The 72,089-nt window shown below is 34.7% G+C and overlaps 1 protein-coding gene across 1 annotated transcript; it reads left to right on the plus strand.

Moving 5' to 3' along the window:
- Window positions 1–6,857: 6,857 nt before the first annotated feature.
- Window positions 6,858–49,560, plus strand: LOC148949702 (uncharacterized). Its single transcript, XM_089092760.1, has 6 exons — window positions 6,858–6,909; window positions 13,761–14,017; window positions 26,522–26,706; window positions 31,064–31,207; window positions 39,358–39,501; window positions 49,235–49,560. Exons 3-6 carry the CDS (start codon window positions 26,652–26,654, stop codon window positions 49,558–49,560), a joined length of 669 nt encoding a protein of 222 aa, XP_088948886.1. The 5' UTR covers window positions 6,858–6,909; window positions 13,761–14,017; window positions 26,522–26,651.
- Window positions 49,561–72,089: the final 22,529 nt, after the last annotated feature.

Below are 72,089 nucleotides of genomic sequence, written 5' to 3' on the forward strand. Positions count from 1 at the left end.
GGAGTGTCTTCCTCAAAAACATATTTTTATCCGGAAATCAACTATCCTACGCTGAACAAAATGGCTATCTCAAAATTTTGATTGGATGTGTTTTGGGGAATGATGCGCGGGGGGGGGGGGGGGCTAGGGGCCCTTCGATCACTTTCGACTATTAAAAAGGGCACTAGCACTTTGAACTTCCAATCAAATGAGCCTGTTTTGAAGCTTCTACGACAACGCCTTCTATAAAAATCTTATATGCCCCCAGGGCATAACTTAAAACCCTTGCTCTGAGAGTTGTGGGGGAGTACCCTCCTCAAAAACACATTTTCTATCTCGAAATCAGCTATGCTGAACAAAATGCCTATCTCAAAATTTCAATGGGATGTGTTTGGGGGAATGATTGGCGTGAGGGAGGGAGGGCTAGTTGCCCTCCAATCACTTTCGACTATTAAAAAGGGCGCTAGAACTCGCGATTTCCAATAGAACGAGCCTCTTTTGAAGTCTCTACGACGACCCCTTCTATATGAAGTGCCCTGCTTTAAAGAAAAATAATAATAAACTGTACATTGTGTCAACATTGATCTTATATGCCCTCAGGGCATAACTTAAAACCCTTGCTCCGAGGGTTGTGGGGAGCGTCCTCTACAAAAAGATATTTTCTATTTGTAAATCAACCACGCTGAACAAAATGGCTATCTCAAAATTTTGATTAGTTGTGTTTGAGGGAATGATGGGCGGGGGGGGGGGCTAGTTGCCCTCCAATCAGTTTCGAGTATTAAAAAGGGTACTAGCCACTCCAATTTCCAATCGAATGAACCCTTTTAAAAGTTTCTACGACAACTCCTTCAATACGAAGTGCCCGGGTATGGAGAAAAAAAAACACATTGTGCCCGCATCGTTCTTTACTTAGGCAGCACTAGCGCGCTGCCTATGAGTACACCCGATTTATTTTAGGCTCTTTGAAAATTGGAGCCAAAGCAGGAGGAGGCTTTCTATAAGGATGGCGGTTTCTAATTGCATCTCTAAGTGCGATTGAATAATTTTCAACAAGCTGTGGGTTGATCGACTTTGCAGTCTCCGCGGCAAGAATGTCCACTTTTTCTTTATAGTGGATGTCTACATGGCTAGGAATATACTGGAAAGCCACTGCTATGTGAATCTTATATAGAGAATCAAGCTGTTCTCTTATCTTCTGCAAATCAGTGTCCTTTGCACACCAGGTTAAGGTTTGGATTAGTTTAAGAGCAGTCTGAGAATCCGAGAAGATTGCTACTTTACTAGAATGGAGAAGTATATTTTTGACCGCCTCTAGTGATTCAACTTTTGATGCCAGTTCAGCCGTCAAAACTGAGGAGTTCAGTGGGAGAGGCTTTTGAATGGACAGAGAGGTGTGTGGAATTATTCCTGCTGCGGAAGATTTATTTCCTACTAGGGATCCATCAGTATAAATTTGCAGATGATTTTTAAACTCTGTAGTATTTTTTCTTAAAAATTCAGCCCTAATTAGTTGGTGTGGAATACTCTCCTTTTGTCTTGTATAAGCTTTAGATTGACATTTGGTTGGCAAAACTTCCATGGAGGAGGAAACTTAAAAGAATCAACCTGAATTTTATCTAATGACCAGTTTCGACAGAGTGCTGAAAAAGCTTGTCATGGTGCGATCCCGATTTTATTCTGCTGCCTAGCGCTCCCATGACAAAGAGTGAAAATGGGGTGCCGCTCCCCATAGGCTTGGATCCTTGTATAATATTTAGCAGTGGATTTGGCTATTCTCTCGCTTATAGGGACAACTCTTACTAGTTTCCTGGTACGATCACTGGAAAAGTGTGGGTACAAGCCAAGAGCCAGTCGGAATGCCATGTTCTGGATAGTGTCCAATTTCAACATGTTTTTTTATTGGTATGAGCGTAAGCAATTATCCCATACTCCGTTGTTGGCCTTATATATTGTTTGTAAAAAGTTCCTAATACAGTTGGTGAGTTTCCCCATTTTGTAGAGGCAAGTCTTTTTAGAATTACAATCCTTTTCAGGCAGACCTAACTAATTCGTTCAGAGCAGCGTTTATCTTTCCAATTGTTTCATTATTGCTGTATCCTACTTTCCAAATGGTGAGGTCATCTGCAAAGGCTGCTAGCCCTAAACTCTCACTTGAAAATTCGAGTCGGATAGAAAGAGGAGGAAAAGAAGTGGACTAAGTGGCGATCCTTGCGGTAAACCCTGATAGCCTCCTCCAGCATGAGTATACAATCAATTGTGTTGAAGCCTTTCCTAAAACCACACTGCTGTTGTGGAAAGAGACAATTATATTCCCAAAACCATTCAAGACTTTTCTTTATTATCTTTTCCATAATTTTTCCAAGGACAGGTAAGAGTGATATAGGCCAGTAAGAAGATAGCCTTTCTGGTGGTTTGTTCGGTTTTTTCATAGGAGTAATTATTGACTTCTTCCAAATGTTGGGGAAAGTACTTTGCTTCCAGGATTCGTTGTATACATCGATTAGAGCTTATCTAAATCTTGGCTCTGAATTGGTCAGCATCAAGTAACTTATTTCATCCTCTCCATATGCTGAGTCCACATTCATTTCCTCCAGAGTTTCGAGAAGCTCTCGTTCTGTAAATAGTTCCAGAAGTTCCTCCTTAGCCTTTGTTTTGTTGTGGAGCTTGCAAACATGCGGGGTGAGATGAGGAAATGTACTGGGGGCTGGATGTTCAAAACATTTGGAAAAGGCCTCCACTGTTTGTTGATTACTGGTAAGGAGAATGCTATTATGGTGCAATGTTGGTATAACACCATCTTTGGGATTTTTCCCCGCCAATCGATTGATGAAGCAATGGACATTTGACAGTGGGCTATTCATGTCTAGTTTATTTGAAAAATTTTTCCATGTTGATCTCTTTGCATTTAGGACTACTTTTTTCACTTTAGTTTCTGCTCTACGGAGATGTATAAGATTTTCTGTGCTAAGAAATTTTTGAGACCTGTTTCTAAGTTTGCGTTTCTCATCGATGGCCTTTTTACAATCATCGTTTCGCCATACTTTGTTTGTCTTTTCTGGTTGGCGTAGTGTAGGCTGGTTGGAAGATCCTGGAATGGATTCTAGAGCAGATTTTTTAAGAACATGTCTTAGGATTTCGGCTTTTTGGTCAGCCTCCAGAGCTTGAAAAACCACTTTATAATTTGTATTACTTAAGATGTGTTTGAACCTTTGCCAATCAGCTTTCTTATAATTAAATCTAAAGTCAGGTGGCACAATTTCACAGCTCGTATCATTTATTTTGGTCAGAATTGCCGACTGGTCTGTCTGTAGGTGTTGTACATTGTGTATTGTTACATGTGGAAGTAGATATGCTGGTCCTATCTGTAGGTCAATTCTTGAAAAGCTTCCGTTCCTTATATTGTAATAGGTGATTAGACCAAACTGTGTAAGGACTAAAGCATCTGGGACCTATAGAATTACTTTTTCAATGCACTTTTCTGCACTGTTTGACTGATTTACATCTTCTCATAGGGGAGTATGGGCATTAAAATCACCACACAAAATTGTTTTTTGCCCGGTTAGCTGTTTGCGTAATACATCAAAAATTGGATTTCTTCCATTGGGATTATAAAATGAACATATTTTAATGTGATCACCATTTTTTTAGTGAAGAATGACCTCAACCACATCTACATCATGATTATATGGTTTAATTGGCACTGAAGAGTGAAATAGATTATTTTTCACAAGTACAGCAACACCTCCACCCTTGCGGTCGGAAGACATATCTCTTCTATACATTTTAAAACCAGGAATGACAATCTTTTTTAGCTCATTTAGATTTGTCTCTTGCAGACATACAATGTCGGTATCATTCGTGTTTAGCCAATTTTTTAAATCTAGAAGTTTAGTCGAGTTTAAGGAAATCACATTCCATTGGAGGATTTCAGTGTATTAATGTCCATCATTTTCATCTGGATTTGCCATATCAATTGTTTCACTGTCGCTTGCTAGAAGGATAGGAGATCGTCTTCCCTTTCTCTATTTGCTTGCTGATTTCGACTAGTTTGGGTACGAGGTGCTTTTTTCCCTTTGCCAACTTTCTTCAGGCTTATCAAATCTTTTCCATCTGCCTCTTCGTTTTTACTTTTTTGGGACGAAATGGGGATGGCTATTGCACTTTTCAGGAGCTGAAATTCAGCTGTTGCTGAAGCCCAAACGGTTAGGCCAAGAAGCGTTGTGATAGCTTTCCTAGTCATAATTACTTTCACTTGCTGCGTTTTTCCACTGGATTGAATCAGGCTAACTGTTAAATAAGTTTTTCAAACTTGCTTGAATCTGAGGCTGCCTGTGGTCGGTGCTGAGAAGATTGTGTGTCTTTTCTTTGTGTTTGTTGTGTTGATGGTAGAGGTGTAATGCCATATATTTGCTGTTTTTGGTGAGTACCTCTGCTGCTTTCCAAATCTCTATTGTGAGGTTGACTCACACTCTCTTTCGGGGGGTTCAGTGTGGAGGGACCTGGTGTTGTTGTCAGTCTTTGAGCTAATTCTGAATTGGGAGTTCTTGCTGCTACCACTGAGTATGGAAGTCTCATTTGGTCTGACAACCTTATTATAACAGCTTTTTTCTGATACGAAGGACAAATTTGCTTTTGCAGGGAAGAGTGCCCATATGTTTTACAATTCTTGCAGTATGGCTCTCATACTGTGCAAGTATCTTGATTGTGACCCGTTCCCCCACATTGTGGACATGCAGGAATCGTTTGTTTGCAGTTATTTTTGGTATGGCCGTGGATCAGACAAATGGTGCACTGGAGCGGTTTTGGTTTGTATTGTTTGTACCATACTTTTTGACCATACAGATACAATCCAAGTTTTATCTCATTTTGGCTGGTTATCGGGACAGATTTACTGTCCATTAGATCACCATCCTTTTTTTGTCGAAGTCTAGTTACAGTTGCTGGTTCTACTAGCCATCCTGATGCATCTAGTAGCTCAAGCTGAATTTCTTCATTAGAAAGATTCAGGTCAAGTCCATATACCACATATTTGTGGAGGGCCTTTTTTATTACAATTTTACATTTGACTGTGGTACCTGCAAAAGATAATGTGTTAAGACTTTTGAATCAAAATGTTTGCCAAGTTTTCATTTTGAAAATAAATTTCAGCCATACTTGATTTAAGAAGACACACATCAAAATTAGCTTTTGCAGCCGAAAATATTAATTTCCTTAAATTTAGGATCTCTTTTTGTTTAAGCGCCTCTCCATTAGTTTTCCTTATCAAAACTGAGATAGGATCACTTTTGATTATGTTTTCTTCAATATTTGGCTGTGTGTTTGGTGAACATCTTGATCATTTTCTTGGTGGTGTAGGTCAAAATACTATCTGAAAATTTTAGTTCTTAGTAGCTTGGATTGTTTTTTTTCTTTTTCAGCTGTTTGTTTTTTACGGATTTTACTGGCATGTTTCACAGAAGTTGATGACTTGAGAGGGGATCTAAGAAGCATTTCTCTTCTTTTTCACTTTCGGACTGCCCGTGAAATGCTTCTCGGTTCCGCCCGAAAATAATTTCTTAAATTGTGGTATGGCAATGCTTATATGGTAATGGCCAAATAATTCAATTCCTTAGGGAATTTAAAGGAATATTCTTTAAACACAGCGATCAGATTTATAATTTGAGGTAAATCATAATTTAATGAACACTCTAGGTCTATTCAATATGGGAAAAACCACAGAATACAGGAAAAATATCTGTGTCTCACAAATTGTGGCAATTTCCAATCTGAACTTTTTCACAGTGCATAGGCCTATTGTTTTGTTTTATAAACATTCACCCAATATATTATTATAACATGTAATTGGCAAAACTTAGAAAAGGTTGACCACTCTCAAGGAACGCTTTGACAGTAAGCAACCGTTTTGGAACTGCAAAGAAATTCTAAAGATGAGTTACCTCTTTCAAATTTGGGTTAAATAGACTAAATCCTGCCACTTCGTTTTAAACCAAAGAGAAATACCCGGAATCACATGCCCGTTTTGCCCAAAGCCCAGATTTTTTCAAAGTAGTACTTTCTGGCGGTTGCGATTCCTATACATTAGTATTGTCAATTTTGTAACACTGTCTCTACAACCCTACCTTTTATAAAAGAAGTAGAATTAAGCTAATTTCACCCGAAGGGAAACCACTCTGGCATAAGTGGTAATCATCAGGTTGATGAAATAGCAAAAAATGCTATAAATAGCCTATTGACCAGCCAAGTGGGAGACCAATCCCAATTAGAGATATTTACCGATGGAGGCTATCAGATATTAATTTTAATAAGATTAATCCTATCCTTTCCCCCTTTCCCAATAAGTATCTTTCTAAAATTTATCATAGAATTCGTTCTGGAACAAATGGACTAAATTTCCTTGCATTCTCATATAAGCTTTCTAGTTCAAGTGGTTCAATTCCCCTGTCCCCTCTTTGCAGGCATTGTAATATGAATAATGAAACAATTGACCATTGCCTATTTGAATATAATATGCTGACATCTGCACAACATACCTTGCTTTCTAAACTGTTAAAATACTTCAAACACCACAAAATCCCACTATCAGCCAAGAGCATAGCCAACTATACGTGCACACAGAGCATAGAAAACGACATCTATCATCTTATATTTGAACTCCTAGAGTCAAAAGATCTGCTGAAAGATATCTGAATATATCTAATAAATATGAGGCAATCAAGCCAGTAGCTCTGTAGCCCACGGAGTGAAGCAAAAGGAAAAGGGCTAAATAGTTTTACTGAAAAGCCTGCCTGCTGTTAAATAGAAGAAGAAGAAGAAGAAACCAGTGTACAAGGGTACAAAATGTACCCTTCTTCAAAAAAGAAGAAAAGAAGAAGAATATTAAAAATAATTGTGTTAGAGAATTCGAAAATTTTGTGAAAACAGGACTATCAAGTGAAGTTTTCTTGATTATTTTTATTTATATAAAGTGGGGAATTTATCTCAACCATGATCCCAATGAAATTACCCCCTGATAAGGGATATACTAATAACCAAATGCTAGGCACCATCTCCCCATTACCAAGTGACCTTTCTGAGGACTCAGACTCCAATGAAACCATGGTCACTGTCCACTCTGAGGACTCAAATCTCCATGATGATGGCTTCAAAATAGTCACTCCTAAAACATCCAAGAGAAAACGGTACACCAGTTTCTCCCCATTAAAGACAGTTTCTACTACACCCCCATCTTCTTTGGAAGCAGAGCACTTCATCCACATTTTGCCTCCCTATCCTGAAACCATGTTCCAAATGAAAAACGTCCAAACAATTAGACTTGAGCTCGTCAAAATTCTGAAAACTAATTTCAACCTCAACATCAACAGAGATGGTTCAATTTTAATATCTATTCAAGCAGGCTTTGAAAATTCAAAAACAACTCTTCTGTCACTTAACTCCCTTGGAGGAATTAAGGTCCATTCAAAGCAATGGATTCGCCCTCCCCCTGCCCAAGCAAAAATTGTCATATACAATATCCCTAACGGTATTCCTGAAACTGACTTAAAGGATGGCCTTATGAACTGCAAAGGCCAAAAAATATCAGTATCAAAAGTCACCAGACTTGGAAAACCCAACAATGATGGCATATACACATCTAACTCCTACCTTTTCACCCTGGACTCCACCCTAGAGAACTTTATTGAACCTATATCCCTATTTGGCCAGATAAAGCCCTACAAAGAGTACAAGGCTAATCCAATACAGTGTGAAATATGTCTGATAAAGGGTCACACAAAACAACACTGCAAAACAAACCTGAAGAGGTGCAACCTTTGCCAAAACATCCATCCTCCAAACACAGCAAACTGTGCAAACAAGAAATTATCATGCATTAATTGCAAAGGTCCCCATTCTTCTGACAACAGATCTGTGTGCCCAAAATACAAGGCAAGATCAATGGCTCTCAGGTTGTCTGAAAAAGAAAACATCCCATTTCAGTTTGCACAAATTAAACTCATGGTGCACAATGCAGATACACCTGAATTCTCTGAACCAAACACACAACCTAATCAAAAAACTACAGCAAAAAGCTACAAGGACCCAACCACAAAAAACAATCCCTGGAATCAAGACCTTAGACTTTCCCCACCTTCCAGCCAGAGACTAAGACCCTGAATCTTTTATAAGTAAACCTGCAAAACCAACCTCATCAAAATCGCCAAAGGAAATATCAGAAGAAAATCCAAATCTACTTACAAACTAATGCCTCTACATATTCAACTCCAACTCACTTTCCAGAAAATACCTCACAGAAGATAAAAAATCCTCAATTCTAGAAGAGATGGCTAATACCTACTTCCCACAAAATCTCAAGGATACAGCCAACACAAATTTCAGCACTATACTCAGTAAACTAAATCTATCTATCAATGGCTAACCCTCAGTTACCTCCATCCTCCTCAATTTTGCAATGGAATGTGAGATCATTAAATGACTATAAAATCACTGACCTTCTTAAGTATACTTCTTCACACAACATAGACATACTATGCCTTCAAGAAACCCATTTAAACTTATCAGTTAATCTAAAAATTCCTGGTTATGATGTCCTAAGAAAAGACAGATCTTTGAATAGAATTGGTGGTGGAGTTGCCATCCTTGTACGATCTCACCTCAAATTCTGTGGTATAAGCCTCCCTGATTTCAGTCATGACATTGATGCAATTGGTGTAAAGTTGTGGCTGGCAAACATGGAGGTCACTGTTATTAATTTATATAATCCAAATGGCAATAACAATGGACATGATTTTTTCAATTTTATTTCTAATAATTTCTCAAATTGAAATCTAGTGGTTGTTGGGGACTTCAATGCCCATAGTTATATCTGGGGTTCTTTACCTAAAAATAATGCTGGAAAATAAATAGAGGAATTCCTCACCAATTTTACCAATATAGTACTAGCGACTCCTAGACACCTAAATACCTACTTCAGCAAAAGAAGTGGGAGTTATTCAACTATTGATCTCCAATTAGTTTCATCAAGTTTAATAAATAAAACTACTGTCAACACAATAGACAACCTCCTAAGTGACCATTTCGCCATATGCACAAAAATTGGTGACCCAGCCATTATTGACAATTTCATTTCCCACTATGTGTGGCAAAAAGCAGACTGGCAAAACTTCTCCCACATTCTCTCAAACCATGACTACTCTTCACTCTCCACTGACCCAAACCAACTCTCCAAAAATCTCACATCACTACTTCTTGATGCTGCAAAACTTACCATACCCCAGTCCCAATGTCCTAAAACACTGAAGAATAATAAACCCCCTAAGTCATGGTGGACATCCTCTTGCCAAGAGGCTTGGCACAATAAAAGGAATGCCATCAGATCCTTCAAGAGAAATCCATCCACTGGAAAATATATTGCAAAGCTACAAGCAGAGGCAAAACTTAAGAGAACAATCAAACTTGCAAAAGAAGAGGCTTGCAAAAACTTTCTATTGTCAGTGTCCCACAAAACGCCAGAGTCAAAGATTCATAAATTCCTGGACAGGATCTGTGGTAAATTTTCTACATAGAACCGCTTCCATGACCAGCTAATCTAAATGGTCAGCATTGGTAAAAAAATAAAGAAAAGGCTAAATTTTTGCATATTTTTTTGAGAAAAACTTCACGAACAACCCTCATAATTCACCTCAGATCAGCCTCACACCCCAGTTCGAATTGCCTAGGTACCTGTATCTACTCCAAAATCTTACAATGATTGAGTTGAATAAAGCAATCAATTAAATCAAACCCAAAACATCTTGCAGCCACGACCAGATCCATCCATCTTTGCTCCAACACCTTCCAATAGAGTTTAAAAAAGTACTCTTATCTCTCTTCAACAATGCCTGGAGCAATTCCTTCTTCCCGTCTGCTTGGAAAACATCACTCATCATCCCTTTATTAAAACAAAATAAACCCAAAGAGGACCCCAACTCCTTCAGACCCATTATGATTACCCCAGTTCTGGGAAAATTATATGAGAAGATAATTCACTCCCGATTGTATTGGTCTGCTGAGTCTAACCATCTCATCCCACATACCCAAACAGCATTTAGGAAATATCATTCTTCCATTGACGCATTTGTTTGCCTAACCAACGCCATATCTGAGTGCCTGAAAGACAACCAAATCCTAGTTGCAGCCTTCTTGGACTTCCAAAACGCATATGATAATATCCAACATCCACTCCTACTGCAAAAATTATCAAAAATGGGTTTTCCAATACCTGTAGTGAATTTCTTTAAAAGTTACCTATCTGAACACTCTTTTGTTCTCCAAGTAAATTCCTACATCACTTCTAAAAAGTCTGTCTCCAAAGGCCTTCCCCAAGGTGCTGTCCTCAGCTGTCTCCTGTTTTCACTATATTTATGGGATCTGAACCTACCCCAAACAAATATTCAGTTTGCAGATGATATAGTCCTATGGTCTACCTCAAATGATTTTGAACTAGCCCAATCCAAGTTACAAAAGTCACTTTATGCCTTTGAATGTTTCTCCAACAATTCATGCCTACCCACCGCCCCATCAAAATCAGCTATAGTGCAGTTTCATAACAAGAGAAATCCCCAATCTGCCCTACTAACCCTAAATGGTGTTGTCATCCAAGAGCAACAACACATCAAATATCTTGGCCTCACTCTAGACCAAAAACTAACCTTCAGGCTCCACATTGAAAATGTGAGAATAAAATGCCTCAGAAAAATGCGTATCTTACAAAGGCTACTCAATACGCCTTGGGGTTGCCATGAAAAAACTCTAAGAAATTTCTATAAGACTTATATTAGATCTCAGATTGATTATGGACTAATTGTATATGGCTCATGCTCAAATACCTTACTATGCAGTCTGGAGACTGTCCAGAATACTATGATCTGTGCTATACTTGGCCTCAGGAATCACACCAAAACCAACTTCCTCCTCAGTGAAAGTGGTCTCACCTCTATTGCCATGCGTAGAGACATCCTACTTGCCCGCTACTTTACAAAAATTGAAGGTAACAGTTCCCATAGATTACATGACTGGCTAAGAAACCCTGGAGCTTTTAGGGGCCTTGCACGGGAATTTGCAACCACCCAAATGACCTACCCCATACCTTCATCTTCTTTATTTCAAATTTACCCCCGGATACCTTCCTGGGCTAACCACTACCCAGAAGTGAACCTTTTGTTTGCGCCAGTTATTAAAACAGACCTTTCCCTTGCCTATGTAAAATCATTATTTCATGAATTTGAGTCTCAGAGATATATCCACCACCTCCCAATTTTTGTGGATGGCTCAAAAACAGATTCCAGGACTGCTTGTGGAGTCCACTTCCCATCTTTAGGTATAGCAGCTGCTGAAAGGCTCCAAAATGATGTGAGCATCATGACAGCTGAAATAGCTGCCATCAAAATTGCATTGGAAACCATTATAAAGATTCCAAACCCCCCAAGAAACTCCCCTCTTATAATTTATTCAGACTCAAAATCAGTCCTTGCCTCAATATCACCAGAACATTCAGACTACCCAGACAATGATACCTCCACCACTCTTGTACTATTTAACCAACTACTTAAACAAGGTATATCCACAAAATTCCAGTACATCCCAAGCCACATGGGTATAAAAGGGAACCACAAGGCAGATGAAATAGCTAAATCTGCCCTTCAGGTTGAAATAATTTCTGGAAGACCTATCCCAGTAAGAGATGTAAACCATTGGCGCCTAAAAATTTATCTAGCAAACCAATGTCCACCAAACCTTTCTCCATTTACATCCCGGAAAGACTCAAAGATGTACCACAGAATACGATCAAATGCTACTGGCCTTAACAGCCAAAATTATCACTATCAAAACACAACCATTCCAACAGTAATGAGCCCTCTTTGCCGCCTATGTCAAACTTATGATGAGACCATCAACCATGTTCTTTTTGGTTGCCCTGTGGCAACTCTCAACAGTAAAAAAGAATGGTTAACTTATTATGCTATTCTCAAGCGCCTCAAGCTAACCCCTAATATTGACCAACTAACACAAAGGAGACATTCTTCAACTGATGATGCTGAATTGTTCAAAGCTGTCTTTAACTGCTTTAATATAGGTGGTTTCATCAATGATGTATAAAGCCTATTATTGAATAATAATAGTCTAATCTCTATATTTGATTTCCCAGGACACCCCTGACACAATCAGACAATACGAAAAAGGTTAAATGGATTCATCCGAAGCCTATAATTGAAGAAGAAGACGAAACCATGTTAAGGCAAAACTAACTCGAACTAAACCACCTATTCCAGAAGATAATAATATTAATGACCTAGGTCTCATGCTTGACCAAAAACTTAATTTCCACCTCCACATTTCAAACACAATGAAAAAATGTTATAGAAAAGCAAATATACTAAAAAGACTTCTTTCCACACCTTGGGGTTGTAAGGAGAAAACCTTACTCCAGTTTTATAAATCACATATAAGACCCCATATTGACTATGGGCTCATTGTCTATGGTGCTTGTGCAAAGACCCAGATGCAAAAAATTGAAACAACACAAAATGATATAATACGTCTCATATTTGGTCTTAGGAAACCCACAAGCACCAAGTCTCTGCTTATGGAGAGTGGATTAACAACAATAAGGGAGAGACGTAGCTTTCTCTTGATAAAACATCTTACAAAAATTGAATCAAATAGCTCACACACATTACATAATTGGTTAAGAAATCCAGCCATGTATAGAGGTATTGCAGATGAGTATGCCAATATTCAAAAGAAGTTCCCTGTACCAGCAAAGTCTATTGCACGTACTTTCCCCCAATCCCCTCCATGGAATTGGTCATTTCCCATAATAAATACTGAATTTTCAAAATGGAATAAAGATTTAACCCCCATTGCTTTTGTCCAGAAAAAATTTGCAGAACTTAATACAATTACTTATAAAAATCACTTCCAAATATTTGTTGATGGGTAAAAAATGGATGAGAAGGTTGCAAGTGGTGTTTTCCTTCATCACCTGACAATTGCAATGGGAGAGAGATTATATAATAATTTATCTATAATGTCTGCTGAGTTAAATGCCATAATCATGGCATTAGAACACCTTAAGCAAAACCAACCTTTGATTGCAAATTCGAACAATATTATCATCTATTCCGACTCTTTATCAAGCCTTGAGTTGCTGGCCTCAGCTCCTCAATATAAGTTGGACATTGACACTTATCATTGTCTCAGTATTATTGATAATTTTGCTTCAAGTGGCATAAAAACTTACTTTCAGTACATTCCTAGCCACTCTGGCATAAGTGGTAATCATCAGGTTGATGAAATAGCAAAAAATGCTATAAATATTGACCAGCCAAGTGGGAGACCAATCCCAATTAGAGATATTTACCGATGGAGGCTATCAGATATTAATTTTAATAAGATTAATCCTATCCTTTCCCCCTTTCCCAATAAGTATCTTTCTAAAATTTATCATAGAATTCGTTCTGGAACAAATGGACTAAATTTCCTTGCATTCTCATATAAGCTTTCTAATTCAAGTGGTTCAATTCCCCTGTCCCCTCTTTGCAGGCATTGTAATATGAATAATGAAACAATTGACCATTGCCTATTTGAATGTAATATGCTGACGTCTGCACAACATACCTTGCTTTCTAAACTGTTAAAATACTTCAAACACCACAAAATCCCACTATCAGCCAAGAGCCTAGCCAACTATACCTGCACACAGAGTATAGAAATCGACATCTATCATCTTATATTTGAACTCCTAGAGTCGAAAGATCTGCTGAAAGATATCTGAATATATCTAATAAATATGAGGCAATCAAGCCAGTAGCTCTGTAGCCCACAGAGTGAAGCAAAAGGAAAAGGGCTAAATAGTTATACTGAAAAGCCCGCCTGCTGTTAAATAGAAGAAGAAAGAAGAAGGCCTGCTGTTAAATAGAAGAAGAAGAAATGATGAAGAAGAGAAGGCAAATGATCTCATTTTCAGAACACATGCCTCGATTATCTATAATTGATTGAAATAGTTAGTAAATATTTCTAATCTTTTTATTAGCTTTTCTTCAGTTTTGAATTATCCCTGAAACAGAGTGCTCTTTACAAAATTTGTCTGTAGAGGACATTAAAGAGTGTAAATGTATGACCATTCCAATTCATAAGGAGACATGTTAAGAAAACAATTCTTACTTCATAACATGCAAAATACTCCTAGGTAACATATTTTCAGGGGGAGAACCTTTATTGTCACTTCTTTCCTTCTATTCCCAGTGTTTTTTAAGGATAGGCTATTCATTATATCTCACAATAACATTGGTAAGTGTTTGGCATTCATAGGCTATTATTGACTTACAAATAAAGTGAACATACCTCAGTACTTTACCATTATATGGAAAAGGAAACCAGTCACAAAAAACCCATTTTTGACAGGTTAATTCAATAGACGGCTTCAGAGTAATGCAATCCATAGTATGGTTTTCATTGCATATACAATATTTAAACTGTTGTTTCTTGGGGTTTAGGGGGGGAGGTACCTAGGTTAGGTTATGTATTTGAAATATGCAAGGCTTTACCCACACCCCCCATAATGTGCAAATATATAGCCCAAATTTGTTTATAAACTGTAATATATTCATCCTATTTTATTTTATTTCATTAGCATTAACCAAACATGGCTTTTTAGAAGTGCCCATATGTTAGGAAAGTACCCTTACTTCTGAATGCCTTTTTTTATGCTCTTTATGAATATAATAATTGTTTATGTCTGAAATTCCAATTTAAGCCCTTTTTGAGCTCTTGAAAATGACTAAAATATTTCTAAAAAAGCTTTAAACATCTGTTTTAAACTTACTGTTTCATTATAAGTTCATTTTTTAATGTTTTATAATCCACAAGCACTGACTTTCTGCAATTAAGTTGGATAAATTAAAGTTCAATATATAAATTTTGCAATATTATGCTGTTTTCTCTATCCAAAATGTCAAATTTTCAGCATTTTTGACAAAATACCAAAAATATTAAAGCTGACAAAAGAAGGTTAAGCCATGAAAAAAGTGGTAAAGTCTTCTTCACTGCTTTTTTTGCTTTGGTGATATAGCATTAACATGGTGGATTAACCCCTCTGAGCTGACGCAAAGAATAGATACTATTTGGAAAGTGATTAGAGATGGTGGGCATCTGTGAACAAGTGCTAATTGAGACAGAAATTTGGGACAATATTTATGGGTGCCCACCTGCCCAGAGTCTCAGGCAAGTGACCCAAAAATTTTAAAAATTAAAATTTGCTCAGAATGCAGGGCTGAGCTTAGGCAATGAATAGGCACTGTTTGGAAGATGAAGATGGCTTTAAACATTTGTTTGCCTGCTATTCCAAGCAAATTAATGGTCATGTGTCAGTTCTAAATTCTTGGTCAACCTTCCTAAGACCATAGGCAGGTGTGCCCCTCTCATTCCAGGCACTCTAATGGTCCTATGTCAATTTTAAACTCTTGGTCAACCTGCAGAAAAAGGCAGGCTTGCCTTTCCAAAAACTAACACACAAGTAGTTGTCCAATAAGAGTCATACTTACTCCCACCATTTACCTATGCCATTTAAACATTTGCCTCTCAATTACTTGAACTCAAAGAGCTAGGGATAAGCAAATCGCCAGGTCTGGACAGACTTCATCCCAGAGTGTTAAAAGAAACTGCAGATATAATTGCAGAGCCTCTACTGATGATTTTTCAAAAATCCTTACAGTTGAATGAACTCCCTAGTATCTGGAAAAAGGCAACAGTGATACCATTGCACAAAAAGGGAAACTGCCAAGATCCTCTAAATTACAGCCCGATCAGACTAACTTGCAAAATACTGGAATCTATCACGGCTGCCCATATCCTTGAGCTCATGAGCAAAAGAAAGATTATCACTAGCAAGCAATTTGGTTTCTTGAAGAGAATGTCTGCAGAGTCACAGCTTCTTCTTGCGGTGGAAAACTAGAAAATGCACGCAGATAAGGGTCATCAAGTTGATGTCATTTACATAGACCTTAAAAAGGCCTTTGACAAAGTACCTCATTGTTGCCTTTTATATAAACTCTGCAACCTTGGTCTGGGAACCACAGTTGATTGGATTGAACAGTTTCTTATTGGAAGGTCTCAAACAGTATCAGTAGACAGAGTTTCGAGCACACTTGAAGTAGAGGTAATCGGCAGTGTTCCCCAGGGCTTGGTCCTTGGCCCTCTCTTATTTAACCTGTATCTCAATGATCAAGTAGAAGGTATCAACTCTGAGATTCTACTGTACGCAGACGACACCAAGCTGTATAAAGTAATTAAAACAGCTGCTAATGCACAATCTCTGCAAGAGGATCTTGACAAGCTCAATAATTTGGATGTCCAACTGGCTGATAGAAATCAATATTTACAAAAGCCACAAGCTAACAATAGGGAAACCTACTATCCAGAATGAATATAGACTAGGAGACTTACCCATCACATCCTGCCGGGAGGAGCGCAACTTGAGAGTTGTCATTGACAGCAACCTCAACTTCCAGGCCCACTACAACAGCATTAATAGGAAAGCAAATCGTGTTGCAGGAGTTTTAAGGCGCAACTTCACTTTTGGAAATGATAAGACCCTTTGCCTTCTCTACAAAGCTTTGGTATGGCCAATCCTTGAATATGGTCATTGCACTACACGTCCCTTTTACAACAAAGACATTGAAGCTCTTGAAAAAGTTCAAAGACAAATAACAAAGTTCTGACCAACTTTGAGAAATTTATCCTACAAAGATAGGCTCCTGAAGCTCAAACTCCCTTCACTAGCTTACCAACTGCACCAAGGAGACCTCATTGAGGTATACAAGCTTTGCTACGCTACCTACGAAAACATCCAGGCTACCAATGTTCTCAGCTTCAGGTACATGAACCTTCGTGGTCACAACCTCAAGCTTCAAGAGGAGAGGTTCCAAAAGGACATTGGCCGTTGGGCGTTCAAGAACCAAGTAACACAACACTGGAACAAGCTCCCCTTTGAAGTCATCAATGCTAGCTCATTAAACTTATTCAAGCAGGAACTGGACAAATACTATGGTGAAAGTGCCTACAATTTTTTTCGGTTTAAAAGATTTTTGTAGAGGCCCTGTGGCCTATTTGTTTAGCATTATATTATTATGTCTTGATGCCTACTGCAAAATACTTGATTTTCAATTCAAAATTAGCCCTTCTGTCAGCTTTAATATTTTTGGTATTTTGCCAAAAATGCTGAACATTTGGTATTTTGGAAGAAGAAATCAGCATAATATTGCAAAATTCATTTATTGAACTTTAATTTATCCAACTTAATTGTGGAAAGTCAGTGCTTGTGGATTATATAACATTAAGAAAATGGATTTATAATGAAACAGTAAGTTTAAAACAGATGTTATAATCCTTTTTACACCCAAAAACTAGAAATATTCTGGTCATTATTGAGAGCTCAAAATGGGTTTATGTTGGAATTTCTTATAGAAATGATATTCATAAAGAGCATAAAAAAGGCATTGAGTGGTATGTTCACTTCATTTGTAAGTCAATAATATGAACTGCCAACAATGTACCATAACATTTTTTTCAGTTTCAAAAAATTGGCTAAATGCAGTAAATTTTTTGCAGTTCATATTATTGACCCATGAATAAAGTGAATATACCACAATGCCTTTTTTATGCTCTTTACAAATATAATAATTGCTTCTATTGGAAATTTAAATTTACCCACCCCCACCCCCTAATGTGCAAATATATACCCTGAGTTGTAACCCCACAAAGAAGTTATCAAAACTAGTTAACTTATTGAAAAGTGGTTAAAAACATATCACTAGCTAATAAATAAGTTGTTCAAGAGTAACATATTACAAAAAAATTTATTTGTAACAATTCAAACCTCATTTATTAGGCAACTTAAATATTAACTTTTTTCCTACCATTTCAAGTTTTTTGAATGCCATCAACACAAAAAGTGCTGAATTTTGCAATTTGAAACTTTGCCATTGACAATTCAGGGTATATATTTACATATTTGGGGGGGGGGGGTGTGTTAAATTTGTAGTTCTGATAGATGCAATTATTATATTCATAAAGAGCATAAAAAAGGCATCAAGTGGTATGTTTACTTTATTTTTAAGTCAATAATATGAACTGCAAAAAATTTATCCTAAATGCCACATCATCTTAAAACGAAAGTACATGTGTTGCTATTGAAAATGCATTGGTAGAAGTATGGATATGTATATGCCATGGCAGGTCATCAGAGGCAACACTATAGCATTGCCTATAGTAAAGGCCATATGGCTCCAATGTTTTACCATTTATTTATTTATTTTATTTTTCCAGAAGCACTTCATATGGAAGGGATTGTTGTAGAAACTTCAAAGGGGGCTCATTTGATTCGAAATTAAGAGTTCTAGTGCCCTTTTTAAGGGTCAAAAGTGATTGGAAGGCAACTAACACCCCTTCCATATCCACCAGTTCCTCAAACACATCCAATCAAAATTTTGAGATATCCATTTTGTTGAGTATAGTTGATTTCCAGATAGAAATTATGTTTTTGAGGACGACACTCCCCCACAGCCCTCAGGGCAAGGGTTTTAAGTTATGCCCTGGGGGCATATAAGTTTTTTTTTTAGCAAGCTTTGTTTTAGAAACTTCTAAAAGGACTCATTTGATCAGAAATTCAAAGGGATAGTGCTCTTTTTAATAGTCAAAAGTGATTGGAGGGCAACTAACCCTCCCTCTCATGCCCACCTTTTCCCCAAACACATCCAATCATTTGAGATAGCCATTTTGTTCAACCTAGTTGTAAATTCAGGGAATTAGGTCTTTTTGGATGACAATCCCCCCACAGCCCTCAGAGCAAGAGTTGTAAGTTATGCCCTGGGGGCATATAAGTTTTTTTTTTATAGAAAGCGTTGTCGTAGAAACTTCAAAAAGGCCTCATTCGCTTGGAAATTTAAATGGCTAGTGCCTTTTTTAATAGTCAAAAGTGATTGGAAGGCAACTAACACCCCTTCCATGCCCACCAGTTCCCCAAACACATCCAATCAAAATTTTGAGATAGCCATTTTTTTCAACATAGTTGAAAGTTCTGGAAATGATATCTTTAAGTAGGACACTTCTCCCACAGTCTTCAGGTCAAGGGTTATAAGTTATACCCTGGGGGCATATATGGCTCTTAAGGAGGGAATACTCTTATAAACATCAGAGGCCTCATTTGATTACAAGTTGAAAGTTCTAGTCCACTTTTTAATATAAAAAGATATTGGAGGTTAACCAGTCCCCCCCCCACAAGCTCTTTTTTCTCAAATGCATCCAATAAAAATTTTGAGATAGTTATTTTGTTAAAAATGCTCAAAGATCATAACACAAAAACTCTGGCGTTGACACAACCCCCAGGGCTCAGGGCAGGAATTGTAAGTTATGACCTGGGGGCATATATGGCTCTTATGGAATGGATGCTCATATAAACTTCAAAGAGGGCTCATTTGATTGGAAATTGAAAGTTCTAGTTCACTTTTTAAGAGTCAAATGAGATTGGAGGGCACCTAGCCCCCCCCCCCACCTCCATGCCCTTTTTTTTCCTCAAACCCATCTGATAAGAACTTTGAGAAAGCCATTTATTTAAAAAATAGTTCAAAGACCATATAACGAAAACTCCAGTATCAACACAGCCCCCCAGGGCCTAAGGGCAGGCAATGTATGTTATGCCCTGGGGGAATATATGGTTCTTATGGAAGGGATGCTCGTAAAAACTTCAGAGAGGACTCATTTGATTGGAAATTGAAAGTTCTAGTTCAGTTTTTGACAGTCAAAAGAGATTGGAGGGTAACAAGCCCCCCCCCCCATGCCCCTTTTTTTCCAAATGGATCTGATACATAATTTGAAATAGCAATTAAGTTAAAAAAAATTTAAAAATCAGATAACAAAAACTCAGGTGTCAACACAACCCCCCAGGGCAGATGTTATAAGTTATGCCCTTGGGCATACATGGTTCTTATGAAAGGGATGCTTGTATAAATTTCAGAGAGGGCTCATTTGATTGGAAATTAAAAGTTCAAGTTCACTTTTTAATAGTCAAAAGAGATCTGAGGGCAACTACCCCCCCCCCCTCCAAGGCCTTCTTTTTCTAAAGCCATCTGATGAAAATTTGGTATAGACATTTTGCTAAAAAAAAAAAAAAAAGGTTGGATAAGAGAAACTCTGGTGTCAATACAGCCCCCAGGGCCTGGGGAGTTCTAAGTTATGCCCTAAAGGCATGTATGGTTCTTATGAAAGGAATGCTTATTTAAACTTCATAGAGGGCTCATTTGATTTGAAATTGAAAGTTCTAGCTCACTTTTCAAGAGTCAAGAGATTTAAGAGCAACTAGCTCCCCATGCCCTTTTTCCCCAAATCCATCCGCTACAAATTTTGGGAAAGCAAGTTTTTTTTTAAATTGTTCAAAAATTAGATAACCAAAACTTGGTGTCAACACAATCCCCCAGGGCCCTGGGAGTAGGTATTGTAAGTGTTTTCTTGGGGGTGTATATGGTTCTTATGAAAGGGATGCTTTATAAACTTCAGAGAGGGCTCATTTGATTTGAAATTGAAAGTTCTAGTTCACTTTTTAAGAGTCAAAAGAAATCCAAGGGCAACTAGCCCCCTCTGCCCACACACCCTTTTTTCCCAAGCCTATCTGATAAATTTTTAAATAGCCATTTCATTATAAATTGTTCAAAGGTCAAATAAGAAAAACTCCTGTATCAACACAACCCCCGAGGGCCCAGATGCAAGCATTGTAAGTAATACCCTGGGGGCATATATGGTTTTTATGGAAGGGATGCTTGTATAAACTTCAAAGAGGGTTCATTTGAATTGAAATTAAAAGTTCTTGTTCATTTTTTAAGAGTCAAAGAGGGCAACTAGCCCCCGCCCCACGCCCATTTTTCCCCAAATGTATCTAATAAAAATTTTGAGATAGCCATTAAGTTAAAAACTGTTCAAAAGTTAGACAACAAAAACATGGGTGTCAACACAACCCCCCAGGGTCTGGGGGCAGGCGTTATAAGTTATGCCCTGGGACATATATTGTTCTTATGAAAGCGATACTGGTATAAACTTCAGAGAGGGCTCATTTGATTTGAAATTGAAAGTTCGAGTTCACTTTTTAATAGTCAAAAGAGATCCAAGGGCAACTAGCCCCCCCCCCCCCCTTCTTTTTCCAAACCCATCTGATGAAAATATTGAGGTAGATATTTTGTTAAAAAAAATAGTTAAACGGTCAGATAAAAAAAAAAAAAAAAAAAAAAACTCTGGTGTCTATATAACCCCCCCGGGCCCAGAAGAAGGTATTCTATGTTATGCTCTAAGGACATGTATGGTTCTTATGACAGGGATGCTTGTATAAACTTCATAAACGGCTCATTTGACTGGAAATTGAAAGTTCTAGTTCACTTTTGAAGAGTCAAGAGATTTAAGGGCAACTAGCTCTCCCAGGCCCTTTTTTCCACAAACCCATCTGCTACAAATTTTTAGATAGCCAGTCTTTTAAAAATTGTTCAAAAATTAGATAACAAAAACTCCAGTGTCAACATAACCCCCCAGGGCCTGGTGGTAGGTGTTGTAAGTGCTGTCCTAGGGGCATATATGGTTCTTGTGAAAGGGATGCTTGTATAAATCAGAGAGGGCTCATTTGATTGGAAATTGAAAGTTCTAGTTCACTTTCCAAGAGTCAAAAGATATCCAAGGGCAACTACCCCACTTCTCCCACACACGCCCTTTTTTCCCCAAGCCTGTCCAATAAATTTTTTTAAATAGCCATTTGATTAAAAATAATTCAAAGGTCAGACAAGAAAAACTCCTGTGTCAACGCAACCCCCCATGGCCAAGAGGCAGGCGTTGTAATAATACTCTAGGGGCATATATCATTTTTATAGAAGGGAACCTTGTATAAACTTTGGAGAGGGTTCATTTGATTGGAAATTGAAAGTTCTTGTTTACTTTTTAAGAGTCAAAAGAGATTGGAGGGCAACTAGCCCCCCCCCCCCCTCCATGCCCTAAATGCATCAGATGAAAATTGTGAGGTATGCATTTTGTTAAAAATAATTCAAAGTTCAGATATCAAAAACTCCGGTGTCGACAAAGCCCCTAAGGACCCGGGGCAGATACTGTAAACGATGCCCTGGGGGGCACACATATTTGTTAGTGAAGGAATGCTTGCATAAACTTCATAGAGGAGACTGCAAGTTGTAATTCCCTTTTTAAGAGTAAAAAGTCATTAGAGGGCATCTATCCTCGCCCAACACTCCATTTATTTTTTTTCCAGATGTACTTCATATAGAAGAGTCATTGTATAAACTTCAAAGGGCCAAACTTTCTTCACTTTGATATTCTTACTTTGATACCAGTTTTGATACTTTTATGAAGATTTGACATTTTTTCAAGTTGGATTTTGAAATAAGGAATTTTTGAAAAACTTGAAACTTTTGCAATCAAAAACAAACAATAATTAATTAAAAAAAAAAAAAACTTTCCGAAAAATAAGTTTTTCAAACAGCAGATACAAATACCTGTTAAAATTCAAACTCAAAACGACCAGAAATTACTATTAAAGAAAAAATGAAACCCAAAACGAACAGAAATTAAATAAAAAATCATAGGAAAAAGCATACAACAAGTAATAATATAAATGAATAAATAGATCTTAAAGCAAGTAATGCTTTGGATTGAATGTGAAAATCAAGCTTAAAACAAAAAAAAAATATTTTGCTATTGAAGTATAAATGAAACTTAAAACAAACAGAAATTAAATAAACAATCAAAAGCAAAAAAACATACAATAAATGTTAATGTAAATAAATAAATAAATCTTACGACGAGTGAAACTTAAATTGAATATGCAAATCAAGCTTGAAATGAACAAAAAATAACTACAAACAAGAGTTTGGGTATCACCTCCTTCTCTCACTGTAAAAGTCTAAAACCTACTGCGTCATTGGCACTTTACTGAAAACTAAATGCGTCTTGAATAGTTATTTTCAATGCTCTAAGAACTAGAAAAGAAAGTATTTGTAACATAATTCGCTTTCAGTGAACCGCCAATGATGCAGTAGGCTTTTAGTTTTTATTTACAGTTAAGAAAGGGGGTGTATCCAAACTCTTGTTTGTAGTGAAAGTTTATTTGTTTTGAACAACTCTAGAAAGAACTAATAAATTAAACTGAACATTTTATGTATAATGATATTAATTGCTGAAAGCTCATTCGTTCAAAATTTTGCTATAATTTTAATGTTTATTTTCAATATTAAGTACAAAAGAAAATATTGGTAATAAATTTGGTTTTCAGTAAAGCGCCAGTGACGCAGTAGGTTTTAGACTTCCACAGTGAGAGAAGGAGGCGATACCCAAACTCTTGTTTGTAGTGTTTTTTTGTTCGTTTCAAGCTTGATTTGCATATTCAATTTAAGTTTTAGTTTCACTAAACTTTCCGAAAAACTTATTTTTTGGGAAAGTTTTTTTTAATTAATTACAAAAAAAAACTTCTACAAACTTTGTGTGGCATGCACCCTGCTATCTTTAAAAAAAAGTTATAGGATGGCATATCTTTCAGCAGAAATTTGAAAACAAACCAAATGCTTATCAAAAGCATGGGTTTTTTAATAATTTTTTTTTGCAAAGTTGGAAAAAGAAAGAAAGAAATAAAGATAAAGATTCTTCCCCTGGAAAATATGTTAACTAGGATTATTTTGCATATTTTGAAGTAAGAATAGTTTTCTTAACATGGCTCCTTATGTATTGAAATGGTCATACATTTACACCCATTAAAGTAATTGCAGTGGTGGTAACACAAAAAAAAAAAAAAGTATATTGACTGTAAATTTCTAGGTGGTACTAATTTAGCTAGGATGAAAGTGAAAACATTGTATGATGCCTTTTTTATGCTCTTTCATAATACAATAATTGCTTCTGTTGTAAATTGCATCTTGAGTCCTTAAAATGGCCCCAAAGGTATTTTATATTAATTATGAAAGCATAAAAAAAGCATTGATTGATGTTTTCACTTTCATCCTAGCTAAATTATATGGCTCATTGCAAATTTACCATGAACTTTACACCCCCCCCCCTAATGTGCAAATATATACCCTGAATTGTTGATGGCAAAGTTTTGAATCACAAAATTCAGTGTTATATTTGTTTATGGTGTTTGAAAAACGTGAAATGGTAGGAAAACAGCTTGAATTGAAAATAAAGTATTTTGTAGGTTAGGTTAGTTTATAACTCCTTTGTGTGGTTACAAAAATGAAATACCTTTGGAGCCCCTTTAGGGGCTCAAGATGCAATTTGCAACAGAAATAATTATTGTATTATGAAAGAGCATAAAAAAGGTAACAAATGATGTTTTGACTTTCATCCTAGCTAAATTATAGTGCCACCTAGAAATTCACCCTATTGACTAAAGATAATTCTATGAAAGAAATATAGGCCTAGATAACGCTTGGTTTCAGAAAAACAGTCAGAATCTTCAGCTTTTTGCAGAATTTTCAAAAATAAGCAAAGATTAATACAAAAATTAGATGAATTTCTTAGAAAAGTGGAAAAACACAAAATAGTCAATTTCTAAACTAGCTAGTGCCAAAGTAATAAAAAAATTTCACATCACTTTATTGACTGAACTCTTCTTTTTATATTGCTGAGAGACCACTTTGAAATCTGATTCAGAGACTGCTTGAAACCATTAAAATTGGCTTTAAAGTTCAGTTTTTTTGTGAATTTCAAGCTTTCTCTAGAGAGAACATGAACACAATGCATGGTACATTTTTTCTATGTTCATTCCAGAAGTATACTAATCACTTCCTTTACTAATTTCTTCTTCTGAGCCCTTAAAAGGATCCAACCTATATCCTTGTAAAAAAATTATTTCCAGAAATTATGAAAACTATCTCAAACAATCATAAATACTTATCTATCTCATTGTTAAAAGTATGGGCTGATTGCTTCATTTTACCTTCCCTGTCCCTAATGGATAAATATACAGTATACTGTATAATGCTCAGACCTCATTTTATAGTAACACTAGAGGGTTACAGCTCCTCTGATTGAAACAGGTTAGTAAAAAAAAATAGTGTTATTAGATTCCTTACTTTTGTTCTTTCCAAATGTCATGGTTGCTTATGTGACTATGCACCCCACGCCTTAAAGATTCTATATAGGCTATAGCCTAGCAATAGGAAAAAAAAAATACTAAAAGAAAACACAAAGCAATGAAATTCCTAATTTATAATGTGCTGCATGTTCCTATTAATCATATTATTATGTTTTCCTCCATTGATGTCCACATTTGTAAATCATTTCAAATAATATTTTATCCATAATTCTATGGTAATAACTCTGGGGGAACTGGATTTCATGGAGTCAAGAATACAGCCACCCATTTCAAAATTCATCACAAAAGGAAAAACAATGAAGAAATATTCTATGGGGGCTATATATTGGACAATCAAAGGGGGGGGGCGGGTTAGAGCAGTTGTGCATTTCAGAAAACTAGCCATGATATTTGGAAAGAGTATAAATTAAGGAATCTTAGAGAGAAAGGGTATCACTTAAAGAGAGGGTATAACTCCAATGTTACCTATTTTTTAATTGTGCAGCTCTTTTCTTCTTTTCTATTTTGCAGTGAATGCTAATCAATTAGTGTGAAGAAAAGCCATGTATATATATATATATATATATATATATATATATATATATATATATATATATATATATATATATATATATATATATATATATATATATATATATATATATATATATATATATATATATATATATATATATATATATATATATATATATATATATATATATATATATATATATATATATATCCGTTAAGCAGAGGCGTTAAATGAAGCAATGCCCTTCTATTATTGAGATAAGTAAGTATTTATGATTATTTTAAAGTAATCTTCAAGATTTTTGTAACCCTTTTCTACTGGCAAATAAAATGGAACAAAGTGTCATGTTAAGGGTGCTTTTAAAGGCAAAATAAATATTTTTAAATGGAGTCACTGGTATGTTTGGAAAGGGTATAAAAAGACACATTGAATAGTGTATTGACATTCTGCCTAGCTCAGTAATAGAAAAATTAAAAATTTGCCCCCTTCTTTTTTCATTTATTTGAAGTTCATCTAACTCAGCTTGCCTAGACTTCCAAAACTTCCATTATTTTTCATGCCAAAAAATAGGCTAGTCCAAAGCTGTGCCTTACTAACAAGCCATTTGCCATCCTTCTGCGATTTTGAACAAAGTTAAATAATTACAATTAACTATTGAATGCCAAAAGTTTCAAATTGTAATAAGCTTATTTGGCCTGGAGATGCTACATACCTGTGTGTTCAACAAGTAAAATATTTTACCACAACCTGTAGGGGCTCAGATACTTTTTTTTACCAGTATAGGTGAACCTATCATAAGTATATGTTAACCTGGGAAAACTGTAGCCTGTGTTATAAATCTTCACAATTCTGTGTATTTATAGGGACTTCTTGTTGCTGTCCCATTATGGAAAATTCAACTAAGAAACATTGTACTATTTCTCTTGAATTTGAAGATTTAAAGCTGAAAATGTTAGCAGTTTTGTCATAATAAGAAACTGAGTCAATATAAAAATGTCTGGAATGGCTGAAGAGAATACCTTTTTGGAGCTTTCTATTGTTAAACAAGGTAAGTTTAACCTTGTTCTTCTGTTTCACAATCATCTTGTGTAGTTGGCCCATCTCTGGGAGGGGGTTGGGGGATTTGCTTGTAGGGTCCAAGTAAAAACAAGTTGCTTTTTTGGGCGGATTTGGAAAAAAACAAAGAGCAAACCACGCCACATAGTAGCCAAAAGTTTAAGAACGTGTTTTTTAAAAAAAAAAACTGTCTAGTGAAAAAAAAATACCATTTGTAGCTGATTCAGGAATGGTTTATAATATTTTGATTAATCTCAATGTCAAAATGTTGTTGCCAAAACAGAGTAATTAGAATTTTGTAAAAGAGCCCGAGCCAATTGAAAATGGTGTCAGATCGAAATGAAAAGGGAAACATTTTAATTACCAGGGTCCAAAACCCTTACACAAAAATTACAGGCCCTCATCTTGAACAACAACAAAAATGACTTGTTTACATGGGAAGCAGTGATGTTTCTTTTATTTCATTTCCTTTTTTTCCCTTGCCATTAGTGAGGCATGGGATGATCACAGAAAGCTGTTTAAGGACTTATCCAAAAGCTAATTTTATATCTATGTGTTTTTTATGAATTTCACTTGATAACGCCATCTTGAAGTGCCATATGGCACCCAAAAACAGTACTTTTGGTGTCATTTCTGGAGTGGAAAGGCTGGGAGGCATGAAAAGGGTAACGTTGTAATCTACTTGGCTTAAAACCCTTAACCTCAGATTTATAGTTCTTCTGCTTGTGTACTCTCCATCCCAGCTCTCTTGATAAGTTTTGTACATTGTCTGCTGACTAGTAGAACAAGAAGACTACTGCAACATTGCAGGAGAGGTTTAATTACTGGCTTCAAAGCTCTTGATCATATTGCTGTTACTATGGTAACGCCATTATGAAGCCAAGTATGACACTTATGTGCCATTTCTGGAGTTGAAAGGCTGGGAAGCATATAAAGGGTAAAATGATCAGGAGATGATGGCCTTTTAAAAAAAAAGGTATTTTGCCACAACAGAGAAGCGTTTTCTGCTGCTTTGTGCCACAAAAGATCATTTTGTGCCCAAAGAGTTTTGATATACCAGAAAATGTAAGCTCTAAGATGGCTTATCGATTTTCCATGGTCTAAGCCTTTAAACCGGAGTTTTTCATTAATTTTGCCCTCAACCTCCCAACTCTCTTACGCGAATTGGCGCCACTGGCATACATGCTACTAGTTTTCTAGCTTGTAACCAAATAGTCAGCCCTTGAAGTAAGTATTTTCGAAGACCACACTGCCTTTCCATGATGTACAAACAACAGTTCAAATAGGGATAAATCCTTTTATTAGACAGTAAAAATAAAGACAAAATCTCTGGATATTTTTCGATCACTGTGTATGTGATAGAAGTATCCAAAGATATTTGTTTTTGTTGTCACTGTCTATTTAAAGGATTTATCCCTATTTGAACTGTTATTTTTACGCCTTGAAGTATTGTTTTGTAGGGAATTGGGATCTTGCTCTTAATCTGTCATCTTGAAAATGGGGACAAAAAGAAATATATTACCCCAGAAAAGAAGGAGGTAAGAAGATGTACTTAGGGTTGGCAGCCATTGATATTATTATGATCCATTTGATTAAATTTAGTAATAAGCCTTTTGTATAGCTACTGCCTGTCATACTCCTGTTCTGGATCATTAGCAAGGACAATATGATTATCATCAATATTTATTGGTTAAAAATTCTTGGTTCATTACAGTGTTGTCAAAGATATAAGCTATGACCATTTTGTTGGTTTTTCTGAATTTTGGATATTAGAATTGTTAAGCATTAAACTGAGTTAATTCCCAAAAAACAATACAGCCTTGCTTCATTCATAAATAATCAGAAAAGAAATGTAATTGGACTAGTGTCATTAAGTCCTCCCTCCCCTCCTGAACTTATTTCCTGGCATGATAATAACTAAAACTTGAACTAAGGTGAGTAGTTAAGCATATATTGGAATGTTTATGCTAATGTTTGATATTGTCTTTATTCATTTACTATGCATCAGGGCATAGCCTACATTTTCTCCAAATCTGAGGTTCTGCCCTGTTTATCTCCTTCTACGCAGAATCACCAGTTTTAACCTGTCATGTTGTTCTTGGACTATTAAGCCCTTTTTTTTTACAGAAATCTCTGAGAAAGTTTTCTTACAAAATATTTGCTTTGTTTTGGTTCAAACAAAGTCCATTTTGCTTACCTTTCTTCTATAAAAATGGTATCGGAGGGAAAGGGATGTTGAAAAAGCAGCCTACCCAATATGTTTTCCCAATCATAAGGATTTAGGATTTAACAATTATTGAAATTCCTTCAGTGAGTCCAGCTCAAATTAGGTGCAACATCACTATTATTCTGTTAAAAAGGTTGTAGTGAAATTTTGGAAGAGTTTTGGGCCCATCTAGTGAAGGTGGAACCTGCCTACCTTTGTGAAAAAAAAAAAAATTGAGAGATTAGGTTGGGTGGAGTCTTCAGTGGTCATGGGCATGGGCGCCCATAAGCTAAATTCCAGGGGGGGCAAGAGCCCCCCCCATATGGGCGCCCATGGTCATGGGCCCACTATGCTTCTCTAAGCATAGAGATTGAAAATTCTTGTGTAATTTCGCTTCAAACAAGATGTACCTTTGTGCTAAACTTTCTTGGTTAGAGCTGTTTGGGCTGTTTTAGCAGCTCAATTTGACTGTCATACTGTACAGATGTAACTCCTTCAATAACTTAGCTATTCAGAAATGATGAACTATGCCTATTTTTCTGCTGAAAACATGGAATCTATATCTCTAATAATATAGAATAAATTTCCTCGGGTGATTCTGCTTTTAACATGATTGGCCAACCCTTTCTTATTGCTCAAAATCATAAGGAGGATATTGGAGGGCTGAAGGGCACATGTTGGTCATGTAATAAAACAGATGAGACAATTCTTGTATGATTCTGGTTCATACAACGTATCATATCCCTACCTTTCTTCTAAAAAGTTTCTTATAGGAGAGAACTAAGTAGGCCTACAGTCTGAATTTACCTCGTTTTTACATCATCTCAGGACTAAGCTCTTTGTTGCACCGTGTCATGATCAAGTTGTGTTTGTGCATATAGTCATCATTCTATCATCTTTCTTTACAGTCTTCAAGACTGGAGTTGTCATCCCCTAGGCATGTTTGAAAATTTTATATCTCATGAGGAGATTTTTGTATAGAAAAACTGATGTCATGTTCTCTGATCGGCTCATCTAAGTTTGGTGATCAATATTTTGAAAAGTCCATGTTCCTTGGCTGAAAACCAATTGGTTGGGTTTTTAATATCCCTACCAAAAAAGAGTGAACCCATTTTATCCTATTTTACGCTATTATTACTAAAAATATCACTATTGAAGTATCTAAATTCCAGATGCCAGGTTAGGCGGATTACACTAGGTTCTACTGCAAGTTCAAGTAAAATAAGTACTAAGAAAGGAGCAACTTGGAAAATGTAGGCTACTGACAGACTCAATCAACATCACCTACAGAAAAGACCAGTAATGGTGGGCGGCAGGAGTTCTAGAAAAGTGGATAACGCTTTTTCTTTGGATCTATATTTGCTCTTATTTTTTTTTAACACCAAGTTTTGGCATTGGGGTCTCGAAACTGTAGCCTGCCTGCTCGCCTTTTGAATGAACCTATCCATTCAACAGCAGAAACATGGCTTGAAGAAATGAAAGTTCGCCAGTAAATTATCAGATAGTACTCTTCAAAATAAATTATGAGACTCCGTTTATCTCATACACTGTTGGCTGAGGCTCAAAGACCAGCAGAACTGTTCATTTTTGCCCTGAGTGAGAATTCTACGCTGGTTTTCAAAATGTAATGATATATTCATCAGTTATACTCTCTAGGGTATTCTTATTGTTTCTTTATTGGGGGGAGGGAGGTGTATTCTGTAATTATTGTATTTGAGGTTGTCTGTCTTTGTATTGTTAGGCCCCCAACAAACTAAGCTTCCCGGGTCAAATAACCCTTAGTGTTTGTAAACTTTTTTTTTTTTTAACATCAATAAATTGATTGATGGATTAGTTCGACTGGAGGTCCACTTTTCGTGACACTGCAGACACTTGATCTTTAACACTTTCTCGACTATGGCAAAAAAACTGTGCAAAACTAGTGTTGCTCCCATATTATAATTAAGGGAGCTAATATTCCTGTAACACATTGTATTAGCCATTCAATCTTTTAGTCGCTGTTAGTTTTGAATCTTGGGCTAATTACTATGCTGATCTTAAATCATGATAAATACTTCCATCAGAGTTCTGTTCCTAATTGCTGTTGTTTTTTTGTTTTTTCCTAATTTTACTTAAAATTCTTTTAAAACGCGTTTTCTTCCAGAAATTGAGGATGAGCTCATTGGCACAGAAAACTCAAGAATATTGTTGGACCACTATGATGCTCCTATAGAAACTCCCTCCTCCAGTTCTGTACAGCCTAAACTTGAGTTTGAGTTTATTCCACTTGAGTCGAGTTGTATGAAAGGTACCGCTTATGTAGGAACAAGGCGACTTGTGTCCCCACACTAATCTCTTCTGTGCTGTTAAGTATATCTCTTTATTTGGAACGCAAAAGTGCTCAAAAGGAGGGAAAGATGATTGTTATGTTCATTTGTTGTGGTTTTTCCCAGGGTTGAACATTTAAAGTAGCTGAACATTTAAAATGTGTTGTCCTGTTATGGACTGCCACATAATTTAGAATAAGTAGATTATTTTAAATTTTGTGGACAATGCTTATAATTAATGTTCTGTTAAGTATATTTAACACATATAAAAGGAAAACACAGTTTTTAATGTCCATATAAAAGTGCAGTTAGTACTTAGATATCACTGAGTTCTATCTGCACTTAGTAGACACTGCATTTAGTAGATTGCAATCTACACTTATTTTTGTCTTTTTACCAAATTTGTGTGGTGTAGTGGAGACGTTTAATAACCAGTTATATTAGGTCTTCACCAACATGGTTGGGTTCTCTTAACTCAAGTCGTACTTCAGTTGAAGATTAAGGCTCAAATGGATCTCTTTTTCACGATGCTCTTTACTATTACTTTGCCTGTCAATAAAATTTTCACCCCCTGAAACACCCCTGGTGTTTCAGGCGGTGAAAATATCGACACAAATTACGAAGATTAGTGTGGCGAGTAGATTAGATAAATGTCTAAGTTTTTCATACTGAATAGTCCTGAATAAGTAGGAGAAATGCAAATAATTATAAATAATATAACGTACCATTGATGTTAAAGAGGGTGTGGTGAATGCTAATATTCTCAGCCACACAAATTGTATCAGCTAGTAGTAAGCATTTTGTTTTGAATTCAGAGAAAATAGAGATAACTGGTAAAGCAAGTTTCGCAAGACTGAAAGTCACCCAATATAACTAAGACTTAAAATTCAAACATCGCTTTGATAAAATTGAACAGCTGAAATTTAATTAAATACTGGATGTTGTTAGAGCTCAATGAGGAATGTAATTGAATCACAAAAAGGGTCTTACTCTCCAGATATTAGAATTTGTATATACAGCAGCAGTATATATAGCTCTGCAACGGTGGCATAGTAGCATTTACTGGGCTGTCGTGTGGTATTTCGTATTTCCATGTCGGTGTGCGCTGGAGATATAAGAAGGAGTTCTTAAGAATTATAAACATGCTAAGAACCTCAAATAATAGGTTAAATCTGTGTATTAAGTTTTGATATTATACTTTATTCCATTATATTATATTTTTAACATGATATAAAAAATCATGTTATATTTTATAAATTGTTTAGCTTGTAGTTTTAATTAGTTTTAAAGTATATTTTCCAAAAAAAATTGTTGTATGGACAAGCAAAATACGATATTGAAACATATAACGATCAGTAATAAAGCCATTTAATAAGTCAGTCATAAAAAGAATAGATATACCATAAATACACAAACGAAATCTGTAACAGACACAAATGATTATGAATCAATAAATGTAACCTAAAATGAAAAGAAGTTGCCACAAATGAAAACGGAGTTTCCACTCTTTATAAACTCTCAAAGTGGTAGAATGTTGTACGATAAAAATACCAATGTCTCAAAATAGATACAATTTCGATAGTTTCAATTAGGTTGTACTATCTTAAAAGCTCAATTCTTTACCATTATCTCTCCTTTTGACTCCATTCCACTCAAATGTGTAGAAAATGAATACCCTTATAAAATTCTTAGATGTCAGATTGTAATTTCTATTTGTATAGAAATCGTGTAGAAAATGAATACCCAAATAGAATTTTTAGACGGCAAATTGTACTTTCTACCTGTCTAGAAATTGTTTAGAAAATGAGTACCCAAATAAAATTTTCAGACGGCAAATTATAATTGCTATTTGGCTAGAAAATTTATAGAAAATCAATGCCCAAATAGAATTTTTAGACCGCAAACTGTAATTTCTATTTGTCTAGAAAATGTGCTGTAAATCAATACTGGACCTAAATAGAACTTTTAAACTGCAAATTGTGATTTTTCATTTCAGTAAGATGGTGTCAATTTCCCGATTTATCAATTTATAATTCAATTTTGTCAATACCGAATCGTTTTATTTTTCTTAGTTACCATTTTGAATTGGGTAATCGATAAACGTTTGTCTACCTGTTATAGATTTTAAACAAATGCGAACAAAAGAAAGAAATATAGATATTAATTAATGACATGCCAGACTAATAAAACCCTTTTTGATTTTTTAAAAAGCTAATCAAACAGTTCGTGGTAACGAACCGTAAGTAAGGTGCGACCCGGCTCAATGGTAACTGAAACTCTAGAAAACAGGATTTTGATACTAATAGATACATCAAAGAATCAAATTTTAATGCTGATTTCAAATATATAAGTTCCATCAAGTTTAGTCGTATCCATTTAAAGTTACGCGCCTGAGAAAATTTGGTTGATTTTCGAAAAAAGGGGGAAAGACCCCCCTAAAAGCTATAGAATCTTAGTGAAAATGACACCATCATATTTATCCCATCAGAGACCCCTACTGTAGAGGTTTCAAGCTCCTATCTACAAAACTGTAATTTTACATTTTTTGCCATAAGAAATATAAAGGATGTGTTTTTTTTTTTTTTTTTTTTTTTTTTTTTTTTTTTTTTTTTTTTTTTTTTAGGGGTGATCGTATCGACCCAATGGTCCTAGAATATCGTGGGAGAACTCATTGGAACGGAAATTAAAAGTTTTAGTGCCCTTTTTAAGTGACAAAACAAATGGAGGGCAACTAGGCCCCCTCCCACGCTCATATTTTTTCCCAAAGTCACCCAATCAAAATTTTGAGATAGCCATTTTGTTCAGCAGGGTTGAAAATATGATAACTATGTCTTTTGGGATGACTTAATCCCCCGAAGTCCTCGGGGGAGGGCTGAAAGTTATGAACTTTACCCAATGTTAACATATAGTATTGGTTATTGGGAAGTATACAGACGTTTTCAGGGGGGATTTTTTCTGGTAATGGGAGGGGTCGGGGGTTATGTGGGAGGATCTTTCCATGAAGGAAGTTTTCATTGGGGAAGGGACATTGCTATGACGGGGGCGCCGGATTTCTCAGCATTATTTAAAAAAAGATCATAAATTAAATAAAAAAAAAGTTTTTCAACTGAAAGTAAGGAGCAACATCAAAACTTAAAATGAACAGAAAATATTACGTATATAATTGGGTTCGCCCCCTAGTAAATACCTCGTTCTTTAAGCCAAAGGTTTTTTGTACTTTCATAAGAGTTATTGGTTCTAATTAACGGTATTTGTGATTAAGGGGCAATTTTTAAAGAATTGGAACAAAATTCGAATTTTAGCTTAAAGAGCAAGGTATTGACTAGGGGGCGAACCCCCTAATATACGTATTAAAAATATATGGATATAGAAGTTCGTTACTTAAGTTGATTCGTAAGTTACGTATATTTATTACTATTAAAAACGTTCATAAATAAAATTAAACAAGTTTCGAGAAAGCCATTTAACCAGATAAAAGTAAAATTAATATGCAAATTTTGTTTTAATTATTCATGTACGGTTAACCAAAATCAAAACCTGCATTAATTCAAAGACGTTCAAAAACTAAATAAAAAAAACAAGTTCTTTTAACTGAAAGTAAGGAACGACGTTAAAACTTAAAACGAACAGAAATTATTCCGTATATGAAATGGGCTGTCCCCTCCTCAACGCCTCGCTCTTTACGCTAAAGTTTGGCTTTCTCACGCCTCTATTTTTTTAAACAATAAAAAACTTTAGCGTAAAAAAGCGAGGCGTTGAGGAGGGGACAGCCCCTTTCATATACGGAATAAAAATGTAGAGGGGGATCGGGAGGAATATTTTCAATCTCACAAATGAAAAATCTGCATGATGGATGGCATTATATGAGCATGACATGTTTATTCCTTTTTTTGGGAGGAATCATTTGCTGTTTTACGTTGTTGAAGTCTATTTTCCAAATTTTTCTGTGTTCAGGTAACATAATTTTTACCAGAAGAGCTTTGCACGTTTACCATCTTTCGGAAACCAAATATTTAGAATCTTCAAAGATTATTTTTGATATAAGATTGGATTCACATATTTTTGCAGTTCCGTAAAATTCTGTTATACTTCATGATTTATTTAAAGAATTGGAATGTTATGGCGTTAAAAAATAACTATCGTATCGACATTTTGACTGACGAATTCAGGCGATTCAAACTGGACTTCCTAGGAGTTTCAGAAACTCATATCCCACGGGTAGGAAACATGAAATTAAATGATGTAGAATTTGTTTACTAAGGCAGGAAGGATGGGGTACGTAGACAGGGAGTATGGCTTATGATGAGTAAGGAAGCTGCTAAGTCTTGTTAAGGCTGGGTAGGTATCAATAATAGAATACTAGTCGCTCATTTTATGACTAAAAAGTTCAGGGTATCAGTTACAGTAGTATATGCCCCAGTAGAATCTACTAAGAGAGATACTAATGACTCAGATGAATTTTACTTACAGTTACAGGAGCAAATAGACAGGGTCCCAGGTTAAAATATGGTGTTTTTATTTGAAGATTTTAACACCCGGGTCAGTAGAAATAATTATAAATGGTATCCTAGCTTAGGTAAATTTGGTGTAGGAAAAGAAAACAGCAAAGGGTACAGACTGTTGCAATTTTGTAGGCATAACAATCAGTTATAACCAATACGATGTTTGGTCATAAGATGGCCCATAAGTTAACATGGTATTCACGCGATGGTAAGACAGCAAACCTTATTGATTATGTTATTGTAAACCAAAGACTGGCAGGATCAACACAAGATGCTAGGGTATATATGAGTGCTTTTATTGGTGTTAAGAGTAAAGATCGCCATCTGGTATTGTTTAGGGTTAACTTAAAGGTGAAATTTCGGAAGGGTAACTACTTCCCGGGAAGTTATGATATTGGTATACTTCAGGATGAGAATTGTAGAGAAACTTTGCAGGAACAGTTGAATACTAAGTGGAGAGTTTACTATTTGACAATGAGGAAGATGAATGAATAATTTTAGGAAAATAGTTTGCGAAGTTGCTGATGGTGTCTTAAGGAAGAAAGCTAGGACCGCAGCTAGGACTATTAGTGAAAAAGCTTTATGTATAATAGAAAATAGAAGGGGCTTGTATAAGAATTGTCTGAGTGATAGATCATATGAAAACGAAAAGAATGTAAAGAAAGTGGAGTAAGTATTAAAATATGAACTAAGGAGGTGTGAAATGGAGGCCATGGATAAAATTGACGAGGATCTGGAAGATGCAGTTAGACGGCATAATAGTAAGATATTATACTGGCATGTTAATAAATGGAGATGGAGTAGTCAATCCGGACTTGTCCCAGTTAAAGATAGGAACGTGGCCACAGGAAAGACTTAAAGAGAGATGGGCAGAATATTTTGAGAATGTGCTTAACCGAGACAGAGTTGCAGTAAAAGATACATAGGAAAATGAAAAAGTCAGATACCTTGGATGTGAAGGAAGGTTTGTTTTGTGAGGAAGAATTAGCAACAGTACCAAAAGGATTAAAAATAATATGGCTCCAGGTGCTGATAGTGTGGTAAATGAGTTTCTTAAATATGGCGGCTCTGAGGTTAGAAATAAGTTACTGATGATTATGAAAAGGGGGAAGTACCTAGCTATTTTAGGAAAACCTTAATTAAACCACTGTATAAGAAAGGTGGTAAGATTGAGTATGGTAATTGTTGACGCATTAGCCTGGTCTCTGTAGGTATCAAATTACTTAGTAATTTGGTACTTTTATACTAATAGACGCTGTAGACAAAGTTTTAAGTGAAGAACTGTACGGTTATACAAAAGGTAGAGGATGTGTTGACAAAATTTTGACTCTTAGGTTAATAATTAAGAAGGGCCTGAGTTATCAAACACCTTTGATCCTCAGTTTTATAGATTATGAGCAAGCGTTCGATTCTGTTGATAGAAGAGCTTTGGCGAAGCCTTGTATGGTATCCCAGACAAACACATTAAAGTGATTAGTGCTATATGCGAGAATAACAAGGCTGTGGTTAATCATATAACCGCAATAGGAAATAAGGTTAGCAGCTGGTTTCGTATTAAATCAGGATTTAAGCAGGATTGTGTTCTATCACCCTTTATATGGATCATTTTGATGGATTTTGTCTTAACGAGCACAGAAAAGGCAATGGGAGATCACGGAATCAAATGCGGAGGGAAAACTCACACTGGCTTATATTATGCTGATGATTTAAGCATCCTAGATGAAAGTGTGATGGAACTGAATGAACTTAAGAGGTTTAGAGGTTTTGCGTGTTCAGGGTGCTAGAATAGGTTTGAAAATTAATGTTAATAAGACTAAGTCACTAAGGCTAGGAATAAGTGAAGGTGAAAAGGTGACGCTGGACAGTGAAAAGATTTATCAAATGGACAGCTTCACTTGCCCTGTTAGTGTTATTAGTGCAATGGAGTGGGACTAATGAAGATGTTAAAAATAGAATAGCCGGCTCAGAGTGTTTTTTCACACTTGAAAAGGTTTTGAAGAATAGGAAGGTGAGTCTGCAAACCAAGATTAGAATTTTGGAAGCTACAGTGGTCAAATATGGCCATGAAACATGGGTGCCCCGAAAAGCGGATGAAGATTTGCTAGGTGTTTTCCAGAGAAATAGCCTGCAAATTGTTCGGGGCACCCAGCTGACTGGCCGTAATTTAAACAGTAGGCTGTACGAAAAGTGTGGCTCAGTCCCGCTTTCTAGCGCTGTAATGAGAGAAAGGTTGATATTAATAGGACACCTTCTGCGGATGAAGAATGGCAGATTGCCAAATATTGCCTTTTTCGGCCAACCGTCTTGGGCTAAACGGGAAGAGGTCGTCTGCAGTTTGGGTGGGAGGATGTCATAAATAAAGATTTAAAGGAAATGGGAACTTCGTAGGAGAATGTAAAGAGGGAGGCTTAAAATAGATTGGGATGGAGGAGGAGCCTGCTTACTTTTGTTGGCCTAAGGGGTCTAGGTTCTACAGTGATTTGTTAGTAGTAGTAGTACTACTACTTCTCTCTTCTGGCCAAAACACCCTTGTTCAAATGATTGTTACCAAGTCTTTCGTCTTTGTTGCAAAATCTGCTTTTATTATGTTTGTTCTTCTAATCGATTTACTGCTTTGTAAGAACTAGATCATGCTTGAATCCTCAACGATGAACACCGTTAATGGCAAAAGCAAGTATAAAATCAATAATGGTTTTACTTGTTAACCTTCCAAACAAAGGTAGGCGAGATTTTCAAACAAATTTTTTGGAAAATCATATGCTGTCACCTGTCATTAGTCTCTAAACAGAGGTTATTAAGAGAGAATTGACGGGGAAATCGTTTGGTATGATTGGTTGACGGATAAATGACCTAAAACAAGACTTAATTTTTTGATTGCCATTTTTCTTTAAATCTGTCTTTAATTATGTCTTTAGTAATTCATCACTATTCCATTCACAAATTCTTTTTTTCAGATGCAAAATACGACTTGTACAATCTTAATAATGAAATAAAAAGTATCAGTTGGCCAGAGACGCTGTTTAAATAATTGAAGAACTTTTGTATTGTTTCTAGGTTGTTTAATTTCACAATAATTTGCAACTATTATACAATAAATGAATGTGAGACGTGAAAAGAGTTTTTGCTAAAAACTATTTGAGGAAAACTATTTTCACCAATGTGAGTATCTAATTTTTAAGAGGAACATGTTAAAAAACAAAACCGAAATCACTTATAGAAATGACTATTATGAGTGGACAGCAGCACTTTCGAAAGGACCATCTTCTTGATCTTAAATTTATTTTATTAACTAGTCCTTTACATTCTTAAAATGGAGCTTTCTTTTTTGCCTGCTTTAACGGACCTTTCCAATCGAAAAGAAAAATATGGCTTTAAAAAACGAAAACTTGTCCAAAATCTTTATGTAGACCATTTCGATACAGATTATCAAAACTGCATTTCAGCTGACATAATGTAAGCTCTGGTCAAAGGACATACAAAACCATCCTTTTTGATGATGGGCAAAAAATATACGCCGCTTTCCAAAATATAATGCCATATTCGTCACTTTATCATGAGAACATCCATTGGGACCTTGATACTGTTTCCTTTATACATTTGAAATTTCTAAGAATGTTTTTTTTTTTCAGAAATTAAGGATGAGCTTTTTGTTGTGGAAGATTCAAATATATTGTTGAACCAAAAAGATAATATTACCGAGACCCTCTATTCGTTTACTGACCAACCTATGATTGAGTTTTTCCAAGTGCAGTCGACTACAGACGGTAACAAAGGTATGTGTAGAAAGACTATGAATGCCACAAAATCAAAGATATTGAGTGTTTTTCAGTACGGTTGAGGTCAAGTTTACACTACAGGGTAAAATCAGGGCTGTGATGGATCTGGTCAACAGTACTGTTGCAGGGGTTGGTATGGATTTTTCCTCGTTTTTTGTGAAGAACGAATAAAAGGTGTTTTTTCCTTTTTTTTTGTGAAATTCTAATTTAAAAAAAATTCAAAATTTGGGTTAGAACAGTTTTATTTTCGATGGCATTACAAAAAATGTATTTTAAAATATGTGGGGGTGATTGTCTTCGCCCAATTGGTGGCTCTGTTATTTTTTCTTGCTTAACTGGTAAAGTATATATCTCATATTAAGTTGCTACAGGTAGAAAAATGACATAACTATGTAGAGAGGGTTGCCCTAAACCCAAAAAATCAGTATGAGTAAATACAATGAAGTCATTTTGTTTTCTATTGTCTACTTAACTTCACAATTAATATTAGAGTGGCTGTAGTGAAAACCATTGATCCTAGCCATGCAAGTTGTTTTTTCTAGCACCCGGAGGAATAAGCACTTTTTGAAGTCAAGTAACTTGGTCATTTAACCGGTCATTAGTCAGTAAGCGACTGATCATTTAGCTATTGGACATTTAGCTACTTAGTCATTCGACCCATCATTAGTCATTTAGCTGCTGATGATTTAGCTATTGGTCATTTAACTTAAGTTATTGATCATTTAGCTACTTGGTCATTTAACCCATCATTTGAAAAGTGTATATCTAAACATATATTAACAACTTTTGCATTACATCAAACAATTCCTGGTAAAGAACTACGGAAGGAGCATCTGGAACTAATAGGAACCGAAAGTTCAAAAAGTTGGTGGCAGGCGTTTACCCCCCCCCCCGGAAAATATCCTCCACGGAAAATACCCCCTCCCCCCCGGAAAATATCCCCGCGGAAAATACCCGCCTCGGAAAATATCCCCGCGGAAAATACCCCCCCTCCTCCCTCGGAAAATACCCCCCCCCCCAAAAAAAAAGAAATGCCCACCTTTGGAAAATAAGGCTTTCCAAATTCGAGAATTTTATTTGAGTCTTATTTTTTTAATTTCCGTAGGGGGAATGGAATTTTGGTACTTGTGTATTATGCGCCACTTACTCAAGTTTATGCTGTGTAAAATTCGAGGACACACCGTTTTTTTTGTTAGTTTCTTGTGTTACTTTAGAAATAAGTTTGCGCTATAGATTTGCACATTAGGGGGGGGGGGTAAGCATAACGGGTCTGCATGCAAAATGTGTTTGGTGCAATTATTCTGCATTTTAGATAGATAGACAAATAAGTATATTTTAAAGCCAAATATACGGCCATGAACACAGCAAAGTAACATTAATGAATATAGTGAATGGGGGGTGTTTAACCCCCCGAAAAATGCCCTCCCCACGAAAAATACCCCCGCCCCCCCTCCTTCGGAAAGTAACCCCCGTGGAAAATACTCTCGTGGAAAACACCCTCCCCCCCCCCTGTGGAAAATAAGGTTTCTAAATTTAAAACTTTTATTTGAGTTTTTTTTATAGTTTTGTTGAAAAGTGCTAAGGAACAGGAAAAGAGGAATTACACACTTATAAAAAAAAAAACACACACAAATCCATTTGTGTTGAAAAGGCTTCCATATGATTTTCTGTAATTTTTGGCAGTAGCGGGTGCCAAATTAAAAAAAAAAAAACTACCACAAATCACCATTAACAAATAAATGAAACCCAAAACTAACAGAAATTCTAATAGATAGCCTAGTCAAACTCAAAGCGAGCAAAAAGTAAAAGGAGTATGGCTGACAACACCCATGTTCAGACCAGAGAATAATTTGCACTTTAATTAAAAAAAAAAAAAAAAAAAAACGTGTATTGTCAGTTTAATATACATATTCTGATATCTATTCCTTATAGTCTTAATACTTCTTTATTTGTTGAAGTAATTTGCACTTTACTGAAAACAAAATACATTTTAAATTTTTTCACTTTTTTGACTTCAAAATCATATTGAAGCCTTTTCAACACGTATAAATTTTTAAGACACTTCTGGTGTGTAAATTCCTCTTTTTCCCGTTCCTCCGCACTTTTCAACAAAACTATAAAAAAAACTCAAATAAAAGTTTCAAATTTAGAAACCTTATTTTCCACAGGGGGGGAGGGTATTTTCCACGAGGGGGTATTTTCCGCGGGGATTACTTTCTGAAGGAGGGGGGGGGGGGTATTTTTCGGGGGGTTAAACACCCCCCCCCCCTCCATTCACTATTCATTTATGTTATTTTACTGCGTTCAGGGCCGTATATTTGGCTTTAAAATACACTTATTTGTCTATCTAACTAATATGCAGAATAATTGTACTAAACACATTTTGCATGTAGACCCGTTATGCTTATCACCCCTTTCCTAATGTGCAAATCTATAGCACAAACTTATTTTTAAAGTAACGAAGAAACTAACAAAAAAACCGGTGTGTTCTTCAATTTTACGCAGCGTAAACTTGAGTGAGTGGCGCATAATACACAAATACCAAAATTCCATCCCCCTACGGAAATTAAAAAATAAAACTCAAATAAAAGTCTCAAATTTGGAAAGCCTTATTTTCCACGGGGGTATCTTTTTTTGGGTGGGGGGTTATTCGCCTACAACCCAAAAAAGTAACTTTTGCAACAGTTAATACATCAAAAGACTCGGCTTTTATGTTTATTCCAAATTTATAAAACTAAGTTTAAAGTTGCCCATCAAAATGCTAAGAGTCTGGGAAATTTATACTGCTTTTGAATAAGAGAGGAAAAGCCCACTAAAGTGACGTTGATGAAAATCACCTCATCAAATTTAGCATATCAGATAACACTGCCGCGTAGGTTTCAAGCCCCTATTATTAAAAGAACTTTTAATTTCCGTTTGTGTGAGCTCTTTCCTGGTTTTCTGCGACTACGTCTCGTTACTTCAGGACATCACCAGTACTACTTCTAACAACTTACTGCAGTACCAATCGGCCCGGCGCCATCGCAGCTGCGCCCTCCTTCTGTATTCCAACCTTTTCAAAACTTCCTCTTTGTATCCTCCCAAGAATCCCAGTACACTTCAAAGCCTTTCTTACGACCTCTTCACCTTATTCGGGGACGACCTGCTTTTTTGGCTCTTAATGGTTGGACAAAATCGACGGTCTTTGGCAATCCTTCATCCGCAGAACCTGTCCTAGCCATTTCAACCTTTCTCTCATAATCCTAGTACGCACGTAGCTTTTTTCCGGGCACTGATTTCAGTAGTTCAGTGGGCAAACAATACCGGTACAAAAAATTTCCCTTTAGGCGAGATTTTTGAAACTAATGGACACCATTAGTCAACTGTAAGTTATCAATAGTTGCATGATTGATATCAACTTATTATTTAGCTCTTGTATTATTATTAAGTTCTTTTATTATTAGAATTTTATTATTTTTAAATATTTATTTACTAAAAAAATTAATTAAATTTAAAATTCTTTCGTTATTAAACTATGAAGGTATTTTACCTAAACGAATCCGTTGACAGTTCCTGTGAAAAACTTCCAACGAGCCCTCCTCCGTTTTTTCGAAGCACCGACGTTTCAGAACCATAGAAAGCTCTAGTCATCAAAAACCCCCATAAAAGACTAGTGCCAAATAAAATATTTAATTATACCTGGTGAAGTGAATTTGAAAAAAAAAATACCTGGCCCCTGTCATCGCTGTAGCTTCCGATATTTTACTCTTGGCTCGCAGATTGTGACTGTGAAAAAGCACTGGGCATTGGCTATCTATTTTTAACATCTTCACTGCATTCTCCATCTTTACTAATAAAATGCTACCCAGGTAAGGGAAGCTATCCACTTGATTGGTCTTCTCGCTACCCAACATCACCTCTTCATCTACATTTATTCGCAATCTAAGTGACTCAGTCTTCCTAACAGTAATTTTTAAACTTATTCTTGTACACTGAACCCTCAAAACCTTCATAAAACCATTGATCATGCTTGCATTTTCCTCTAGGAAACTCCAATCATTAGCGTAATCTAAATATTGAGTTCTACTTTCCATCTAGTTTTTTAATAACGTTGAAAAAAGGTTTTGATAAAATAAAGTTTTACTTTATTTTTATCTAGGATCAAGTTCATTAAAAAAATGGTACTCTTTTATTAAACGTACTCTTTTATATAGTGCTAGATTGGTTAATGCTAATGAAACAAAATAGGATGAATATTTAATAGTTTAGAAACAAATTTGGGCTATATATTTGCACACTAGGGGGGGGGGGGCAAAGTTTTTTTTTAAGGATTAGCGGTTAATTAAAGCATACCATATATTAAATGCGTAACCTAACTCTAACAACTGTTTTATGATCGGGTATGTCTCACGTATCTGTCCCGGTAACTGCCGCGTCTCCAGTTTGACCTTCCATATACACTAGATAAAAGAGTCCATTTAGTAAAAGAGTACCAAAAAAACATAAACTGGGATTGATCGCAACCTGGTTTGACTCCTGATTCAACCCGAAACCAGCTACTAAACGTATTCCCTTTTTTCATCGCGGTAATGTTGTTCTCATGCTTAGTACTAATCACTTTAATGTATTTATCTGCTTTACCATACAAGGATATGACCTTCACTTTAACCTCTTCTGTCGGCTGAACCACACACTTGCTCATAATCTATAAAAACGGAGGGTTCTGATGCCTCAGGCTAAAAACGAAGGGTTCTGATGACTCAGGCTAAAAACGGAGGGTTCTGATGACTCAGGCACTTTTTAGTTGTCTAAGACTGTAAATTTGGTTTACGCATGATCTCCCTCTCCTAAAACCTCATTGTTTTCTCTTAAAAAGTATTATAGATGGATTTAATTAATGTTTTTCTAAAATTGCTTGGGGCATTCCCCTTTTCAAAAATCTTGTTCATGATTAAGCTCCAGGAATTTATCTCTAGCTTCACAATCACCATATTAGAATTACTCATTTATCGTCGCAGTTACAAGTAGTCATAATCGCAACCACAAATAGTTGCAAGCAGTCGCAGTCGAAGTAGTAGTTTTGATCTTAGTAGTAATAATCAAAGTTGCAAGTAGTTGCAAGCAATCGCAGTCCCAACTAGTTGCAGTTACAGTTATAAGTAGACGTAATTGCTGGTAATCGCTGTCAAAACCAGTCGCAATTGCAAATAGTTGCAGTAGTATCAGTCCCAACTAATTGCAGTTACAAGCACAAGTAGGTGGAATTGCAAGGAATCGCAGTCGCAAGTACTCACAGTCACAAGTAGTTGTCGTCGGAGTCACAAGCAGTCATAGTCACAAATTAGCGCAGTCGTGAGAAGTCACAATCCATAGTAGTCGGAGTCCCAACTAGTTACAGCTACCTCCACGCTTGCAAGTAGATGCAGTTGTAAGTCGTTGCAAGTAGCCATGGCCTAAGTAGTCACAGTCTTAGTCGTAAATACCGTCGTAACGGCTGTAGTTACAAATGAACTCAATCGCAAGTTGTGGTAGTCGCAGCAGTTAGCAGTTGCATTCCCAAGTGGTCGCATCTGCAAGTAATCTTGGTCGTAGCTGCGGTTGTAGCAGTAGTACCGTTATTAGTAGTGGTAGCATTCACATAGTGTCTTTCGGTTACTCCAAAAACCGTCTCAACATACCCTGAAAGTTTAAACTTAATACCCTAAACAGTTTGATATATTGCTATTATTCCTTTTTGACAACCTGCTTGCACAAAGCGTGTATTGATTTAGTTCAACATCTTCGTTAACATTCTCTTAAAGATTTACTCTTTCATCCTTAGCCATAGTTGAAATATTAGCAGTAGTAGTAGTTGCAGTAGTAGTATGCACATAATGTCTTTTGTTACTTTCTCCTTAACACGCCCTGAAAGTTTCTATCTAATCCTCTAAGCCGTTCCTTAGATATTGATGATAGGCCTTTCCAACAACCTGCATGCGCATAGTGTGTTTTGACGTAGTTCCACATTGTCCTGATCATTCGCTTAAAATTTTGCATTTATACCTTTACGCATAATAGTAGTAGCTGTAGTATACACATAGTGAGTTTCTATTAGTTCAAGAAGCCCCTCAACAAGCCCTTAAAGTCTCATAATCTAACCTGTTCCTGAGATATTGCTGATACATCCTTCTGACAGCATGCATGCACATCGTGTATTTTCATCTAGTCTAACATCTCCCTTAAAATTCTTAGAAACGTTCACCATAATACCCTTAGCCTTGTAGTAGTAGTAGTCTTAGCAGTAATAGTAGCAGTAGAAGCAGTAATAGTAGTAATAGTTGTAGTGGTAGCAGTAGTAGTAATAGCATGCCTACCGTTCTTCTTGGTTAGTTCAACATGTCCTGAAAGTTTCAATTTAATATTCTAAGCTGTTCCTGAGATATTTGCGCATACGCCCTTTTGACAACTTGCAAATACATAATGGTTTAGTTCAACACCCATCTCTACAATCCTTGATATTTTCACCTTAACGCCTTTGGTCATAGTAATAGTAGTAGTGACAGCTGTAGTAGTATTTGTAGTAGCAGTAGTAAAATTTGTAGTAGCAGTGTATAAAGAGTGCATTTTGATTAGTTCAACATGCCCTGAAAGTTTTACCTTAATACCCTTGACCTTAGTAATAGTAGTAGCGATAGAAGTAGTAGTGCTGGTATTCACAGTGCCTTTTTCTATTAGTTTAACATCCTCTCAATAAGCCCTCAAAGATTCAACCTAATAAAATAAGTCATTCCTGAGATAATTCTGATATGCCCTATTGACAACCTAACATTCCCTGAAAGTTTCACCTTAATAACCTTAGTAGTAATAGTAGTAGTGATAGTAGGAGGAGCAGTAATAACAGTAGTATTAGCCTGTGCACTTAGTGAGATTTGGTTAATTCAACATCTCCTTCAGTACGCCCTGAAAGTTTCATTTTAATTCCCTAAGCCATTCTTAAGATATTACTTATGTGTGTTTTTCTACATCTCTTTCCAAACGAAGTGGCCTGGTGAAAAAAAATTATACATTGTAGCCATATTTATTATATATATATATATATATATATATATATATATATATATATATATATATATATATATATATATATATATATATATATATATATATATATATATATATATATATATATATATATATATATATATATATATATATATATATATATATATAGTATATATATATATATATATATATATATATATATATATATATATATATATATACATATATATATATATACACATATATATATATATATATATATATATATATATATATATATATATATATATATATATATATATATATATATATATATATATATATATATATATATATATATATATATATATATATATATATATATATATATATATATATATATGATATCTAAAGAATCCTAAAAGATGTCCGAGTTGAAGAGAAGTTTTGAGCTGAAGAGAAGTCTGGATCATTTTCCTTTTTTGTTATTACAGGCTTATTAGCCTTATTTGAGCTATAAATTAAAAACATTATTGTTATATTAAGATGATAGTTCTATTTGGATAATTATACTCAATTTTGAAAGCTAATGCACTAAATGATCTCTTTCTCTTGAAGCATTTCTATGCAAAAGTTAAATTTTGGAGGTAAAGAGTCAAACTCGAGGTCTGGTTGCACTCCTCACATTTAGGATTGCTCTGGATAGGCTATGAAAAATGAAGAGAAAAAAAAAGTTTTCTCAGACGAAAGTGAATTTAAGATTTAAATTCACAAAGTGTTATTTTAACTTAAAACGAAGAGAAATTCTTCCGCATATCCGAGGCCCCTTCTCAGCTTCTGGTCTCTTTACGCTAAATTTTGAATTTGTGCCCATGTTCTTTGAGAGCGATTACTCAACCAAAAGGATGTTGATTTGGAATAAGTAGTATTTTTCAAGGACTATAAAACTATTAAGAGAGCTTTAATTCCCATAATACAGCTGTAACGCAACCTTCTTGTGCTTTATATTTGATTAATTTCAAAAACTTTTTCCACCAATAAGCTTTTCAAAGAAAAGTAAAGAGCTATGTTAAACCAAAAATGAGCAGAAATTAAGTCAGATAATTTTCCAAGCTTAAAACTACCACAAGCCACCTTCGATAAATAGATTAAGCCCGAAACGAACAATTACACTCTTTTGAAAGTCTCAACTTATCACAATTAGCTATTGCTATGAGATTGCCAATATGCCCTTTTGATAACCTGTATGTTCATAGTTTGATTTAATTAAGTCAACTTTTCTGAAATTTTCACTTTAATACTCTTAGCTTTAGCATTAGTTACAATAGAAGCAGTAGTTGGATTTGCAGTAGTAATAGTAGTAGCATTAATAATAGCGTTCATATATTGCCTTTTCGTCAATTGATCTTCTCCTTTAAGAATTCCCTGAAAGTTCCATTTTGATGCTCCAATCCATGCCCGAGATACGCCCTTTTGATAATCTGCATGCACAAAATGTTTTTTGATTTAGTTCACATTCCCCATCAGTATTATCTCAAATTTTCACCTTCAATCCTTTAGCCTTAATAGCTCTAGTATCATAGTATTAGTGGTAGTAATAGGAGCAGTAGTAGTAGTAGCATGCATATTTTGCCTTTTGGTCAGTTGAATATCCCACCCTGGAATTTTCAGGTTGATAAGATAAGCCATTTCAAAGATATTGCTGATGCGCCATTTTTACAATGTGTATGAACATTATATGTTTTGGTTTAGTTCAACGTTCCCCTTAACGTTTCCTCAAGGTTTCACTTCAGTATCCTCAGATTTGGTAAGTACTCGGTTCAGAAGTAGTAGCTTTAGTGTTAGTAGTAGTAGCTTGTAAATATCACCTTTTTGGTCCATTGATCATTCCCCTCATCATTTTCTGAAAATTCCAAATTAATATTCTCAGTCATTCCTGAGTTACGCCCTTTTGACAACCTGTATGCACAGCGTGTTTTGATTTAGTTGAACACTCCCCTCAACATTCTCTTAACGGTTAACCTGCATATCCATTGTCTTTTTAGACACTAAAGGTCAAACATGTCCACTTTTCTTAATTACAAATACTATATGTAAATAGTGTGTAAATATCACAACGTATTACCCTTACCTCGAGGGCTGTGGAGGGGGGGACATCCTCAGACATAATTATTGGTCTTTTCAACTATGTTGAACAAAATTGACTTCTTAAAATTCTGATTGGATGTGTTTGGGAAATGAAGGGCTTGGGGGGTTGGTTGCCCTCCAGTCACTTTTGAGTCTTAGAAGGGTATTAGAACTTTCAATTTCCCATCGAATGAGTTCCTTCTGAAGTTTCTACGACAACTCCTTCTATACGAAGGGCCTTGATGAAAACAAAATAAATACATACTACACTGTGCCCACATAGCTTGTTTCTTAGGCAGCGCTACCAATGATAATTTTTACTTGATAGTCTAATCACTTCTTTGAGTTCGATTTCTCATGAATAGTTAGATCAGGATCCTGATATGATTTACTGTTAGTTTTTTTTAGTAATTTTACTCAAAATTCTGTTGAATTCTATTCTTCCTGTAATATATTGAGGATGAATTTTCGGTGTAGAAAACTGGATTATGAAATCACTGTGTGATTTTAAATCATGTTGACAGACCACAAATAGTTTGTTCTATAGCTTATCTTGCCAGCTAACTTTACCCAAAACTCTATTGAAATTGTTTTTTTTTTTTAGAAATTGAGGCTGAGATCGTCCAGACGGAAAGCTCAACATTGTTATTGAATCACGATAACGCTCGAACGGAAAATCTTTCCTCCATATCTGCACAACTTATAAACGTGCCTGACATTCTCAAATTGGAGACAACCAAGTTTAATAATGAAATGACAGGAGTAGATGATCAGAAACGATGTTCAAATAGAGATAATGGACTTCTTGATGAAGCAGATGAAAAATTAAAAAATTGCAAGATGTGCGACAAAAACAGTGCTAATGCGTCTAGTTTGTGTAAACATGCAGCAATTAGTCGTAGAAATAAAAGTTACAAATGTGAAGTGTGAGACATGAATTTTGCAAAAAAGATATATTTGAGTAGACATCAAATTATTCATACAGGTGAAAAACCATATGAATGTCAAATATGCTCTAAAAAGTTTACACAGCATTCAACACTTAGCCGACATCAACGTGTTCACGATGGGAAAAAACCTTACGCTTGCACAATATGCAGCAAAGAATTTGCTAGGAAGGGTAATATGAATACACACTTTAAATTACATAATAATGAGAAACCCTACAAATTTGAAACATGCAGCAAAAGATTTGCTCGGGAGGTATATTTGAAAAGACGGTTGGAGATCTATAGGAGTAAAAAACCATACCAATGTGAAATTTGTGGATCAACGCACACCCTAAAGATGCATTTGAAACGGCATAAAAAAAGACTCCACGATGGTGAAAAATCCTATAGCTGTGATATATGTAAGAAAAGATTTTTTGAAAATTCAGAATTACATAAACACCAAAGGGTTCACTCAAATGATAAAAGCTTCCAATGTAAAATATGCAGCAAGAGGTTTAAAAGTCTAGGTTGTATTATCATAGAAAGACCCACAATGGAGAGGAATCATTAGAAAGTAAATAATAAAATGACGTTCTTATTTAAACCGGATTTTGAATATACGCATAGAACAATCCGCAATAATCAAAATTTAGTCCGAATGTCACAATATGATATTAAATGATATCCTTATTTAAAGTGAAATTCGAATGTAACTCTAGAACGATCCACCATAGCAAAACTAGTGTTGGAAAGGCAGAATAAGATTTCAAATGAAACCAATATTAAATCGGAATTTGAGTTTATTCTAGAAAATTTACCAATTCGGAAAATAAAGTTGAGAGGGTGGAATACAAAGTTAAAGGATATCTTTAATTAAATAAGATTTAAATGTGTTCCTACCTAACCAACAGTAATAAAAACATAGATTAAAGAGTAAAATAGGTAACACGGTTTTTCTAAGGAATTTTCTAAGCAATTTCTGCCCAATATAATTTTCTAAGCAGCTTTTCTAAGTAATTCGTAATTGCTAATGTCCTAATATTTTGTAGTCCTGTAGCTTTAAGCAAGTATTTTTTCTCTTTTTTCCGTTTTTACTATATTTCACATTTTCTAGTTTTACAGTTAAAAATCGTTAAGTGACATGAAAATAAAAATTATTTCCTAAAATATCGTGACTATTAGGTCCATACAGTCCATATATCTATGATCACAATCACAATTGATATGTACCATCTATAATCCGCCAGGGAAATTTCGGTCTATAATGGAAAAGAAGTTACTCCGATTGTACACCTAAAATTTTTATTTTTTAGATCCTAATAGGTTTTTTAAGGGAGCCTTGGGGCTTCGAGATGCAACAATTAGATCCACTATTTGATGGGAAAGATCTACTATTGAAAAAGTGGATTTAAAAGAATCTTTAAAAAAGAAAACGCTTGAAGCAAAAGATTCGCATCTAAAAAACAAGTCTAAATGTGTCTTCTATTCATTAGAGCAGGGATATATTATCCCTGGATACATTATCAAGGGATACAACCTAAATTATCTTGCGGGCCACTTTGGAAATACATCATAAACTCCGCGGGCCGCATATAAAATTATATATACCCATATTAGATGTAGACCTATTATAGATATTTTTTGGATTGACAAGTTGAAAAATAATTAATTTTCATTAATTATGTTTACTATTATTTTTACATATAAACATAGACAATATAATAATAATAATGATACTAATGCACAAAATATATATAATACTAAAAATAAAAAAATAACGAAATAAAAACATAAAATCATAGAAAAATATTTATTTCACTACTGCGATATCTGTTTCTCCCCCTTTTTCACTTAGCTTTTGCAGGTTAATCTCAATTTGGGTATTTGTACATCATAATTGGTGTTGAAGGTTAGTATCCGATATTATTATTTTTTTGCGTGTTTTGTATTTGGTCAATTTCATTTTCGCCTCCACAGCAATCCTAACTTCCTTTCGGATCCATGCTGTTACAGAGAGGTTTCAAAGAGTTTCATTCCCTTTATTTTGGACGATTTACAGGTGTGAGTTGAACCAAAAGCGCTAACAACTTTTTGTGCCAAATTTCTTAAATTGGATAATTTTTCTTTTGTGACGTAAATGTAAAAAAAAAATCTATTTTGGATTCTGAATTTTAAACATGCGTTTTAATTAATTATTGCACTATATGTCAATCAGATCCATTTGGAGATATTCTGGGGCAATCTCAATTTCAACATGAAAAGGAGATGAATATATTTCAAGAATTTTGATGTGTTTTTTCCAACTCTAAATTATTTAGTCGGCTTTCAAAAGCATCTACAAGTTTTCTTATTTCTTTTGCATATTTGATATAATTGTTCAATTTTGATTTTTTAATTTTTTCAACAATGGAAAGTGGTGAGCATTATTAATTTTCCCTAGTGATTCAAATAACAGCAATTTCTGATGAAATTCTCTGATGTGATTAAATGAATCGACTATGAGGTTATCTTTTCCTTGCAATGATATATTTAATTCAAGGAGTTTGTTGACAATATCCATTAAAAAGCATAAATCCAATAATCACTCATCATTTTTTAATTCTGGCACAGGCCTTTGTTTGTCATTCACAAACAAATCAATTTCTTCTCGCAACTGATAAAATCGCTGTAAACATCTTCCAAAATTTAACACTCTGACTCGACTGAAGTATACAGAATCCAATTCTTTCAGAAAATCCTTAAATTGTCAATGCGCAAGTGCATGTGATCGAAAGTAATTCACTATTTTTATAACTATACTTGCATAACATGATACATCGATATTAGGCTGTACAACATAATAATATAATACTTGGGCTACATACAAGTATACAATAATAAACAATATTGTTGAGAGTGAAACATCGAATCTGTAATGTTCCAAGATGTGCGCGCATCATGAGGACTCAGAATATAAAAGTGTGATGAATCTCGCGGGCCGCAAAAATGTTAACGGCGAGCTGCGGGTTGGCCACCCCTGAATTAGAGGGTATTTGAACTCTCGGAACGAGTCTGATATTATTTTTTTTCTTCGCATTTTAACGCATTTCTCAAAGATAAAATTCCTGCCCAGTATGTTTAATCAATCCTAATTGAAGTTCAGGAATAAGATACTATTTTGATTTATTCATCCTATTGGCTATATATCTTTTACTGCTCCGTTTGTGTTAGTTTGAAAAAGTATTGTATTAATATGAAATTGAATACAAAACACAAAGTAAAATAGTAAACAGAGTATAAAACAAAATATTATTTGCTCATTATACCTTTAAAACAACCTGTTCAAATACTTATAATATTTCATGGTTTTGAAGTTTGTTTTAAATATTTATTGTATTCTCACTGTAATTCTCTGATTCTTAATTGTTTGTTACCATCTATAAAAAAAAAGGTCCAAATGATATTCTCTGAATACCTAAGATTAACTCTATCGACAATATCCTCGTATGTCATTGGTGGCAATACTATTTATCTTTTATTGCTTGCTCAAGTGCTTTCTCTTATAAGTATTAAACTTTGATTTTAAGAAAAATCTTTGTGTTTGGAAATGTTTTACTCAAATATTAGGTATTTTTAATGATGCTCTGAAGAACAAAATCTGTTTTGACTTGTCCATTTTTGAAGCAAAGTTGTTGGTGATATGGTTGCGCTATGTCCTTTAAGATCTTTCTTTTTATTCTGTAAATTGTGAATTAATTTAGCTGTCATTTCTTAATCAATATACTTATATACTTGTTTGATATTCAGTATGACATATAAACTTACCTGATGATAAAGTTATTCGATCTTCTCAGGGCATGACCAAGCTATCGTCGTCTTCAGTGTTTTGACAAATTATCACAAATTAGACGACTTTTGTCTTGACTTTATTAGGCGTGACAAGTCTATGACTTTCAGGCATGATAGCTATCTTGTATCGATTAATGACTACGGGCTTTCCTGAGATGCTAGCCGACTATGGGCTTTGTCTGAGTAACCTTTGTCGTTTTTTTAGTCACACATAATTAAAGTTGAGACAAATAGTATATTTGAACCAGAGGAGAAAATTCAAAGAAAACATTCTTGCTCGTTTATATTTAAAACACCAATAATCCAGTGAGAAAGACAAACCTTTAGAAATTGTCGGGGTGTAGGCTGTAGGGTTGAGTGTTGGGGATACAATTTTGAACCAAATAACCAGAAATTGTCGAAAACTTTGTCTTGACTTTATTTGGCGTGACAAGCCTATGACTTTCAGGTATGATAGCTATGTTGTATTAATTAATGAAGCTTGAATATGTTGTTTATGCTCTGAAGGTGTTGATAATAGAATCCTAGTTACACAATGTAAGGTGAAAGGGTGCAAGGTGTAAATGATATTAATATATACCCCCTGCAGATGGCTTGCAAATATGATGCACCAGTGAGTTTAGAGTCAATTTAATGCTGATATTTAGAAATGATAGAAATACTTTAATGATGTTTCCTATATATTATGATGTTAATTCTGTGATATTTAATATATGTTTTTACTCAAAAATACTTGTTCTTCTGTATTTTATACATTGGGTTTACTGTATCTGGTCGAGTGGGTTAAGTTTCTTATGTATTGATTTTCTTTTTTGCCTCGTGAGGAGTAGCCTAAATTTGCGTGTTCTTGAGATTATAAAGGCAGATTGTTCTCTTTAGTACTTCTATTGTATATAATTGCCCGTTTGAAGATGTTAGTTTGACTGAATGAATTTTTTATGTATTTGTGTCGATTCATATCCTGATTTTTTTGTGCTGAGAGACCTGTGGTCTTGTTCTTGGTTGACCTGGCTGTTTAAGAGGATGCGTTTTTGGTAAGTTTCCTGTTACGTCTGTTCTGTTTTATTGCCGTTGATCTTATGATTTTGTGATCTTGGGTTGAAATAAATTTTAAAGAACAATAGAGAGGTAAATATCCTAAAAAGCTCTTGACAGATGTGATAAGCGGAAAAAAACTACGGGTTGATTTGCAGTACAAAGCAAGTGAGACGGATTTGAATTTCGTGAAAATACTCGACAAAAGTAGTGGGACATTGTTTAAAACAAAGTTTGAAGTTCTCAGTGGAATGTGATGGTTTAATGATCAAAATATTGCGAAAAAACTATTGGACGGTCAGTCAGCATAATAATCTTATTTTGTCAGCATAAGAATAAGGTTCTTAGCTGCATCCGAAATATGGGTTAGGATTTCGAAGGAGTCACTTTTAGTATTCCTTCGACATACTTCAAGGATCGACAAGTCATCCACGTATTTCCACCTTTGGGGAAAATTCCTACCAATATCGTTAATCATGACTAGAAATAAAAGTGGTCCCAATAAGGTTCCTTGAGGAATTCCACAATATATAGGGAGGGGGTCAGAGAAAATGTTTTTGTATTTAACAACTTGATATCTATTCGAAAGAAACGATATAACAATATTTACTAACAGAGGATCAAGTTCAAAGTTAACCAGTAGTGAACGAATTAGGATTGTGTGGTCAACTAGGTCAAAAGCTTTTTGGAAATCAACTAAGAAAGAGACTTGTAGTAGATTATAGAGCCCTTAAGAACCAAGCAGTTAGTGATAAATTTTCTTTGCTAAGACTAGACGAAATTCTTGTCTCTATTTCAAGTAAAAACAAAATTTTCACTTCCTTAGATCTTACCCAAGGCTATCACCAAATAAAAATAGCAAAGAAAGATGTCTATAAAACTGCGTTTTCTACAACTGAATGCAGTACAATGAATACTTAAGAGTACCTTTTGGACTTAAGGCAAGTTCAAGCGCGTTGTGTAGACACTTATTACACCTATTAAGGGGATTAAAGAATATCATTCACTTCGTTGAAGATGTGATATGCGTAGTTGAAAATGCAGAACAACAATTAGCAACATTGGCTAAAGTGTTTGAGAAATTCAGAGAAGGCAATCTGAAATACCGGTCAGAAAAATTAAATTCATTTAAACCTGAAATCAAATTTTTAGGAGTAGTATTGACCCAAGGTCAAATATCCCCAGATCCTGACAAGATAAAATGTGTCGAAAATCTTAAACCCCCTCGAACTATGAAAGAATTAAGAGGAATTCTAGGCCTTTGTTGCTACTTTAGAAAATTCGTACGCAATTACGCCCAAATTGGAAAACCCCTAACGGAATTAACTAAAGGGAACTCAAAATATCACTTGGTCCCAGGAATGTCAAACTTCCTTAAACCGTCTCAAAAAGGCACTCACTTCCGAACCAATACTGTCATTACCTGATTTCAAGAACGGACTATTCGTGGTCACAACTGATGCCAGTTCGAAGGGCATTGGTGCTATTCTTTCTCAAATAATCCCAATACCTGATCCTCAACAGGGACTGTCTGATAAGAAAAAAAAGAGTTATATGCTATTCGAGCAGAACTCTATCAAAAGGCGAAAGTAATTATTCCGCCACAAACTTAGAATTATTATCTATAATCCACCACTTCAATAAATTTAGACACTATCTAATTGGTCGAAAATTTAAGCTATGTTCAGACCACAAAAGTCTGCAATACTTGCGCACTTTCAAAAACCCAACTGGAATCCTAGCTAGGTAAATGAAAATCCAAGACCTAGATTATGAATTTGAATATGTAAAAGGTAAACAAAATGCAGTTGTGATTCCTTGAGTAGATTCCCAGAAGATATCCCGTCGGAAGTCGAGAAGACGAAATTAATACTGTCAGTACTAAGAGTAAACGCGAACACAAGAAAAACAAAGTTAAAGACAGAGTAGAAGAAAATAAGAATAACTATTGTCCCTTATCAATGGACAATAACCCCCAAGCTTATCCTAACCCTCCAATGGGAAGAGTCCCGGTAGCGAGGTCCCCCTTCGACATTGTCTCATTGGATTTATGCGGAACTAGTGGAGACTTACCTGTTTCCAACAGGGGCCATACTTGTATTTTGTCAGTTACAGATCGCTTTTCCAGATTTAATTTTGAAAAAGCATTAAAAAACCAAGGGACGTACGCCACGAGTAAGGCGTTAGCGACATTATTTTTAAAATTTGGCATTCCTAACAAGGTAATAAGCGATAACGGAAGTAATTTTGTTTCAAAAGTAACAAAAGATTTAATGAGTTTTCTCAACGTAGAGAAATTGGTGACATCTCCTTATCATCCACAAGCTAACTGTGAAATAGAAAATAGGCATAAAATATTTTCTAATGTATTAAATATCTACACAAAATACAACAGGAACGACTGGGATCAATTCCTACCACATTTAGCCAACATAATCAATACTGCTTTTTCGGAGACCACTAAAGAAAGTCCTTTTTATTTATTATTGGGTCGCGGCTTCAGAATACCCAATGAAGATGTTATTGGGTCCCGACAATATTGTAATAACACGGAGGATTACAAACAAGAGTTCATAAATAGAATGAAAAAAACTTACAAGATAGTTAGGCAAGAGTTGGAAAAATGTAAAATAAGCCAAGAGCTAAGAAACTTACCCAAAGTCAAGGGGAAGATAAATTTTAATATTGGAGATTGCGACTACCGAGAGAATGAGTCAAAGATGGAAGGCGAAACACTTTCCAATAAATACTCTGGACTGTAAGGAATAATAAAGAAGGATAATAACCATTGTACTTTTAAAATGGCAAAACCCGATAATGGAAGAACTTATAAGGCACGTGTTAGTCGAATAAAGAGCCAAATTCCCTGAAAGATGGGTATTGCGACCCACATTTACCGATTCGTCAGACGTGAAGGACGAACCCCCATGGTGAAAGTTGGCCGAGCTAAAAACCCTTTAATTTCAAACAAGATTATTTTGAAAATGATAGTGATGAGAAAAACTTTGAGGAATTCTTAGGTATGAAAAACCTAGTTGTTCCCAAAAGAAAGTCCCTAGTGCCAGCGAGAATAAAACCGCCAAAAAGTTCATCATCGGAAAGTGCAGGAGAATTAGATTATACGATATCCCCAAAAACCCAATTTTTTCCTGACAGAATTTCTACCCCTTGTCCCCCCAAAAGATTTCCAGACGACATGGTTTCAACAGTAACCCCAAAAGAGAGACCCCTATCACTAACCGAGGATTTAAACAGAGCTGTAAAAAATCCGGGCAATATTGTAAAGAAAACTCCTAAAGATTCAATAAAAACAAATCTGCGAGAGGCGTTTTATGGGGAAATAAATTTCCCCATAAAACCGAGGCAAAGTGCATTGCCTTAGAATCCAACTCCCAGAGATGCCCAGCAAGGACAGTATCATGAAATAACCGTGTCTAAGGTTAAGCCTAAGGAATGGTCTTCATGGAGGAAAACGCTAGTTCAAAAAATGCCCCCCCCCAAAGACATGGCATTTAAACAATGGAGGAACCCTGCAAAAACTTTTTATTCCTGTCAGAGCTCTTAAGAGTCTTTAAAGTCTCACAAATCAAGAATGAGAAAATAGGGGTTGAAAAGTAGACCTACTACTTCCAGAGGAGAAAAAAAAAATGAAAGAAGGGCAGTTTCTACATCAAAATCGCAAAGTGCCACTTCTAAGAGCTCTAATGCGGAATCATCGGATAACAGTACCGAGAAGTCTGACGGCGAATCAGACCAGAGACCAGATCCAGTTAGAAACACAGGGAAACCAAAACTGACCTCAGCGGCCGCGCATGCAAGAGAAAGAAAATTAAAAGTTCAAGAATTGTTGATAAAACAATACAAAAAATTTGATCTTATATCGCTAGCAAAACCTAAAACGAAAAAACCGCAAGAAACCGAGGAAAAAGTAACAACACAATCGGGTAGAACAGTTAAAAAACCTGATAGATGGAAATACCGCTAGTTAATGTAAAATCAAAAATGATGTTGCCACGGGAGCTTGCGTGTTCTGGTCGTAGGAAGATTGTGCCCAGAGCCAGCAACGAAGTTTTTTTTATTATTAGTTTATGGTGGTGGGTTTCAAATCCCTTATGAAATTCATCTTTTATTTCTATAAAAATAACCTATAACAATAGGTTCAAAAGTAGACGAGTAAATTCACCCAATTAATTTTAGTGAACATGTAGGGATACAAGCGAAATCAAAACATTAGGGGTTAATGACAAAGGCCCAAAGACGGAAGATCAAGGTCGGCTGATGATGACAATTGGTGCTTAAAGTCCTATTTGGCACATTCCGCCTACCGGGTAGCTCCCTTACGAGAAACAACTGTACTTCAACAAAAGTGACCCACAAAGCCCCTTTTCCCCTTTCCCTATTGTGTGGTGTTGTCAAAATTAAAGGGACGAACCCAATATTGTAGTAAGTTTTGAGTGGAGCTTGACTCAAGATAACATTGGTTCTGTTTTGGGTCATTAACACACACCTTTACATAGATAATATTACAAAAATTGCTAGTGTAAAAATTGCGTAGCTACAAACTGATCATTTTCAGATCATGACAACAGAATCAAGGCCTATCCGAAAGGCGATAATTAATACGGAGTTTATTACAATAACGAACGCAAAAGAAAACATTATCTACTCAGCAGCCACGCTAGTGGTCGATGAAGAAAGAAGGGAAATATACGCAAAAAAATGGGATCTTACTTACAATCTCAAAGGGTATGCACCCCCTACTTATAAATATGGCTTAGCACTCGCAAATACCCCTAAATATGGTCCAGCTAGAGGGGAAGTTAAAACAAAATATACAAAAAGAAGCACGAAACAACTTGGTTGTTTACAATTGACAATACGGTGTTTACAAAAGAATCTAAATATCATATATTTTTCATTCTAAGGGACACACTCAAACAGATCTTTTACTTCTTGACAAATGTCGTCCTTCAAAAATTTGCTATAATCTAGAGAAAAATCCTCGATGTGTCAAATATGAAGGTATACATCACCCTTTAATAGAAATCGATTATTATAAACAATTTTTATTCGACCCTGAATCTGAAGACCCCTGGGTCTTCAGATTTTATTACCCCTGGGTAATAAAATATTTCTGAAACGTATGAAAACACACCAAAGAAAAAGAGACGCCTATAAAATAATAACAAGGACATTAATAGAAGATTCTAAACTCTAAACCTAACACGAAAAAGAAACGAAAACCAAGACCCCAAAAATTATAATCCCTTTAGGAACCTCGATAATAACAAGTTATCTTAATTTCTACTAAAATGTATCAATCGTTAAAATTAAAACCACGCATTTCCAGATACACCGACCTCTGACGACCTCTTGTGTACCGTCATTGCTGGCCTGGCGAAAAATCGGAAAGAGATAACCTACATGGAACGCTACTAACTCCACTAGGTAGAATATACATTAATTAACAAAAAAACAATGATAAACTTTCGTAGTTGGCCACAATTATATAAACCAGATTCAACATCCGAAACATTGCGATTTATGTCCCCAAAATGATTTCTTGCACATAAAAAATGTCATAGTATGAATAACATAAATAAATCATTGAGCGAATATGTATTAGTAAAGGTAGTGGAAGAATTAAATTTCACCACACTACATTTTCTCCTAAAATCACCTAGAAGTCCCCTGGGAGATAAAGTAATTTTAGGAGTAATAGCAAGCCTAGTATATTATAACTTTAGTACGTGGGCAATGGTAACAACACCTGAACGCACTAGATTAGCGACCAACATGGCGTTCAGAATTCCCTTACAAAAAATTCCAATGTCCAAATATCCCCTAATTGCTGAATTTATCGCAGAAAACCTTTGGCAATCTCAAGATAAAAATGGCATTACTACCATTTGGCCCCTTCGATTCCTAACACTGTAATAAATCAAGGGTATAATCTACTAAATGGAGGAAATGTTCTTAAAAAATTGTATAACAATTGCTGGAACTTCAATGACATAAACCCAGAAACAAAATCTAGCAAATTCGAAGTTACCGCGCGAGATTATAATTACAAAGAAAATGACATTAAACTTCTTTGAAGAAGATGAAAATTTCAGATCCAAAGTATTGCCTGCCTTTGACGTTATTGTACGTGAACAAAAATGTTGCAATGTGTCGCACATATAATTAATTTTTAGAGTAGTAAAAGTCAAAAATAATCCGCTTTCCTTAGCTGAACGGTGTCGCAAAGTAATTCGTGAAAATATGCAAAGAAGAGAAAGAGATATATCGAATATGTTGAAAGACCTATACCTTCCAAACGAGCTGTTGGTCTATTTGATGCATTTAGACACAGATAAGAATAACGAAAATAACAGTATTTGAATTGAGGTTCCTCAGCACAAATGTGTCGTCGTAGGAAGTTCATCGACTTAATACTATAATAGCGGTGTTAGAAACACGCAACATATTAACGAAAAATACGCCAATATTAAAATTAAACGCAGATGACTATGGAAGGAATCGTGTATACAAATAAAAGTATCAAAAATAGTGTCCTAAATTATAAACTCACAAAATAATGCCATAAACTCTATATAAAAAGTTTCGTTCTCAAATAAAAATATAATAATAAGTGAATCAACACTAATAAAATAGCGTATATTTTAAGCACAGTTAAAACCATACATTTACCTCAATGTTTAGTGTAATAACCCTACTATCTAGTATAGACCTTGTTTCAGTATAGACTCTACTAATCCTAGTAATAATAACGATAAAAATTAATAGAATGTTAATATTAAATGATAGGTTACCAGCGTATTTATATGTTATTTACTCTATAATTGAATAACTTACAACAACAAAAAATAATAATAATATATATATATATATATATATATATATATATATATATATATATATATATATATATATATATATATATATATATATATATATATATATATATTTATATATATATATATTACTCTCGATGTATCAAAAATCAAAAAATATAATATAATACTAAGTTGCATTATACTTATGAGCTAAGACTTTTAGGTATGTCATAACCAATCATAGGTGCATATCATAACCAAAGTAAAGCTAAAACTTCCATAACCATTCTAAACCCTAAGATATAATTCATAAACGAAACTTCTATATTATACTTACAGTCTAGTTTTGTTTGGCAAATGCCATAAACAAGTTCAAGTATTAAAATAATACAAATTAGTATAATAAAATAGTCCAAGTTAAAAGTTAAAACGCCCAAACTACTTTGAAAAAATAAAATAGTAAAGTAAATAAATTTTGTAAAATAGACAAATTAATAATAAATTAATTTTAGAAGCACGCAAAAAGATGAGGCTAAAGAATGTCATCATAATCCTCGTTGTTCACGCAACAGCCCAGGATATTGTAAAGCATGGAGTAATATTTAAGCATGAGAATTCATTGCTAGCCAGCCATAATGCATGGAAATTTTTTATGAAATTGGACCCCAAACCCTTCGAAACCTTGTTCCAACAAGTAACAAGACTAAAGAAAAATGCGAACGAACTCAAAGAATCGATTTTTCGATTCCTAAAATCAGATAAGGGATTGCAGGCCAGTAAAATAATGCATAGTAAAAATAACAAAGAGTTATTAATACAGTTAACCCCAAACTAAAATCAAAATTCGTAATAGATGACTCTGACAAGAAAATGGCAGAAATTAACAAGGAACTAGGATCCAGAACCAAAGAAGACAAAAGGAAAAGGTAAGCGAATAACATTGAATACTCGTCGAGAGACTTTACTGCAATACAATCTATGGAAAACCCTAAATTATTGACTACAATTAAAGGACAACTCTATGAGGGAAATTACGCCAAGCTGAACGAATTACCAAGCCTGTGGACTTTTCTCAAAGAATTGTGGCACAATCTTGCGGAGAACAACGTCGCTAAGCGAACATCACCTAAAGTAAGAAAGGAAAATAGCAACAGATCCCTAAGAATACAAAATACCAACCTAGAAGAATTAGACAAGTCAACGAACAAGATCTCAACTACCCAACTAGATTATGAATATGAAATCCCACACAAGGAAATGAAAAAGATATCACGACAACCACACCTACATATGAGACCCCAGCCGAAGAGATACAGTCTTCGATATCGGAAACTAATGCAAACACAGTATCAGAATTGATCGAACTTAGTGGAGAATCACCTAAAAACTTGACTATATTAACTTATCTAAAACCTACGACATTTACAAAATGGATATGGTCGACAGGGCCCACATTTACACATACCAATTCTATTGGCAAAGTATTTATAAAACATAGAGCGAGAATCACAATAACGCATACTGAAATACAAACGATAAAAGCTCAGGGGCATAAGCCAGAAGAAAAGAAAAATAATAATGAAAAAGAGGAGGAAGATAATTACGTACATAAGAAATGTTGAAAAATAGACGGCAAACGCACATGCGCTAGACTAGCCATGGCTGACGAGCCGACAAAAGAAGGTATCAAACCACTACCTGATCTAAACGATAAAAACGCCCAGAGAATATCAACTCATCAAGCCTTCTTAATATTATACAGACAATGATTACAAGCCTTATTTGAATTATTTAACGTGGAAAATACAAAAATTAAAACAAAGTACTACAAGAATTTTTGAAGTATTCTTTCGAAGAAGTAAATACCGAAGATCTACAAGCCTAATTGCCATCATTGGAGAACTCGCCTGCCGCCTTTTTGGATTAACAGCGGAGGAGGACTTAAACATTCTGAGGGAAAATGTAAAAAAGTTGAATGTCATGAAAATAACATTACACGTCCAAAAAATACAAGCTAGCATAGAAAAACTATCAAAGAGATAAAGTCGAAATGATATATAAGAAAATCCCAAAAACTGTAAATGTAATGAATTATTTAAGTAACGAAGTGGATCGTGTGGTTACAGACGCGAGCCTTACCATGACATCATTCGATATAATTACCAAGTCACTACCATACCAATAAGTCCTAAAATAACCAATTTTAAGGCAATCAACCTATCGTACAATATCCCCAATATAGATAGTGAGGAACTGAAAACCTCAATATGGTCCAAAATAGAAAAGAATAGAGGAATAGATTTTATATAATTATATAAAAATACCTAATTGACCAATATCATTTATGATGAACTATATTGGTCCTTTATATAATAACTTTGAACTGAGATGAAAAAAATTTTGGTTCCAGGAGACAAAAACATAACTTGTTTTAAAACTTTCATGTATTTTTGTAGTTTAAATTAAGAAATTAGTGCTATTGGTTAGACATCATAAATATTTTTGCAGTTTGCTTAATAAATTTAGCGATTATGAACTGAAAACTAAACTAAAAAAAATGATTTTTTTCTTTGGAAAAATATAGGACAACAATATAGAGATACGTACTTTACGGGTTAAGACAAAAAAGTTTGGTTCCACGATACAATAATAGCTTTGAGCTGAGATGAAATAAAATTATTTTATTTAAATTCTACAGGAATTACTCTAGTTACAATTCAAAAATCAATTTTTTTCTTAAAACCCCGAAGAGAATTACTGCATTTTACATATCTATATCTAAATGCTTTTTACAATATTTAAAATAACACTTTCTACTATAGTGATATAGGAAAAGGCAGAGCTATTGATAGGACGACAATATAGAGATATGTAATTTAAGATTTAAGCCAAAAAAGAAAATTTTGTTTCCAGGAGACAAGAAACAAAGCTAATTCTAAAATTTTCAGGTATTTTTCTAGTTTAAATTAAAAAATTAGTAATTTTGTTTAGACATCATAAATATATTTGCAGTTTGCATAATAACTTGCGTTAAGAATCACATAAAAGCGATTCTGAACTAAAAACGAAAATAAAAAATTTGAATATTTTTCATTGGAAATATAGGAAAACAATATAGAGATACGTACTTTATAGGTTAAGCCAAAAAAGTTTGGTTCCAGGATACAATAATAACTTTGAACTAAGAATTAATAGCGTAAAAAATGGCGAAGCGCGTTAATTGAAGCAAAACGAAAACCAAACTAATTTTAAAATTTTCAGGTTTTTGTCTGGTTTCAATTAGAAAAAGGAAATTATTTATCAGACAACGCAAATATTTTTGCACTATGCAGTTAAATAAAATTATTTTATTTCAAATTTTCAGGAATTATTCTAGTTTCGGTTGACAAATGAGATTTTTTTCAAGGAATCGAGCAGCTAACTATGTCTAATATATGCAATGGTATGTTCTTCGAATGAACTTTTTTAATGCATATTTCTTATTGTAAAAACTGACAAAAATAAAGCTAATTTTAAAATTTTCAGGTATTTTTCTAGTTTTAATTAAAAACTTAAAATTGTTGCTCAGACACTATAAATATTTTTGTAATTTACATAATAACTTTAGAGATCCTGAGCTTAGAACTAAAATAAAATAAAATTATCTATAAATATTGCATTCACTTATAACGTCATATCTGTTTATAACCCATACAAGATTATAATGTCATTCAGCAAGCTTGTTCATGAAAATGCGGTTTTGTCTCTGATACATTGAAACTATCAGAGAAGTTAAAGGTTCTCTGATACATTGAAACTTAAGGTGTGATTTTCATTAATATTTTGTGACCTTGTTTGGATGCTTTCCCCTTTTTCAAAAATTGGGCAAATTTTCCTGGCTCATAACTTTTGATGATTAAAACTAATCTTGATGAAACATATATATATGAAATCATATTTCAAAAAATATTTTTAGAATGAAATAAGTTTCTTATATTTTAAGTTATTTTATTTTCTTCTCACGGTATATATTATCCTTCCCATTATTTAATGACGTCCTCGTCAGTAGGACTTGCTTGCCCTTGGGTTTTGAAATATATCGAAATTAGTTTATTATTTGTCTTATATAATTTTTATCAACATTATAATATTTGATACTTTTATGTAAGCTCTCCTGACTAATTTTTTTTTGGTTTTTATTTTAGTATTACTTTTCTTATTTTATTAAATATATTTTTTTCTAAGGATCCTCTATTGGACTAAGACTATCTATGCTTACAGCCTAGCTACTACACAAAATATTGTTTTTTCGACATCTAACACCGAAAACTCCTACATTTCCAACATTATTAAACATTATCATGGGTAATGTTTTATGTGTTTGGGACTATACTAATACTACTTTAAGATTTCTCATAATATGATAATAACCATATTTTATTGAAAATTCACTATATACAAGTACTTGAATTGCATCTTTATCTTATGTTAACTATGGGATAATTACGCTTCCTATCTACGCTAAATTAATGGAGTAATGCAACAATTTTACACATAACTCTATTTAAGTAACTGGCAATGCATATATATATACATGAACGATTTAAAACATACGATACTATGTTCACCACATTCACTGGTAAACATCAAAACATTTTCACTGGGCATGTTCGTTATATAATACTATTGATAAGTTATCGAAATTGTTAAGTTATTAAAATTATCAAAATGTGATACATGCAAATTCACACCTACTTCACCATCTTACATGTCTCTTATCCTACTCACTCATTTTGTGTTGATTATTGTCTTTCGCTCTTTTCGTCTGGTGTAAAAATGTTAAAACACTTACAATATAGTTTTTCCCAAAATTGTTCGAATATGGCTGCATTTATCTTGGACGATCGGCTTTCTCTAATTTGTCAAACGCGAATTGATACTTCCAGTTACAGGTGTGTTGAAATTTTCACCAGAGTTCATTTTCACCTGCTGTCTTTGGATAGTTTATAAGGTGTGCTATCGTTGAGGCATTAATCACAGGGATTGTGTTTTTAAATAGATGGGTTGATTTTCCTCTCAGCATTTCATTCTTAGGATAATTTAAAGCACATAGACAATATGTTTCTCGTATAAAATTGTTCGTGCGTGCACTTAGAGATTATGTTTCTCGTATAAAATTGTTCGGGCGTACACTTAGAGATCATGTTTCTCGTATAAAATTGCTCGTGCGTGGCTTGTATCTATTGACATTGCGTTTATTTCTTGATTAATCATAGGGAGATTGATGTCTATATTTAGAATGGGTTTACACTAAATTTTAGTGGCTCCTTCAACATATTTGTCTTTAACTTGTGGGAAAAGTATATTGCCACTCAGGGGTTAGTTACTGGGGTTACTTTAGTTTCTATGATTCAATAGTTGGTTTTCAGGTTCATTTTTCAGAAACTATCTCGTAACATTTACGGGATACCAGAGAAAGGAGCTTTTCGACCATTGTTTTCTCGGGATTCAACACGTCAATCTATGACGTGTAAATGGATTTCAAGGGTGATATTTATGCATTTATATCTTATGCTGGTTGATGGGGGTTCTCAAGATTGTTATGTTTATGCAGTTAGGTAATATGCTGGTCACTGAGACTTATTAAATAGTGTTACCTCAGTCATAATATGGTGTGTGGTAGTTTGCGGTAACAGCAATTATCGTCTTAGCATCGTTGCTTGGGATTTATCATGAGTACTCTTCGATGGTTGAGGTATGATGAAGATAGATGCTATTAGGTTGCATCTGCACTGAACTAAGTTTTGTAATGATTGATTTCCATTATGTCATTCCAATTCCTGGAATAAAAATTAATAGGCAGAATCACATGTTCTTTATAACGGGTGAGTCATAATACATAAAAGTGATAGTAAGTAATACGATTGGGCACATTTAACGGTGATTATTATGCTACAAGACAACATTAAACAAATACACTCATATTATTACATATATAATTATTTTGAAAATGCGACGTTATTATCACACTAGCTTCAAATATATAGAATTTCTATCGGGAAATCTAAAACAGAGAAATTTCTTCCAAGTCACTATTTTAGAATAACGACGATATCAAGAGATTCATATACCTAAAACTCTAAGTGAGGTTTCTTATTATGCTCTTTAGCATACGCTATTTCACACATTTTATTTAATGTCTTTCAACGCTTATTTAATTCTACATAATGTTAAAAAAAAATCATTTAAGACTAAATTATACTACATCATTAAATTTGTTTTCTTAAATTACTATCTTTTTCTAGCGTTCATTGTTCAGACACTTCCGTGCTGTTTAAAAAAAATTAGTAGTAGTTTCTTAAACACACGGTATTATGTACACGATAAATATAGTGAGGAGACTAGAAATAGCACGGTTGAGTGAGGACCTCTATACCCACTCTTAGTCTAATGTCTTCCCTTTTTTTTGGCTTAGACGTTTTCATGGGGTTCTGGGTCTAACTTCTGCATTTCAGTCGTTTCCACATGTTCTTCCATTGGGTTTTCCCTTCGTAGTCTCAAAATTCTTCCATAGTTAAAATTTAGCAAGGTTCTCATAGTCAGGGAAATCGCGAATACAAAATAAACGGTCAGTATTATTTCCCACCAGAAATTTGTTGAGAATAATCCGTATCTATTCTCCACGTACGTTAATCTTTGGTCTTCATTGGTAAACAGGGGAATCTGGGAATCCAATGCCTCTCTTATTTTTGTAAGCGGTAATGTTCCTTTATTCTTTTCTATTTTGTACCAAATTGATGTTTTCAGTTCCTCACTATCTATATTGGGAATATTGTACGACAGGTTGATTGCCTTAAAATTGATTATTTTAGGACTTATTGGTATGGTAGTGACTTGGTAATTATATCGAATGATGTCATGGTAAGGCTCGCGTCTGTAACCACACGATCCACTTCGTTACTTAAATAATTCATTACATTTACAGTTTTTGGGATTTTCTTAGATATCATTTCGACTTTATCTCTTTGATAGTTTTTCTATGCTAGCTTGTATTTTTTGGACGTGTAATGTTATTTTCATGACATTCAACTTTTTTACATTTTCCCTCAGAATGTTTAAGTCCTCCTCCGCTGTTAATCCAAAAAGGCGGCAGGCGAGTTCTCCAATGATGGCAATTAGGCTTGTAGATCTTCGGTATTTACTTCTTCGAAAGAATACTTCAAAAATTCTTGTAGTACTTTGTTTTAATTTTTGTATTTTCCACGTTAAATAATTCAAATAAGGCTTGTAATCATTGTCTGTATAATATTAAGAAGGCTTGATGAGTTGATATTCTCTGGGCGTTTTTATCGTTTAGATCAGGTAGTGGTTTGATACCTTCTTTTGTCGGCTCGTCAGCCATGGCTAGTCTAGCGCATGTGCGTTTGCCGTCTATTTTTCAACATTTCTTATGTACGTAATTATCTTCCTCCTCTTTTTCATTATTATTTTTCTTTTCTTCTGGCTTATGCCCCTGAGCTTTTATCGTTTGCATTTCGGTATGCGTTATTGTGATTCTCGCTCTATGTTTTATAAATACTTTGCCAATAGAATTGGTATGTGTAAATGTGGGCCCTGTCGACCATATCCATTTTGTAAATGTCGTAGGTTTTAGATAAGTTAATATAGTCAAGTTTTTAGGTGATTCTCCACTAAGTTCGATCAATTCTGATACTGTGTTTGCATTAGTTTCCGATATCGAAGACTGTATCTCTTCGGCTGGGGTCTCATATGTAGGTGTGTTTGTCATGATATCTTTTTCATTTCCTTGTGTGGGATTTCATATTCATAATCTAGTTGGGTAGTTGAGATCTTGTTCGTTGACTTGTCTGATTCTTCTAGGTTGGTATTTTGTATTCTTAGGGATCTGTTGCTATTTTCCTTTCTTACTTTAGATGATGTCCGTTTAGTGACGTTGTTCTCGGCATGATTCTGCCATAGTTCTTTGAGAAAAGTCCACAGGCTTGGTAATTCGTTCAGCTTGGCGTAATTTCCCTCATAGAGTTGTCCTTTAATCATAGTCAATAATTTAGGGTTTTCCATAGATTGTATTGCAGTAAAGTCTCTCGACGAGTATCCAATGTTATTCGCTGACCTTTTCCTTTTGTCTTCTTTGGTTCTGGATCCTAGTTCCTTGTTAATTTCTGCCATTTTCTTGTCAGAGTCATCTATTACGAATTTTGATTTTAGTTTGGGGTTAACTGTATTAATAACTCTTTGTTATTTTTACTATGCATTATTTTACTGGCCTGCAATCCCTTATCTGATTTTAGGAATCGAAAAATCGATTCTTTGAGTTCGTTTGTATTTTTCTTTAGTCTTGTTACTTGTTGGAACAAGGTTTCGAAGGGTTTGGGGTCCAATTTCATAAAAAATTTCCATGCGTTATGGCTGGCTAGCAATGAATTCTCATGCTTAAATATTACTCCAAGCTTTAATATCCTGGGCTGCTGCGTGAACAACGAGGATTATGATGACATTCTTTAGCCTCATCTTTTTGTGTGCTTCTAAAATTAGTTTACTATTAATTTGTCTATTTTCACAAAATTTATTTACTTTACTATTTTATTTTTTCAAAATAGTTTTCGGTGTTTTAACTTTTAACTTGGGCTATTTTGTTATACTGATTTATATTAATTTAACATTTGAACTTGTTTATGGCATTTGCCAAACAAAACTAGACTGTAAGTATAATATAGAAGTTTCGTTTATGAATTATATCTTAGGGTTTAGAATGGTTATGGAAGTTTTAGCTTTACTTTGGTCATGGTATGCACCTATGATTGGTTATGACATACCTAAAAGTCTTAGCTCATAAGTATAATGCAACTTAGTATTATATTATATTTTTTGATTTTCGATACACCTAGAGTGATATATATATATATATATATATATATATATATATATATATAAATATATATACATTTTTTTATTGTGAGTTATTCAATCATAGAGTAAATAACATGTAAATACGCTGGTAACCTATCATTTTATAATAAAGTTCTACTAAGATTATTATCGTCGTTATTACTAGGATTAGTAGAGTCTATACTAAAACAAGGTCTATACTAGATAGTAGAGTTATTTCACTAATCATTGAGGTTAATGTATGGTTTTAACTTTGTTTGAAATATACGCTGTTTTATTAGTGTTGATTCACTTATTATTATTTTTTTATTTGAGAACGAAACCTTTTAAATAGAGATTATGGCATTATCTTGTGAGTTTATAATATAGGACACTGTGTTTGTTACTTTTATATCTATACACGATTCCTTCCATAGTTATCTGCGTTTAATTTTAATATTGATGAATCTCTCGGTAATACGTTGCGTGTTTCTACCAACGCTATCATAGTATTAAGTCAATGAACTTCCCTCGACGATACATTTGTGCTGAAGAACTTCAATTCAAATACCATGTTATTTTCATTATTCTTATCTGTGTCTAAATGCATCAAAAAGACCAACAGCTCGTTTGGAAGGTATAGGTCTTTCAACATATTCGATATATCTCTTTTTTTTTAACATTTTCACGAATTACTTTGTGACACAGTGCAGCTAAGGAAAGCGGATTATTTTTGACTTTTACTTCTCTAAAAATTAATTGTATGTGCGACTCATTGCAACATTTTTGTTCACGTACAATAATGTCAAAGGCGGGGAATACTTTGGATCCGAAATTTTCATCTTCTTCAAAGAAGTTTAATGTCATTTTCTTTGTAATTATAATCTCGCGCGGTAACTTCGAATTTGCTAGATTTTGTTTCTGGGTTTATGTCATTGAAGTTCCAGCAATTGTTATACAATTTTTTAAGAACATTTCCTCCATTTAGTAGATTATACCCTTGATTTATTACAGTGTTAGGAATCGAAGGGGCCAAATGGTAGTAATGCCATTTTTCATCTTGAGATTGCCAAAGGTTTTCTGCGATAAATTCAGCAATTAGGGAATATTTGGACATTGGAATTTTTTGTAAGAGAATTCTGAACGCCATGTTGGCCGCTAATCTAGTGCGTTCAGGTGTTGTTACCATTGCCCACGTACTAAAGTTATAATATACTAGGCTTGCTATTACTCCTAAAATTACTTTATCTCCCAGGGGACTTCTAGATGATTTTAGAAGGAAATGTAGTGTGGTGAAATTTAATTCTTCCACTACTTTCACTAGTACATATTCGCTCAATGATTTATTTATGTTTTTCACACTGTGACTTTTGTTTATGCGTAAGAAAACATTGTGGGAACATAAAACGCAATGTTTCGGATGTTGAATCTGGTTTATTTAATTGCGGACAACTAGGGAAGTTTATCATTGTTTTTTTGTTAATTAATGTATATTCTACCTAGTGGAGTTAGTAGCGTTCCATGTAAGTTATCTCTTTCCGATTTTTCGCCGGGCCAGCAAAGACGATACGCGAGAGGTCGTCAGAGGTCGGTGTATCTGGAAATGCGTGATTTTAATTCTAACGAATGATACATTTTAGTAGAAATTAAGATAACTTGTTATTATCGAGGTTCCTAAAGGGATTATAATTTTTGGGGTCTTGGTTTTCGTTTCTCTTTCGTGTTAGGTTTAGAGTTTAGAATCTTCTATTAATGTCCTTGTTATTATTTTATAGGCGTCTCTTTTTCTTTGGTGTGTTTTCATACGTTTCAGAAATATTTTATTACCCAGGGGTAATAAAATCTGAAGACCCAGGGGTCTTCAGAATCGGGGTCGAATAAAAATTGCTTATAATATTGGATTCCTAATAAAGGGTGATGTATGCCTTCATATTTGACACATCGAGGATTTTTCTCT

This window comes from Artemia sp. Qi Xiang Cuo, chromosome 8 (genome assembly GCF_049724085.1).
Source record: "Artemia sp. Qi Xiang Cuo chromosome 8, ASM4972408v1, whole genome shotgun sequence".
Classification (NCBI taxonomy): Eukaryota; Metazoa; Arthropoda; class Branchiopoda; order Anostraca; family Artemiidae; genus Artemia; species Artemia sp. Qi Xiang Cuo.

What these genes read in the sequence shown, in the direction of transcription:
- LOC148949702 (XM_089092760.1), top strand. Translation starts at nt 26,652, where the DNA reads ATGTCTGGAATGGCTGAAGAGAATACCTTTTTGGAGCTTTCTATTGTT. An exon ending in GCTTTCTATTGTTAAACAAG is followed by an intron (nt 26,707 to 31,063) that starts GTAAGTTTAACC and finishes GTTTTCTTCCAG; the next exon opens with AAATTGAGGATGAGCTCATT. An exon ending in TGAGTCGAGTTGTATGAAAG is followed by an intron (nt 31,208 to 39,357) that starts GTACCGCTTATG and finishes TTTTTTTTTCAG; the next exon opens with AAATTAAGGATGAGCTTTTT.